Genomic DNA, 72,089 nt, shown 5'->3' on the forward strand with positions numbered 1-72,089 from the left:
TTCAGAGCTTTTGGATTTCTTCCTTGTTGATTCAGACAAGCCTCTAATGAATGCACCTCTTGTTTCTTTTGAAATGACACACACTCTTTCAGGAAATGTTTTAAGCTTATCTTCAGTTACTATTTGTTAAAGATCTTTGAAGATGGCAGCCAGCACTTAATAGGAAATCTGAAACCAATAGAAGCATTAGGCAGAAAATAAACAAAAACGAAAACAAATAATGTTTCACAAATCATTAGAAATAAAGGTGAACATCGTGCCGGAGGTTGGGATAGGGGTGAAAGTTTGTTCCCTGCTCTTTTAGACACTATGAAAAGAAATTTGTCCTTGCATTCCCATTCTCTTGCCACCTACCTGAACCCTGCTCTCTGCTCAGGAGTGAAGTATGAGAGACTGATAAGGTCAGCAAGTTTGAGGAAAAAGGACAGAACTTGTCTCTAAGTTACCCAGGCAGTGTTCAAACTTGCAGCCCTCTAATGTCAGCCTCCCAGAATGCTTGGATTACAGGCATTCACCATCACAACCAGTTGAAACATCATTTTTAAGTCTCAAATAGTGATAACACCACTACTGCCATCAACAAACTTACAAAAGTCCTGGTAGCGCACAATGATCTATTAAATAGGAAAGAAACACAATAGTAGCATAAAGAGTTTTTGCATGTTAAGGACCTTATACTTCCAGGCAAGGGCAAAATCCTTCAAAGGAAATGGTCACTATAAAACACCCAGTAGGAAAAAAGACTGTGGACCCTGGGTTCCTTGGGGATTACCACAGCCCCTTAGTAACTGGTTCAGAAAAAATAAGTGTGCCTAACAAACTTAGGAAGGAGTGTTGTTTCTCTCTCAAGTGAAATAAATTGAAGGTCAGAATGCTTCAGAGTACTACAGCACTATTAGTACACTGCAGGTTCCCTGCTATTCTTTGGTTGTAGCTTTATCGGTGTGCACCTTCATCTTCTCATACTTGTAGCTACATCCTCACATCCCACATTCTACAAAAGAAGAGAGGAGGACCAAAGCAGCTTGCAGAACTCTACTGAAGATCTTCAGAAGCTTCACTGTATCAACTTCCTCCTTTAGGTCCTTATCTTCCTGTGGGGGGAGATAAGAAAGTGAAAGGCTTTCAGGTGACCTGACTGTAATAGAAGTAGAATGGATATAGACAGAGCTGTGAGCCTCAGGAATTTGAGAAAATTTTGTCAAATAATGCTGAATAAAAGGAGAAAAAAGTTAATTCATAACAGGAAAACACAAATTTCACAGACTTGAGTATTCTAAGTACCTGCAAGGATGCATGAAGCTAAGATGCCGGGGTAGCAGAATGCAGAGGACAGAGTTAAGACATCAGTCTGATTGTCCAGGGTTACTTTTGGGGGCTGGGAATGGTACAACCGATACCAAAGATGGCATCACTCTTCTTTTGGACAAAGAAGTAAATACTTTTCTGCTAAAATTTAAGAGACTTTTTAAAAACACATATATGCTAATTTTGCAAATAAACTTTCCAGGGCTTAAAGAACTTGTCACATACCAGGTTTTAAATATAATTTAAGGTATGAGTCTTCTGGGGAAGATCTACAAAAAAAATGATAAAATACCTGAACCCTAAAACACAATACCAAAACATTTTGTGATACATGGCAATCATAATTACAACAGCACAACGTCAGTAGTATGCACTGTCTGGGTAACTCCAAAAGTTCTGCACATTTTAAGTCATTGGTAGAAGATTTACATAGGTATCTGAAGAAGCTTTCCCAAAATACATAAGAATAAGAAATGAGGCCTCTACTTGATGCTTTCTTGGTATTCAGATCAGAAACCTGCAGACAAAATCTAAAGCTTCAAGACAAGTTTGACCTTAATAATGCAAGTTGGACTTGATCTTGATTGACGGAGAGGTGCAGAAAACGCCAGAAGTAGCTCCAGTGTTTATTAAACATTTGAAAACACACGACCTTGGCAACTTTTTAAAAACTTGGCTTCTTAGTTCGTGTTCGTGGAGATCACCAAGCTTCTTAATAAAGGTTTATTCAACTGTGTCGCTATTGACATCATCACGGCCCATCCACTTCTCATTACCAATGGACTAAAACAGTATTGTGTCATAGGTCAATTTTTATTAAGTCCATATTCCACAGTCGTGTTCAAAGACTCAACAAAGAGAGTTAGACTCAGTCAGTGTGAGATTTTCATTGGCAATGTACTAAATATCAATGCTGATTTTTCTTTCTTTGGCAGTTTATTATCTAACAGTGTGCTAACTGACCATGGTGCAGAAAATTAAATCCATAGGCCAGGTTGTCCTTCAGGGAATGGGGAAAACAAGACACTATTATCAAGCATCACTCTCCAAAATCAAAGCTTTTCCCAAAGTGGTACTCCGTGCCAGTATTTTTCCCCCTGGCTCAAAGACCTGGATTTGCAATGGAAATGAACATGGATACAGGGTCTTTAGTAATTCATCAAAATCACTTATGCCATTAGCTAACATTAGGACTGAATTAACACACGTCTGTAATGCAGCCAATCCAATAGTGTTGAAATGAAGATTGTTCCCTGGGTGAGACACATGTGGGGAAGAGATGACAGCAGAAACCACAGTGGCCATTGTCTGTGCAGTAAACTGTCCCAACACAGCTTAGAAGAGGAAGAAAGGAAAATACTCAACAACAGAATTTCAAAGTAGAGCCGCAGATATACTAATGATAGGGAATGAAGCAATCAGAAAAATTATTACTACAGAAGTCACAAGCCCTGTGAAACTGAAGGAAAGAACCGTAAGCTGTAATGGTTCTTGCTGATGGTGGCTGCAGTTTCAAAACGCAGATCAGATTGCAGGGGGGCCCCTCTTGGAAAAGCAGCTATTCTGAATAGCTGTCATTTGCTCTGTCTTCAGAATATTTTGGGATAGTATGCAGAATGTATTTATTATGTATATATACAAGAGGTGATCGAAATATACAGTGGATGTTTAAATTTTAAAAATGTGTTACAGTAAAAGGCACATTACCATAAATCCACCCTAAAGTATTCACTCTCATTTTGAACACACTTGTCCCATTATTCTTTACTTTTCTGAAGTAAATGGAAGTCCTCTTTAGTGAGTGTCTTCATGAGGTGTGACAAAAAATACGGTGATTACTGCTGCCCAGAGCTATGCAGCAGAAAGGCAGGCTCATAAAAACATTATTTATATAATTTGGGTTTGTTTGTGAAAATATACATATCTCTTTCAGGAGTCCTTATGCCTTAGCCTGATGTTGCAGACATGCCAAAATCGTATATCAGCCTTATCTCTTATGCTGTACGATTTTATGTGCTCCTGTCTGACATACTATTTTCAGTCAGACGAGTCTTCATATTGTCTTCGAGAAGCCGCACAAACATTCTGTTAAGGATGGTGGTTCCATTATGTTCCCAGCTGGAACGCTCTGCCTATTTCTCTTCATCCTTTTAAGCCTTTCCTGAACTACCTCAAAGTCTAATTCCATGAAATAATTTCCTTATGTTGATTAGGCTCTGCTGTGATCTCTAAAAGAAACCCACTGTCATCACCATTCATAGGGCACTAAATTATAACCTATGTTGAGTTTTTATGTAGTAGCAAGCTTTCCCTCCTTCCTCCAGATGAATTATACCCTGCATGAGGATGGGGAACCGTGTCCCTTCTACTTCATAGAAAACTGGAGATAGAGCTATGCAGGTTCTAACAATCGTTACTCTCGAAACCAAATCTTATTTCCAAAGTTGTATTTTTGCCATCTTTTTTCCCACATTAACACTTGGACCTATTATAGAATTGGTTCAGTTTATTTCATAATTTTTCAAAATTGCCTGTGTCATTAGTGAACAAATTTTGAAGCTTTTTATGGTGTATCTCAAAGCAACTGAAATTATGGTAGCTTCCCGAGAATAGGAAAGCTGATAAGATTTTTGGTTTTTTGCATTTTAAAGATGGTATTGTGCAATCTAGAGATATTGAATGTTTTTCTAAGGATATCTCTATGTTAGAGGCAAGGCTTCTAATTTCCATTCTCAAAATTACTGAAGAATATAATATTACAATCAGTAATATAAATCTAGATTTCTATACTCAGATTTTTCTGTGAATCTAAAAAAAAAGAAACATTATCAGAGGCAAGAGTTTTACAGGAGTTACTGTGTAAGTTACAGGGGCCCCACCTATTCCCTGATTGTTCATTTTCTTACTATTTTTGGTTTCTTCCCCCAGGTTTACAAATGAAACTCAGAGTTGTTGAACTTTCAAAGTGAAGCTTCTTGCACAGTTTAGCTATCTTGGTGGCATTTTAATAGCATTAAAACTGCCACTGATGGTTGCTTTTTCTATTCATTTCCACAATACAAACAATGTTATTAAAAGTAAACTGTCAGAGATATGCTTACAAGTTGAGTCTTTCAAATCTTGCCCCACTTTCCTTAATACAGGAGAAGTCAGTGGCAGAGGAGAAGCTCTGCACCACTACCTGAGACATCTGGAAGGCCTTTTCCACTTGCACGGTCAAAGTCTTGCTTTTTTCTTCATTTATTGACTGAATCAAGATCAAGGGCCAGCAATGAGAATGGTGTCACTCACGCACCCACCTGCTTGTGAGGGATCCATTTCTCCTCACCCCTTACAACATAGGCAAAGATGGGTCCATTCAAAGCAGCCAAATGACTCATGGGCCACCTATTGGGAGAGCATCTGTGTTCTAAGTGGTAGCAAAGAAGCTAGTACTTAGAACTGCCAAGATTAAGTAAAGGTCATGCAGTGCAATCTGAAAAAATTGTTAATATGCCCTGTGCAATATTTGGCATATAATTATGCAAAAACTTTTTCATTGTGTATTAGAAACTCTGATTTAGATGACCATACTCAATTGGCATTTGCTTAATCTAACAACTTTAGTTTCTTCATTCAAGACCTAGTTTGCTCAGTTTTTGACAACGATTCCAGATAAGTCAGATTTCTGTCCAGTAGATCTGCCTTTCACTCTTTCCTGGATGTTGCTGCTCTGCAATTGAGGGATCCACTGGAGCAGTGCCAGAGCTGATCTGCCACATAGGTCTACGAGAGTGTCCTCAACTTCTGCCCACATGCAATGCAGAGAAGGATGGTTCAAGGTAATACAGCCCAAGTGTATCACTTTCCTTTCTCTCTGAGTCTCTGAGTCTCTGTGTCTCTGAGTCTATCTGTCTCTTTCTCTCTCTCTCTCTCTCTCTCTCTCTCTCTCTCTCTCTCTCTCTCTGTATTTTTGAGAGAGGATATCATTATGTAGTTCAGGCTGCCCCTTATACTCTATGTTGCCCAGGCCGGCCTCAAACTCAGTTTTTCTTCCTCAAACCCCCTAATGCTGGGATTATAGATATGAACCACCATATCTGACTCAAAGTATCATTTTTATGCAGTGTTTTAATTGTTATGAAAACAAACTAGACTTTGGATACTGCTTCTGACAATAATTGAATTTTGAAATATTTATTATTTAATTCATGAGTAATTTTTTTCCCTGTAACTCAAAAAGATAGTTTAACAAATCTCTTAAAATTCCACAGAAAAATAAGGAACATTGTATTCAGCAACATAAACTGAGATTTTTTTTTTTTTTAAAAAAAACACACTGGACTTGCTTGCTAAGGAAATTACTGGAATTGCCATTGAAAAAAATCAACACTTTAGAGAAGAGATTTGTGAGTGGTTAGAATTTGGGTTCACATGGGCATATTAAACCTGTGCATTGATGAGAAAGGTAGAAATGCCATGCACTGTCTCCCTTATCCCTAACATCTACTGCAGAGAAGTGTCGAGCGTCACATCCAAACGTTATAGGGCTCATTATAGGGCTCTGGATTTAATCATGGTGCAGAAAGGTTTTCTTTATAGTTTTTACTGAAAAACAAAACAAAACAAAAATCCCACATACTTTATAGACACAGAATATTTCTAAAATAATTTTAGAAATGATTTTAAAAATAAAGGTACAGCTTCTTGATCAAGCTAATTGAAGTACTCTGACAACTGACTAAAGAAAACCAATTCTTGTTTAAATGGAATTTACTCATTTTAACAAGTGTTGATTGGGTGTCTCTTATATATATTGTTAAGGCCCTGCATATGCAACTAAGAATATAGCACAGAGGAAAATATACACAAAGTTTCCTTCCATGGCACTTTCTACTATTTGGGAGATGGATGCTGATAAGTGGAATACATAGTTTGATAAATTACTAGCCAGAAGAAAAACTGAGAGTAATAGGAAAGATAGTTTTGTGGTTAACTGTTTGATTGACCTTTTGTTAATCATAAATTGACATTTGTTGAAGACACCGTGCTGTTGAAAAGCATTTCCAAATGATATACAATGAATGTTCAATAGATGTTCAGTGCCCACTGTGTGATTTATGCGTGATTTATCATTCAGTGTCATTGTATCATTATGTATTCAGTCCATGTATCATTATGTGTGATTTATCATTCAGTCACAGTGATGCATGCCTATAATTCCAAACTTGAAAGATTAAAGCGGGAAGACTGCAGCAATTTCAAGGGCAGCCAGTACTACATAGTAAGACCGTGTCAAAAGAAAAAAAGAAGAGAAAGAGGAAGAAGAAGAAGAAGAAGAAGAAGAAGAAGAAGAAGAAGAAGAAGAAGAAAAAGAAGAAGAAAAAGAAGAAGAAGAAGAAGAAGAAGAAGAAGAAGAAGAAGAAGAAGAAGAAGAAGAAGAAGAAGAAAGTGAGAGAGAGGGAGAAAGAAAGAAAGAAAGAAAGAAAGAAAGAAAGAAAGAAAGAAAGAAAAAGAAAGAAAGAAAGAAAGAAAATCATTTTAGACACTGGCTTTCCATTTTTTCGTTATTCAAAATGCCAAAGACAATATTAAGTTGAACAGTCCTCTCTCCTAGGGACATCTGGAGAAATACTGTTGTGGAAAATCTCTGCAGCTCTGAAATCTAGATCTCCAGCATACTCCTCTCCTGGCTTATTCTCTGTTCCTGACCTTGAGTCCTTGAAAGAGCTCTTCAGGATGATCAGCTCACCTTGTCATGTACTCAAAATAAAAACAAACCAAACAAAGCATGTTACTTAATATTTACCATAGGCAGACACAAGATGCCACAGTAAAGATGAGAAATGTGTTTAAGATGAAGTTGCAATTGTAGAAGAAGAAAGGTAGAAAACATAAGTGTGAGAAAGTTTAGACAGTAGAGTGTAGGTACGGGAAGAGAAACTTGCCAAGCCTAGTCTAGAAGATGTTTCTCTGAGAAGCGTGGCTTGTTTCCCCACTTTTACTTGGGCAAATAAGAGTATTTTTTCAGGAAGGTCAGCATCTTCAGGAGCTCTGAGACATGAGATATTTGCACTCCCAAGAAGTCCAAAGGAACTGAAAACACCCAAGTGAGTCTGGGGCATAGAAACTACAGCAGAGCTGAACACTGGTAAGGCTGGAGTCAGGACTAGTGGGGTAGTGTCTAAGGATTTTGAGCTTTATTCCAAAAGCAATAAAAACTGTTTGCCCAGTATAGACCTCTCAGGCACCACATGGAATGGATAGTGTCTCTTTGTATGCTAATTTCACTATCAGCTTCACAGGTAGCTCCCAGTCTAGCATTTTATCATCCTTTGATCTAGCACATAATAAGAGTAATAATATTTATTGAGATACTTTTATTATTCCCTATTTGAAGGTAAGATAATTGAATCACTAAAAAGGGAGCTATCTTGTCCAGGTTTACACAGCTGCTAGTGTTGAGCTAGGATTCAAAGCTTTACCACTGTATTTTCTTTTTTAGTTCTATGCACTGTATTTTCATTTTTAGCTCTCAGGTGGTACCAGGGCCCCAGTAGGTGCTCAACATAAGGATGCATTATACAGACCAAAAGTAGCCACCTGCTAAGTGCTTTGGAGGTAGTGGTGGTTATTTCAGTTAGTGAAAGTATTATTGCTCGTTAAGTTGAACCTGGAGATGAGGGAGGAAACCTGTGTGCCGCTTTGAATTTGGATGTTTTACATAATCTCTTACTAATATTATAATAGCTGCTTATCCCATGAGACAGTTAAACCCTCTCGGGGGAGGGGGGACAGATTGACTTTGGTGAGAAGACAAAAGAGAGTTAGAACAAGACAATCTTCTAATTACTGAGACGAGTAGAACATGGGAGAAAAGAGATGGATAGTGAGTCCCTATGATCCTGTCTTGGGAAATGTGATCAGATTGAGCTAGTGGTGCTTAGCACACATCCTTTCAAACACAAACACACAATAAGAACCCACACTCACGATTCTAGCAGAGGTGGCCTAAAGTGGGGAGGGTTGAAAATTACACAGCATAGGAACTAATCCCCCCAGTGATAGATGCCTATTAATAACAAAAGGAGTTGTTCTAAATTTATTTCTTAAATCTCATCTGTTTTCAGTACAGTTTCTATTTTTTGCACTATTTTCTTTGGCTTTGTTTACCTTCTCCCGCAAGGCAAAGACCCCACAGATGCAGAGGCATGGGGTTTTGTCCATGCCAGGTCCATCCTGATGGAAAGGACATGACCATTTCCAAGAGAAGGTAGAGGGCCACAGATAAGCAGGTAGACAAGTTGCAAGCTGCAAAAGTTGTTCTGATTCTTCCAAGCACTCTGTCTCAGGAAGGATGTTTTGGAGCATCTGCTTAAGAAAGTTTCATATTTTCAGTGATATGGAAAATGAGCTCCCAAAAAAGAGAAATGAAAGTCATAGTGTGAGGAATAGTGAAGGCCTGTGACTTGAGGATTTGTTTACAATGCTTTGGGTTCACTTGGAAACAGCTTTTTGTTGTGTAGCTAACATTATTTGGAATAACTCTAGCAAATGAATGTTTTAATCAGCCAATTCACAACTGGTTGAAGGTTATCAATGGGAGGAATTGTTTGCCTTCTTACAAAGTTTGTTTTGGATGTTTGGCTGCTGACAGCTGAAATTGCTTCAATATAGGATGACTTTTATTGGGGGTGACCTTACAACTCACCATATTAAATCATAAATGTAACTGATGTGAGAGAACTTGTCCTCCTCCCTGGTGGAGGAGGCACAAAATCACAGTGTAAGATGGCCCTGGGTGAACAGATGTTTGTCCTTTCTGGATCACCAAGAGCTACTGTAGATGAGGGATAGGGAGACATTACACAGAATTTCATGTGGACATTCATGGAGAAATTGTCTGAATTAACCTGACTTTAAGCAAAAGGGCAACAAAAGTCTTAATTTAAGAGCATCATTCTCCTAAACAAGCAGTGCAATTCAGCAATCAGTTTGCTTAGCCCATGAGACACCTCGGAGACCCTCATTAAAACAAGTGACCAGCTACTGGGCTTCAAACGTCTCGGGATCCTGGAGGTTACCTGCCAAGCCCTTTTGGGGTACCTTTGGAACCCACCTCGAAAATATTTCCTTTTAAAATATGTCCTTTCCGGATAAACTTGACTTGGTAGAGGACTAATGGGGGCAGGGAAAAAGGTCACAATTTCAGCTGCCTACTGGACTTCTGCAGAGTCCTTCAGAGCTCAGTGTACTTTTAAAAGTTGTATGCTAAACCAAACCAACAACAGCAACAACACAAGCCATTCTACTGCCCGCACCTTCCCCCTCCTCCCTGAGAAGAGAATGCTTAGCATAATAAGCTTTGGACTGTCGGTGTGAGTTGTGTTTAAAATTCCTGTTCCTTATCTTATTTACTGATTGATGGGAACATGCCTTCTAAGGCCTTCCTCCCCTGTCATCCCTCCCACGCAAGAGAGAATCACTTGACACTGGGGACATTAGAGGACACACTGGCTCCCTTGTTAAATCCCGATTGGCTCTGTAGCTAGTAGCTAGCTGGTCGCGCAGACCCCTGGCAGCGTCTGCATTGTGTCTTATCGGAACTACCTGAAGAGCCCGGCCACCCTGTGTGGCCTTCTTTCTTCATTTAAAATCCACAGAGGAAAAAAAAAAATTTTTTTTTTTGGACAGAAAACTCCAACTTATGGCAAAAGGCATGCGTGTGGCTTTATTTCTCAATTACCTTTCTTCTTAAACAAGGCTCTCTTGGTTTTCCCAAAATAAATAAATAACTAAACAAAAAAAAAAACTCCGAGTTATTCTCAAAGAGATTGCGTTTTTAAAAAAATCAAATGATTTGCTACAGCCAGTCTGTTTTGCGGTGTTTTTTCTTTCCTTGTTTTTCTTTTTCTGCTTCTTTTTTTCCCCCCTGTAGATTCTGAAAAGAAATAACCGGCTGCAGGCATGGCCTGTGGCTTGCTGGTCGCGCTCCTTGGGTGGTCTGCGCAGACTTTATGATTTATTCAGCTAATGGGAAGGGAGCATGACCCCCAGTGGCCACAGAGAGAGAGCTGCATGTGGGTTTAATGCTTTCACCACAAAAATGTCTGCTATGACTAAGCTCTGTGGCTGAAGTCACTGTCTGAATGGTGCTAAAAAGGAACTTAGGCATTAAGTGTGCACTATTTACTATAGATCGGCTCTTGGGATTAGGCCAAAGGGTTCGTACTCAGTTTCAAAGAATAGCATGGAAGCTGCTAGAAAAATTAGAGCTGTGCAATTTATTTTTACCAGTCTCCCTGGTGAGTTACCCGGTGAAGGATTTACCTCATATGCTTTCTCCCCCTCCCCTCTGTAACTAAAGAGTCATTTAAAACGTGCCAGCTTGTGCGTTTTATAGGTTTATTGTAGAGGTATCCCTATCTTTTTTTTTGTTGTTGTTTCGTTTTTCACAGCCATGAATCACTGTGTTATTGTTCTTTAATGTTAATGCGAAATGGCAAAAGAATGCTTAATGTTGAGAGAGAGAGAGAGAGAGAGAGAGAGAGAGAGAGAGAGAGAGAGAGGAGGGAGCTGCAGAATGCTGTTCCTTTGCAGCGCACTCCCCTGCCAGAGAGGCCTCTTTGATCCAGCCAGGGTCCCCCTCCCTGTCAACTCATTATTGGTGCAGAGGAATGAACACTTTTTGCTGCATGTTAATTCTTTTACCGTGAGGAACGGGCTCGATAGAGGAGGGAGGAGGGAGACGAGGAGACCTGTTTGGGGATTCTGACGAAGATGAATGATCTTTACAGTCAGTATAATACCTGCTACCAAAGTTCTAGCACGTATGCTCCTTTCTGGTGGGCTTTACAAGTGTGCAAAATGGAGCAGGGAGTCTCTTTGATGTCTGTAGCTCAGGTTTCTAGGTCCAAAATACAGCTAACACTTTCAGAATGTTCCTCCAAGATATTTTAGACTTCAAGGTCCAGAGAGAACAGCCCAGCTGGTCCAAGTCACTGGCTTGCAAACATCACAGGCAGAAAAGCCCCAAGTTTCTTAGTTGCTTGGCATTTGCAGCTTAAACCAATTGAAAATTACTAGAATTTACCTCTGTGCCAGTCGGAGTTCAGTACTATGTGTATGTGGGACCTTTCCCCAACTCCGTAAATAGACTAAGAGACTTTATTTTCAGTTTCTGCTCCAAGTATGTTATCATGAAAACATTTTTTCCGTATTCTGATTTCTTTCTGTTTTTTTTTTTTTTTTTTTGTTTACTTTTTTCTGTCTCTTTTTTTTTTTGTCTTTGACAGTACCAGAGATTGAACCCAGGCACATCCTACCCCTGATCTATATCTCCAGCCCCCCATCCTTTATTAAAATTTGAGACAGGTTCTAAGTTGCTCTAGTGGGACATAAACTTTAGATCCTCCTGCCTCAGCTTCCCCAGTACTAGGCTTCTAAGTAGATGCTACCATGCCCAGTTGCAGTTTCTTAAAATGAGGGCTCAGCTTGATTCTGCTTTAAGCCTGAGTCTTAGTCTAGTCTTACACGTTAGATAGGACTTTGTGGTCCTAAATAGTTGTCCAACAAGGCAAAGCTTTGTTCCTCATCTATGAAACAGCAGTTCATGGGCACTACATCAGTGGGAGTAGCTACTGAGTCTAAGAGAGCAGCAGTTATCAGAAGAGAGTGCTTGACATTTCCCCAGGGCCAAGCAGATAGGCAGAGTCAAGAAAGCCGCTTCTGTAAGCTATTCCTTTCTCCCTGAAGGTAGGTGAAGAAAAACAAACACAGAAACTTTTTCGTCTTCCCACTGTCCTTTGTTTCCTGTCTCCTCTGTATTTTACAGATCCAAAGAGGACCTCTTTCGTAAGTGTTGACTTATCAGTAGTAAGTCTACTGAGAATAGATAAATGATTACATTTGAAACCAAGCAAAACATAGGATGCAATGTAACATTCTGTAGTTGATCTTAGAATGGAAAATAGATGGTAGTAAAACACCTGGAGAAATTCCAGTAAAGTCTGGTATTTAGTTAATAGTATTGTAATGGTGTTAATTACTTAGTTTGGATCAATGTGTCATAGTTATAGATGATGTGAGTATTAGGAGACACCAAGTAAAATATCCGTGGGAGCTCTCCGTGTGTTTAGCGTCTCTTCTGTAAGCCCAGTGTTATGTAACAGACACTCATTGTCCGAAGTCTGACTTATGTGGGGTCCTGATTGCTAGTTTCCATCTCTTCCCCGTGCTCATCCAAGCTTACACCCCAAATCATGTCCCAAAAGTGTGTGCAGAGTTCATTTGCGTAATACCCAGAGCTTAAAGGATTTCCAAAGTCTCCAACTCTGAGTGTCTTGTTATTCTCCCAGAACACTCACCAGTTATCCACACTGTGTTACATACTGCGCTGAGCAATTTAGACCCATTTTGGGCTCAATATAGACATTATTTTATACAAAAGCAAAAGTTTATAGATAAAAGCAGCAGAATACAAATGGTGATGATATGAAATATTACGTTGTTTTGCAATACACATTGTAGGTTATTTTACTGTATGGATCCAGGTCTGCTGTGATGATTTTGCCAGATACTATACTTCCAGCACTTAGCAGAAAACCACGCATGATTAGAACTCGGTAAACATTTTTGGAATGAATGAAGGCCGGTACCACATTTCAGATGTACAGAAGTTCCCAGCTGTAACAAACAGGAGAGTTTCTTTATGACAAAGGTTCAGTGAGCTCTGAGTATTGTATTATTTTTCTTTTCCTCTGTCCTGCCAGCCTGAATCAAGAAGGCAGGATGAGTAATGATCACAGGAAGATGCTACCTGAAATATAGCTGCCTTTCTGTCCAGTTTTGGGAAAGGGGTGTTTGTGGCATTATGCACTCATACTTGATAGAGCTCTAGTGACAGAGAGGGAAACATAAGAAGAAGAATTCCCAGGCAATGGGGATAATGAGGGGCAAAGAAATCTTGCCCTCTGGTGTGGGTTTCCCATCTTAATTGGTCACCACCCCAAACCATACTGGGCAGATGGATCTGCAGCAGGGCTGCTCCTGTCCACAGCTGTGTGTTTCTGGCACACAGGTGTTTCAGCTTTATTCAGCCAGGAAGCAGCTTTTCCCCCCACATCATTTTCAAGGGAGGGAGTTTTGGGAGGTGGGAACACCCACGATTGTTTCTCAGAATAAGAAGGAGGCAGGGTTGGGGGAGGGAGCGTAGCCCACCCACTGCTTATAGATTCTGCCTCTTTTCCTGCTGGTCAGCCTTATGCTGCAAGGTGTAAATCAGAGGGCAGATGCATGATCTGGGAAGTTTTCCAGATGCACGTTGCACAAAGACCCATGTGTTCTCATTGTGTGGAAATAACATGCCATTGGAGCAGTTCTGGGACACCAGGCCTGTGTTGGGACATGTCATCCTGTCTGCACGTCTTCCACTTAGCCTAGAATGATGTTGCAGATGCAGGGTAAGAGCTTGGAAGCCAAGGGAGTGGGCAGTTAAGAAAAGCAGCCTTGTGCCTTCATGGAGTTTGCAGACAGGTCTGATGAGCTGCTCTAAGGAGCCCAGTGCCAGACGGTGCCTGCCAGATGTGCTTGTGTGGGGAGGGACTCTCCAAAGTCAAGGGAAGTCACTCACAGCCAGCAGTGCACCAGGAGCCTCTGGGGTCCTGCTCCTCACCATTAACTGCTAGCAGCTCCAAACAGGCAGCAAATATTCCGAGTGCCAGTTCCTGCTCATGCTATCTGTCACTGGCTCTGCCTCTGTCCGGCCTGTGCAGTTAAGCTGATTATATGCACTCCCCTCTCTTTTTTGGAGGAAATTTTCTGGACAGAATCTGTCTGCAAGTGAATTGTTTTTATGTAAATAAATCATATACTAGGAGGTTACATTAACTTTCGGGTCATTTGGGTGATCTTTGCTTATTTCCTGCCCCCCCATCTGGAATTAATATTGTACCCAGAAACCTCTTAAGGGAGGTCTTATTGTTATAGGGAACACACATTTTCAGTTGTCTGATTTTTCTTTTAGTTGGATTCTTTCTTTTTCCTTTGAATAGAATTGTTTTCCTCTTTGGGTTTGGAATAGTAATTATCCATTATCACCATTTCCTTTTGATTCCTTCCTTCCTTCCTTCCTTCAGATTTTCTAGGACCCAGTTCTGTTTTCTTTTGGCAATTGCTCCTGCAGTTTACTTTGAATTTCTTGCTCCTTCTGACTCTTATTATATCAGGTGAAATCTGTTTGTAGCTACTGCTGGGAATGTAAAAACTTACATTCCAGCTCAGTTGTTGTCATAACTTTTAGCTAATATCATGATACAATCATTCATTCTCTCAGTAACAGTTTTTTCTTTCTCTTCCTTGAGGTAATAATTCCATTGTTTGGCATTTGGAACAAGCCACCCAGATTCCTATAGGAAGCTAGCATATAAAACACAATTAATTAGTGAGATGGGGAATAGAGAGCAAAGACAAACAGGCCAGGAAATAGGCTTCAGATTCTGCAGAGGATATTGCCCTCAGCCCCAAAGACTCCAGAAATAACCATTAATAAGGTTATGAGCTATGGAAATTCCATTCTCCGGAACCCATTTGAGGTCATAATTCAGCTAGAAATTATCTTGTTTTTTCTGGCTTGCTTTCCCACCCTATTTGCAATCCTGTTTTCTAGTCTCCCTCAAAACCACTAAATAAATCCCAGATATTTAACTCTATTAAGAAAAATAAATGTCTTATCCACCTGTTAATAGGATTCAAATGCTAAGGCGGTTGAGACCTGAATGTACTTTATCCCACCCACTTCTCAACCCAGCAATAAACAGTAGAGGAAGAATGTGTTAAAATGGAACTGTGTTTTTGTACTTTAAGAAACTTCCACCTGAAACCTTTTAAATTTTCGTCCTTTGCTACAAAGAGAAAAAATTTTTTTTTCTAAGCAAAACAAATACCACCTGGTACCAAATTAGAAACTCACTATAATAATTGTATGTTTCTAATCTTTGTCAAATTCTATATTACATGGCACTGTAGATATTTTATTTCGAGCCACAGTTAAAAGTATTGGACAAGATTGTGGACACCAAAGAGAAAATAGCTTACTTAGGGATGGTGGTACCTGCCCTTCCTCAGTACTCCAGGATGCTCAGGCAAGAGGATCACAAGTTTGAGCCTAATCTGGGCAATTTAGTAATTTAACAAGAACTTGTCTCCAAATAAAAACATTTTTAAAATGGATGGGGGTGTAGCTCAGTGTGAAGGCCTTAAGTTCAATCCCCAGAGCAAAAAGTAAACAAGCAAAGAAAGAAACAGACAAACAAAAACAAAGAGCAAGGCAAACAGCTTTTCAGTGGCACTGTCTTTATAATATTCTAAAAACCAATTAGAAGTCCTGAAGAAATGTCTTAAATTAATAGATAAGTCGAACTACGTTATTGTTTTCCATTCATCATAGAAGTTATTTTTGCATTCACTTAACAGATACTAATATTCTTTGGTTTATGATGTGCAGAGTATTTGTCCATGTATTGTTGTTTTTAGGTTCAAATCTACGTAGATCACTACCCGTGCCATCATTGCCAGTGTGAGGAACATTGATCTATCCATGCTGGCACTATAGATGTAATTTTGCAAAGTCAAAACCTGAAAGCGGTTCATGAGATTCATAACAGGTAGCAATCCCCAATTTTGTCATAGGATGTAATTAAGGGAAACTTTGGAATTAAAGCGTTTGGAGGTATTTGCTTTGTTACCAGTAAAAAGCAACCTTTAAGTAGTTATGGAGAATTTATAAGCTTCTTTCTCACTTGAAAAATGGGTTAATAATAACATGTTCCTCATGAGGTCATTGTGAGGATTGATTCTGCAAAAAGAAAGGTACAATGCTCCACTGAATGATGTTTAGTGGGAAGTCAAAACAGTGTGAAAACTGAAGTCTAATGAATAAACTGTACAATCTGAGAGATCTCACCAGCTGTCAGTCACTAGATTTGTGAATGAACAACATCATGGGTTGGGTTGGTATAATGTAGTTTTTAGTTATTTTGTATTCTACTTGGAGATAAGGTTTCATGAGTTAGCAAAAAGTTATTTCTTACAAAGAAGTGGTACAGAGAAGAAGGCCGAGAGCTGTTGGTTAAGAAAAATTGAAGTAAAAAGAAGTGATGGTTGATGGATGGATGAGTCACAGCAGAATGCAAATTCACTTGTGAATTGGAACCACAATGCAAATACATCACCCTCCAGCCCTTTTGATAAGAACTAGTTTCTAAGTTATTTCAGTCATTGCTCGAAGCAAAACAAAAGATGGAAGTAGGTAAGGCAAAACTTTATTTAATAATGTAAAAGGTACAAGACTCGTACAAGAAACATAATTTTCAGGAGGAATGAATTTAAGAGACCATATGAATCTTGATCAATGCTCACAATGTACAAGCTGTGGAAATTTGACCACTATAGTTAGATCTATCATTAAACCATCCAACATATGATTATATGTGTCTGATATATTTTTAAGCAACTGAATTGGTAGCTATCATGACACTGTAGAACATCTCAAAAATGCAAAAAGAGTGAGTTCAACTTCTAAAGGGTTATTGTTTGCCAAGCTGGCTTGTGCTTTATGTGTACCCTTTCTCTCTCCTTTTTTTTTTATAATACCTGTCTTAGTCCATTTGAGCTACTATAAGAAAATACAATGAATAAATGGCTTATAAACACGAGAAATTTTGTTTCGGACAGTTTTAAAGCATGGGAAGTCCAGCATGAAGACTCTGTAACTGGGAATGGTAATGCATACCCATAATCCTAATACTCTGGGAGGCTGATACAGGAGAATCTCAAGCTCAAGCCTAGCCTGGACAATTTAAGAGACTCAGCTAGATACTGTCACAAAGCAAAACGTTTTTTAAAAAGGGATAGCTTAGTGTGAAAGTCTTAAGTTCAATCCCCAATGCTGCCCAATTAAAAAAAAAAAGAAAGGTTCAGCAGAATTAGTTTTTGGGAAAGGCCTGCTTGCTAGATCTTAGACAGAACAATAGCTTTTTTCCTTCTATGGTGAAAGGTAAGCATCTCTCTGGCCTCTTTTGTAAGGGTACTAATCCTACCCATGAGGGTTCTGCCTTCGTGATGGATCACCTCCCAAAGGCTCTGAATAGCATCACTTTGGTGATTAGGTATTAACTTTGAATTCTGGATAGAAACATTCAGGCTAGAGCAACATCCCATGTTCCCTTTCCAGCCCAATCCTCTCCACCTTTACATCTACAGAGGCAGTAATGAAATGAAAGATGTAGCAAAAACATTAACATGAGCAAGGAAAGGAACAGATAAAATCACAGAGTAGTAAGGTTGGAAAGAACCTGAGAAAGATTGACCCACTAGCTTTGCAGATCAGAAAATCTTGAATCATCCAAAGCCACAAAATTTTAGTACAATGTCTGATAATAGGACTCAGGATTCTTGGATCCATTGTTCCCAGCTATTTCCTCATTTTAGTTTGGTACCCAACTGGCCCCAGTTCCACCTTCACCAGACATATCGATATTTACTGTTAGGGTAAACCAAGGCACGATTGAAACCACTGAGACAGGCAGAGTTAAGGCAATGTGAATGAGGACTTAATTGCAGACTGGGTGTTCCTGGCCAAGGGTGAAAAAACCATTGGTCCTGAGCAAAGAGTGAGAGCATGTTTTATAGGGAGTTTAGATAGGAGACAGGGATACTGCTGAAGGGAAATGAAAAAGTTTGGTTTGCTGAGTCGGGGGTCCAGGGCTACTTAATAGACAGGGTAGTGTGGGGTACAGGAGGTGCTGGCAGGTGCAGCATGTCTCTTGTAGTTTTTCACAGACCAGCTCTCTGCAGGTTGAGCGAGTGAGGCAGCTGCTAGCTGGTTGAGCTGCTGGGGGAAGCTGCGGACTTCCTGTCGAATGCTGTGCTCCTGCAGGGGTGAATAACAGATCTGCTTGGGAGTTTTTTCTCCTAGCTGGGCAGGGGTCTAGTTTGGAGACTTATCATTCACTTATTCTGACCTGGCTGCATTTTCCCACTGTGTCTAAAGCATGACCAAAAGAATGAGCAGAACTGGACAATTTACTTTTCTCATTTATTTATTAGTTACTATCTAATCAATAGGAATACTTTCTTATCATAATGCATTGAGGAAAATGTTTGCTTTGATATCTAATTGATCTGCGAGGATAATTTCTACTTCTTCATGCATTTGAATTCTGTACCATTTCCTGAGATTTTAGTAATTAGAGTATAGCTGTGAACATAAATTTAGTCTATGATAACCCATGACATAAAATTGAGAGCTGTTATATCATACCTGTGGTAGTTCTCAATTCTTTGATGAACATATTAGCATCCTGTTGCAGCTTACACTTCTCCGCTGTTATGAAGTTCAAGTCTTCCAATAGTACCTAAGACTAAGTCGTTTAAAGAAGATGCACGCTTCTGAAATGCTTGGCTAAGCCACTATGAATAGGACTGATGTGAGTGCTTTGCATTTTTAAGCATTCTTCATTTCTTGTCTAAGCCTTCTGCTGTGCAACCTTATCATCCATTATGGTTGCAAAGTGTATCCTTCTAAACCCTCTTGTTCTCTCTGTGGATTGTATCCATCACCATTATGCGTGACGTCACCTTCCCATGTAATTCTCTGACTGAGCATCTCTTCATTCTACGGTTTTGTTTTGCTTCAGTGGTACTGAGAACTGAACCTGGGGTTCTTGGAGATGGAGATATGACTCCTCATCCTTTTTAAATTGTTTAATTGTCCAAGTTGCTGACTTGCCTAGACAGAGCTCACTCAAACTTGCAATCTTCCTGTCTCAGTTTCCCAGAATGCTGGATTTACATATGTGTACTACCATGCTCAGCTCATTCTGTGCCTATTCTTTGTTATCTTGGAAACTTCTCCTCCAAACAATTTTCCTTGTTCTTGACAAACATTCCATTGTTCTGTTTTTTTCTCTTTTTCCCATGCCACCCCATGAAGAATCACACAGACAAATGGAAATGTTCATTTAAGGACCCTCATTGCATGCGAGGAATTCTTCAGAGTAGATTCTTTGCAGCTTTCTATTTTCTCTTAGTAGTATTTTTCTTGTTTGCTAATGTGAACCACCATTTGAAAGATTAAGAAGCATTTTACTAATACAGTAAGTGAAGATTTGTTGTGTTTGTTATGTCCTAGCCTCTGAGTTAAGGAGTCTAACCTAAGTTAACCTGAACTACAACTTCAGAGATGGTTGGTACTGGTAGCTTCTTATATGCAGAAGGTTCTGAAATCACTCAGACTCCAGCAATTAACCTTTTCAGTGTCCTTCGACAGTAGGAAGCAGCAGGGCCAAGTCCGACTTCTGCAGGTAGCACACTTCAGTATCGACATGGATGCTTCCCAACTGCCTGACTTTCTCTCTGCTTCAGTTTCACCCTTCACTTATGACTCCAGTGGTTCCTCCAGGGAAAGTGTGTTACTGATGAAAATTGCATTCCACAGTGGCATATCTATAAAATCTGTGCAAAAGAAATGGCCTCAAAAGCTAAAAGACTGCTGTATGTGTAGTGATAGATGGCAAGCTCAGTATATATTTTTGAATAAATTACATGAATAGGGAAATAAGTATACAAATTAGATATCTATGGCTCCTTGTTCTTTGTTGTTGTTGTTGTTTTGTATGTCTCACGACACAGTTCAGGCTGGCCTTAAGCTCACTTTGTAACCCAGGCTGGTCTGAAGCTTGCAACAGACCTCCTGCCTCAACCTCCTGAGTGCTGGGATTTCACAACCGGAAAGGTGGAAAGCACAGAGCAAGAGTTGCTAAATGAAACCAAATTATGTGTCACCACACCCAGAAAATCATAGCTGTTAAAGAGACACACAAGACCAGGGGGCATAGTTTAGTGGTGGAGTGCTTGCCTGACTTACACAAAGGCCTGAGTTTGATGTCTGGCACTGCTAATGACAACATCATCAGCAACAAAAATCAATGCATTAATTTTGTGTTTATATAGTCGGACAACTGTAGATCAGAATCAGTGGATCATATGGTTAGGAGTTACTACGTGTAGCAGCCCTGGTGCTTGTTAGGGTATACAGACTTATTAACTAATGCAATAGAATTTCTAGAGATGGAACACAGTGAAATTCACTTTTCTTCTTTTGTCTACATGGAGTGAAAGTCTCTACTGGAGGACAAAGATCTCTCTAATTGCCTCAGTTTCCTGCAGTGCACATCCAGGAAAGCAACCACCTTTTCAGGGCTGGCTATGAGTGACAAACGCAGTTAAAAACTCATATGACTCACACAAAATTGTGAGACCTACATTGCTCCTCTAAAAGCTGTGAATTAGCCTGGCAGCAACATGGAGACCTGGACTATAGAGCTGTGCCCTGTGTGGGTGGAAAACCAGCATTAAATCACCACCTTTGTGACTCTGTGACCGGCGCTAACAGGATCTAGGACCAGAAGTTTCCTTTTTCTCCTTAACGTGGTTTCTTTTGTGAAAAGCATGGAGAAAGAAGCTGGGCAATGGGCCTGAATACATTACTTCATTACTTCATTCCTACTTGTTTCATTCACTAGAAACAAGGACACATTTTTTTTTCTCTTTTACTGTTTTTTTCCCTGCCCCTAAATGGGACCAAAGCTTTCCCTTCTCCTCCTTGTGCTGGGGCAATAAACACTGGGAGAGAATCCTATGAAAGCCAGTGGAGAAGTAATGGGGAACAGGGAAGGATCTTTCACCTAAGAATCTGTAGGAAAGCTGTTCTTTATAAACAGAGCAGTTGCCATTATGAAGTATAAAACCACACTGTTCTTTTCTTTACTTCTGAATGAAACTGGTTAAGCTTTCAGTATAGGTGTGAAAAAAGCAAGAAAAACATATCCATATTCAGCAACTTTAAATAGAAGAAATTGAGGAGGACAGTTGAGCCAGCTATCAAATGTTTAGAATTCTTGAATGTGAGTATGTGGCCTTGATTGGTTTCTGAACTAGACCTAAGGATAGTCGGTAAAGGAATACTACAACAAACTGAACATGCAAACTCTCCGCATCCAGGAAAGTCATCATTTTCTTTCAATGCCCTGAGAAAAAGTACACCAGATACTCAGTGACTTCAGTATCCGTTCCAACACATGGAAAGATAGGGCCAGGATCCTGATTATCGAATCCGATCTCTATGTTGAATTTCCTAACGGTTTGTATCAGAGGACGCTGCAGGCAAAAGCATGTTTTCATTATTGGCACCAAGCTCTAAGAAGCTGAGTAACTGGTCACACGAAGCATGCTTTATTAGTAATATTTCTTCATTTATTTCTACCCATTGCTGCTAAGGACTCAGACACCTAATTACCTGCATGACCTCTGGGGGAAAAATGTGCTTGAGGTCCTTGGCCCTTTAGCACACAGTCTTAAGTGAGAGACAAGCTCAAGAGTTGGTTCTCAGTCAATTTTCTATTTCTATCTCTCTTCTGGTCCTTGTTTGGCATTTAGAAAGGTAGCCCGTATGGAGTTACCTTTAGACCTTCGCTAAAGGTAACTCAGCACAGTGGGACCCTACCTTCACAACTGGAAAGGTGGAAAGCACAGAGCAAGAGTTGCTAAATGAAACCAAATGAAAATTTGGTTTCCAATTGAATCTTAATTATGTAATCACCCCTCTTCCCATGACCTAGTGTTACAGTGAGTCAATTATGAGTCCCTAAGTGTTAGGGTGGGGATTAGTAACCTTGAGCGCTTGTTCGTTCAGAGCCCTGGGTCACTGATGGTTCATTCATTTTTTGTAGTATTGATAATTAAGTGCCATAATTGTTATACAGAAACTGGATAAGTAGTTCCAGCGTGGACATAAACGACAGTGCTAATAAAAGTTTAATGTTAGCAAACTTGCTTTTGTATTCTGCTTTTTTTCATTCAATTTCAAAGTGAAATATATTCTAAGTAGTGTAGAGTACAGGTATAGTGAAAGTGGGTTTTCTACACTATGTGTGAACTTAAATTTATTAAGTTTATAAGGAAATAACACATTTACAAGGCAAACAGGTGGTATCTATTTTTAATGATGTATATGTGAGACAGAGGGCTATTTGGTGGTCGTGGTAGGTGCTAAATGAAAGTAGATAGCTGTTGATTATAGCTGTTAGATGCTAGTAGAGAATCACCTGCTAGTAGTATCTGCCTCCCTATGGTCTATGCCCACAGTCCTAGTACTCTAGGTTATTGAGACAGAAAGCAAGAGGCTGAGGCAGGATTGACAATAGGACCCCAGCCTAGGAAAACAGTGACTGAAAATGACCCCATCTCAAAATTTTTAAAAAGCCTAGAGATGTAGCCCTGTGTAAAAGTTCTGGGATCCATTCCCAAAGTGTGCCCCCCTCAACCTATAATAAGCAGATACTCCATGCACATTCATTTAAAATAGGATAGTAGTTGTGTCTATTTCATGGCATCATTGTGAGGCTTCAATGAAATAAATTTCTAACACACAGCAGTTGCTGAAGTACTGCTGTTCATTATTACCACCCTTAGCACTGCTCCTATTATTAGAGGGGAAACAGAGAAAGCTGTCTTGATCAAATTCAAATGTCCTTTAGAATAAATCCTTAAGAGTCAACAGGTTCTAGTAATCTTAGGAAGAAAACCAGGGAAGGATGCAGAGGTTAAAAAAATCCCATGAGTGGAAACTGGAAGAGGTAGGTGTTCCTCAGGTGAAGGCTTTGACAATTCCTGCACACAAGAACCCAGACCACTGGGCATTGTCGGTATGGTACCTGGGAAGTTAGTGAGACCGAAATAGAGTGAATGAGTGAATCACACAGTGCGATTCTAGCTCTTCATGGAGCAAGGAACCTGGGGCAGAAAGCCAAGCTTGTGCCAAGGAATGGAAGTAGAGTCCATTTCAAGCTTGTCAGTTATGCATGTGAAAATGTTCATCATTAAAATCAGCAACCAGAGGAAGAAGTAGCTCTCTCCTGGAAAGCAGAAGGGGATTAAGAAAGTAGACTCTTTACCTGTTCCCAGAAAATACCTGACATATAATAGATACTCAAATAGCATTTGTTCATTGAATGAGCAACTAATTGAATGAATGAATGAATGATCACCAGCTCAGGAGATGGCCTCTGAAAGTGATCTTACATTCCTTTGTACTCTATGTAGAGACTTTAGAGCTCTCTCAAGGTAAATAGCAACAGACCATCTAGGTGGGGACTTGCATAGTTATGCAGCTACATTCTTAGGGGGTGTCCTTTTGTGCTCCAGCAAGAAAGTGGCCCTGTTTAGAATTGTGAATCTATATTAATATCTAATAAAGTTTTCACATATGGAGCCAGTGAAGGTATGGGATAAAACCTATCCATCCAGAACAGTTAAACCACTATTAAAGGAATAATATGTGCTCAGGGGTTCAGAGGGCTAGGTAATCACACATGAACTAAAATAACCAGAAATGTCTGCCTTTTTTTGTTGTTGTTCTTTTTTCTTTTTGTTGGACTTTGAAGAATAGACTTTAAGTGGAAGAAAGCACTTCTCTGGCAGGAGATGTGAGTCTGTATACGTATGTGCAGAAAGTGCATATGTAGTGTATGTCTGAAAAAATAAAAAGATCTGAGTGCTAGAGATTAAAAATATTGACAAGTAATGGCAGTTATTTATAATGCATGGAGAGGGCAGGATTCGAACGGGGAGATAAGTGATTAAAATTAGAGTTACTTTTTCTGGATATGAAAACGTTAGAGATTTTGAAATCAGAAAATGACCTGATGATCTTCCCAGTGCTTAAGAACTAATGGGTATGGGAGACGTGGGACACAAAAAGCACAGGAAAAAGGCCACTGATTTACAAGGTAGAGTTATAGAAGATGCGAGCTCATATCTGTGCTTTGGCCTTAAGGAGAAAAGGAATGAGTTAAACAAAGATAGAAAAAATGGCTTCTTTTTGAAACATTTAAGACCCTAGAAAAACGTATATATCAGCAGTGACAAAAAAAGATTCAAACATAAGGCTTTAGTGGCTGTGGTAGTGGAGAAAAATAGTCAATGAGGTACTATTCAGAATTCAAACTGATAATAGGTCTTATAAAATGTAGATATTAGTCTTATTAATCTTAGCCAAGAGGTATTCAAATGCCCCCAAAACTTGTTTCAAATCAGGAGATAAATCTGACTCTGTGTGTGTCTTTGACAGGTCATTTCGCTTCTCTTGATGGGGCTTTCCTGAGACATCAGTGCAGGAATTGACTAAGTCAGTGGGCAGCTCTCTTGGAATCATCCAGTCTTGACTTCCTATGGCTCGGTGAAATAGTCCTAGCACCTGTTTTTGATTTAAACTCTTACATGAGTTTCTTTATGCTTTAGACCTGGCTTTGTAGTAAGCTGCCACATTTATTACCAGGCTTGTAGTCATTTCCTTTTATTCTAAAGAGAATATATATTCCATTTTTTAGCTTTAGCTCTTCCGGATTACAGTCTCATAGCATGGAGCCCATCCCGTGAGAACAGCTACGGAAGTCACAGTTCAGTGGCAGACCTGGTTGAGGTTGGGAGGTTACACTAGTCAGGTTATCCTGAGAACAGTCACCCTGAGACAGTAGCTTCCTTACTCTGATTAGAATTCAAAGTGATGTTCTCCCTTAGAAGTTAACTGTTTTGGAGCGGTAAGGAATGCCTTGAGACAACTCCTTTATCTTGGACTTCACTGTTCTCACCTTGGGCTTCTTCCTCTCTAATTCTGATCATTCCAGCAGAAGCTTCATTTCAAGACTCAAACTATCTATTCTCCATTACATACTTGCTTATTTTCTACTTCTTCTCCTTATGTTCAGTTACCAGAGCTTTAACTGTTATCATGATTACTCATCCAAAATTGCCCAGACTTTATGCCACCCATCTAAGAAAAATGAAATCAGGATTGGAGGAAAAATGCAACATCAGGCTTAAAGATACCATGACAGAATTAGGCAGAAGGGAGGGGAATTCTGGTCCTTTCTTTACATTGCAAAGTGATGCTTCTTGGAGGGTCATTCAAAAAAGTAAAAGGAACACCAAGGGAACCACAACTCCTAGAGAGGAATGGGCAGAAATGCTTGGCTGGAGTTTTGTAGATGGGATCTGCATCCTGATTATCACTAGGGAAGTTTCTCCTTTCTGAGTCCTGAAAATGTTAGGTGAATTCTAATGAATTGAAATTTAGAAAGAAAAGAAAAAAAAAAATGTCTTCATGATAAGGCAGGGCTGCCTGTAAGATATCTTAGGTAGGTCCTCCTCTTCCAGGGCCCTTCAGCTGCTTTGTCTACCAACACATTCTGACTCAAAAGCTAATAAGGCATCCACAGAGAACAGTTTTCATTTTAGGCATTTACTCAGACCTCACACCACTCATCCCCTCCGCCCACTACTTGTTGCTCTTTGATGCTTCTTTATTGCATTCCAGATTTCTGTGTCTGCCCCAGGGCCTCTTTATGCTTTGATGACCCTTTGAGATTTCAGCTCTGGGTTAGTGTATAGGCCCTCTTCTAAGGACGAATATTCAAGATAATTAATGGTACCTATGGCAGCAGGCAGGAGCACCTGCCAATCAGGATCCTGGCTGTAACATTGAGAACAGCAGCTCAGGGCTTCCCAGTAAATGTCACTCCCTTTTCTACTGGATTTTGGCTCAGTAATGGCTTCTTTTTTTAATTCCCAGGAAGGGAGATGTTGTCTGAGTTGCACTAGACAACTATTTATCTCCTCTGCCAATCCTCCATCTCTAGGCCACAACCACACCTCTCTAGACCTCAGCAGATTAGCATTAACTGGAGACAACATAAGGTCATCAAACTGTCCTCCTCGTGACATATGTGGCAGGTAGTGCTTCAGCTTCTCTTTTCTGGTGGGAAAGTCTGTCTTCCTATGCCATGACAAAATACTTGTGAAGAATCAAAGTTGAAAAGGAAAAGTCTACTTTGGCTCATGGTTTCAGAGGTTTCAATCTATAGTTTTTTGCCCATGTTACTTAGGGCCTAAGATAGCACAGTAGATCATGGCAGAAGGGCAAAGAGTTGGAGGTCATGGTAAATAGAATGGAAAGGCAGAGAGTGAGGAAAGGTGCAGGGTCCTACTTTCCTGATAACAGACACCCCACTGGCTTGACTTTTTCCCACTAGACCCTACTCCTAAAGGTTCTCCTGCCTCCCAATAATGCTAAAGGCTGGCGATCACAATAGTGCTAAAGGCCGGCCTTCTGTTCAAACCATAGCAGGAAACTTTGCCTGTGCTCTGCCACTCATGTGCCATCAGAATGTACTGTTGCTTGTAAGCAGGCTTGACTTCAGCCTCTGGCAGTGACGTCTTTGGCTGAAGACTGAGGATGGAGTTTGTTTCACTCTCCATGAATGCCAGGATTGGAGTACCAGAGAACACATGTCTTTCCCAAGGCCTCCTGGCTGAAGACACCGGCTTTCTAGCCTCTTTCTGCTGGGGTAGCAGGGTCAACTCTGAGGACTCCCAGGGACCTTTGCTAGGCTTGAGCTCATTACCTGCAATATATACAACTTTAAAAAATGCTCTTCAGCCACTGCCTGCCCTACCATGCCTCTCTTCTTTACTTCCTCTGCAGTGTTTTCTGGGATTGCTTTCCAAATAAATTAGTTGCACCTCGATTGTTGATTTAGGCTCCATTTCTGGGAGAGTTCAAATTGAGACAGAAAGAACTCTATTATGCAGCTTTCAAATAGTATGCACCTACCAGGTACCATATGTTATGTGGAGCTATGAGAGTAGATAAATCAAACAAAAATCCCTTGCTTCATATAGCTTATTACAAATAATTAATGTAGAAAATGTTCAAATAATATAAAGTTATAGAAGAAAAATAAGGCATGGTAAAGGATTTAGAGAGATGCATTGGAGGTGTAGGTTGCAAATTTTAGTGAAATAGTCTGTGTGGGTGTCATTAGAAAGACATTTGATAAACTACTTGAAGGGGATGTGAGAGAGCCATTTGGATATTGCCAAGAAATCTTTACAGCCAAAGGCAGTGTAGAAAAGAAGTGACAATGTGTTAAAGAGCAGCAAAAAGGCTGGTTCTGTTGAAATAGTGAGAAGGGGAGAGTGGTAGGGATGAGGTATGAGAAGAAACGAGGACCATAGGATGTGGGGTCAATCATCTTCTTGTAAGGACTGGAAAAAGAGGGGGACAGTTGTAGGTGAGGAGTGGAGCAGTGGGATGATCTGATGTGTGGTCATTTAAAGAGGTCAGGTAGGTTGCTGTCAAAGAGGACCAAAGCAGGTGTGCTCCATTGGTTGTATTCTGTGTAAGTACATTGGGTCTGGACTCTGCTTGCAATAGTCCCCACCTTGGCAGGGGACTGTACCAGTCTGGGCAAAGAGGCACCTTTTCTGATTCTCATAAAGCTGCATGTAGCAGGAGCTGACTAGAGAGACAAGAGCTAAAGAAACAAAAACAGTGAATAAGGATGATTAGATGAGTACTGGAATCATCTGGAACAAAATGATGTAGGCTAAAGCCAGGTGATAGTGGGAGAGATGGTAAAAAGTGTTCCTTTCTAGACACATCAAAGAGAGTCAACAGAATTCCACTTCATATTGGAAATGGGTATACTGATTCTCCAGTGTTGCTATAATAAATCATGGCAAGTCTAGTCACTTAACACTAAAAAAAATTATTGTCTGACCATACTACAAGTCAGAGTTTGAAGTCAGTTTCACTGAACTAAAACCAAAGGTATCCACAGTGTGATTCTATGTAGTGGAAGCTACCTCCCTTCCTTGGCTTACGGTTCCTTCCTCTCCCTTTAAAGTATGCATCTGCCTTTGTATTCCCTCTACTTGAAGCCTGACTCCCTCTGTATCCTTCTTACAGAGGACACTGTGACTATATCTGTCTCACACAGATAATATAGAATGACTTCTCCATCTCCAGATCTTTAATTAAGTCACATCTGCAAAATTCCTTTTGTCATATAAAGTTATGGGAAAATAGTGGTTGGACATGGTTTTTTGGGGGGCACATTATTTACCCTACTACATGGGACAGGAGAAGAGAGCCAATTTCATGTGTTTTTTGGCTTGGACAATTGAAATAATGGAATTTCCATTGCAAGCAAAAACATTTTGCAAAAAGGGCAGAGGGAATGGAAGAATAGGTCTTCATTGTAGATATGTTAATCTTGAGGTGTGTTGTTGGGAAATTTGTAATGATTTTTCAATGTATTGACTTGGCTAGGCTCTGGGTTTTTCAATCATAGGAGAGAAATATTTCTCATTCTCTATCACAAGGTGCACTGGTGATATTCCTATAACAAAAGACATATTAACAACAATGGCATGTGCTTTTTTGAGGCAAGGTTTCATTGCCTACAGTGTGCTACTTACAGTATGTTGTCTAGGATGACCTAAATTTTGATATTCTCTTGCCTCAGCTTCTAGAAACTATCACTGCATTGTCTCACAGCTAGCTGTATATTTGTGTAACAAAAGTTTCATGTGATTCAGAAATAAAAAAAAACCTAATGGCTCAGGGAAGATTATTCATATTTATGGATAGTCAGGTAGACGTGTAATAGGCAAACAAAAAAGAACGATCCAATTAGAAGAAACTAGAGTGAACATGGTGAGCCCTGTTAGTTTGGATTGTTCTTGCCCTATCTGTATAGAGCAAGACACCTGTACCTTGAGGGTCCTCAGGACATAAGAGAGAGGTAAAGTTGAAGAGGAACCTTGCTAGGTTTTATGCCTTGCTTTAGGGAGAAAATGGTGAGGGAGGAGTAAGTTTCCATGACCCACTTCAAGGGAGCTGGGGAGGAGAAGGACAGAGGGACCTTCCGCCTTCTATTGTCTTCTCATCTTCCTTGATCTTAAACTATTCAATGTGCAAAGGGGTCATATTGGGGGTAATGTTTCCTGCACTGTATCATAGTCAAACAGTATTTTAAGTGTCATTATGAATGTATTTTATTGACATAATTAAAGTCTCCAATGGATTCTCTTTAATAAGAGAGATTTCCCTGGCTTGTCTGTACGGGCCTGATCAAATAAGTTCAAAGGCCTTGAGTAGAGCTAAAGCCTCCCTGGTAAAGAATACATCCTCCTTGGCCCTGCAGAGTTGCGGGCTGTCCTTCCTGATGGCCTGCCCTGTGGATTCGGGTCTGAGCTATTCAGCCTCTATAGTTGCATAAGACAATTTCTTGCAATGAATCTCAATATTCACCTGCTGATTCTGTTTCTCTGGTTGGACCATATCTTGATTTGGATCAAGAATATCACCCAAAGGTCTCATGCACTCACAGGAGGGAGTTTGCAAAGTATTGAATCACAGGGACACTACAGCTGATTTACTGCCAGGAGGTGAAGGTCAGGTTGGAAAAAGAGGGTGGTTACTGACCTGGAAGAGTATATGCCCTTTCCTGGTTCTTTCTTTTTCTCTCTGCTCCCTCACCACCATGACATGAACAGCTGTCCTCACCTGGGTCCTTCCACCATGTCATTCTGCCTCAGAATCAGGCAACTATGAACTGTAACTATGAGTAGAAATAAGTCTCTCCTCCTTTAAATTGTGGAGTTGGGTATTATAGCTCAGCAATGAGCCAGTGGTTAAGACAGATTGTGACTGCTGTAATATTCAAGAGGAGATATTAGGTGAAATAGAGCAGGTGGGTTAGTGTAAAACAAGAAGCCTAGGTTGCAGATAAATATTATTTTAATATAGTAATGAATTATAAAATTATACATTCAGTGAGGATTAACATTCACCAGGAAGTTCATGAAACCATTTCATTTAGGAAAGTGCAAAAATTCAAGGCAAAAAGTCTGGTTCACTTTATCTGCAAGGATGAAGATGGCTGTTTTTTCCCAGGAAGGTGAAAAATGAGAGAAAAACAATAGCATAGACTAATAAGATGCAAAGAAAGGAGACAAGGAGGCCCTGCAGGGAGAGAATTCTTGTTGTCTATTTGAGGTGGGGTTTACGTAGATCAAGAAAATACCCAGTAGGGAGAGTGGGACATGTTGTCCAGTTATCTCAACTTAGAGGATGCACATAAGACACTATTAAAATGAGGTGATCACCAAACCTGCATCCCTTTTCCTATGACTTGGTTAAAATAGCAAGCTGTACTTATACTTGTTCATTAGGAGTTGGGACCAGACCCAGGGAAAATGGGTTTGAGCTATGGGGTGATGGGACAGATGAGGGAAACAGTCAGAGTAGACAATTAAATGAATGTGGAGAGAGAGGAGAGAGGATCGAGCCGTGTTCTAGGCAGTTCTCTGGAACCAACAGAAGGAACACAGAGTCGTATAGTGTCCTACCACGGAGAGGTCCTGGATTCAGGCTAATGAAAAGTTTGCAGACATAAAAATAGTCCTTAGGAATTAAGTAGAAGTTGGCCCAGAAGGGGACTGATGAAGGGACTCATAAGGGGAAAAGAAGAAGAAAGGGCAAAAATTTAAAGTCAAAAGAGGACAACCCAGGCAAGACAGCAGACAGATACTGACCCTGTGCTAGCAGTGGGCAGGAGGTTAGCAGCAGAGCTGCACCCGCAGAGGCAAAAGGGTCTCTTTATGTGGCCCGTTCTCCATGGGCCGCATTGCAGTCTCTATGTGGAGCTCTCTGCTATGTGAAGGCAGACTTGGTCTCTCAGGTTCACTGGGCTGGGGGTATTTATTTATTTTACATGCATGCAGTTTGGGGACATCCTACCGTACCAGGCAAGAGACAGAAATGTGCAACTGGAAAACATAAAAGGGTTTAGGGGTCTTATCAGCTCTCAAATCACCCCAGAAAACATATAAAGGTCTCATAATTATTGTATTTAATACACACAGTTTTATAGTGGTAATTAACAAGTAAAATATGTAATTAGTGTCATCTAATAGAAAAATAGAAAAAAGACTTGGAAAATTTCTAAATAATCTGGCTCTGTCACAAATGAGCTGTGTGAATGTGTTCTGGTTGGATATATTTTTGGGGGGCCTGAGTTTCCTCATATACCCTCTGTTCCACAGAAGGTTGTAATTAAGACCAAACTGAAAAAAAAAAGTAGAAGTTAGAAAATGGATTGCAAAAGTAAAGGGTGATTATTGTTACTATTTCTCTAGTTTGCCCTATTATGTCAGCAAAAAAAAAAAAAAAAAAAAAAAAAAAAAAAAAAAAAAAAAAAAAATCCAAGCCTTAAAAACAAACAAATGCAGGGAAAATGATGTTGACTTGAATTTTCGCATTGGCTACCTACCGAATAAATGTATTGAATAATCACTTGAAGATCTTACTTGGTGAGCACTGTTTAGAAAATAAAATCCTATGTTTGACACAGTGGAAACAACTCCTATTCATTCTTCCTTTTTTTTTTCATTTTAACTTTCCCCCCAAGTTGGTGGGTGGGCTAACTAAACAGAGGCCTTTTACATGGTACTTTGCTATTTTCTAAACAGAGCTGCCACGCTTGCTCTTTGGTTTATATACAATGTATTGTTGTTTTTAAAAGCAAAGTGCCCTTATAAATACCACATTTCAGAGATGAAGCATTGCAGGAAATAATTATATAAATTATTTTACATTTGCATTACATTTTCTATTATTTCTCATTTTGTATTTCCATATGTTTTCTTAAAAAAACTATACTCAGTGGCCTTAAAATTCTAATAATGCCCTTACAGTCCCTAAAATTATAATAATGCCCTTATAGATTTACTTATTTTTTAGACTAAAAGTTTATGAAAAATAGAAGTATTTGCTTTGCATTATTAAATTATATATTGTGTTGCATTGTTAAAGTATATATTGTGTGCTTGAAATCCATTTTAAAATCCTATTCTTTGAGGGAGTTTCAATATATACTGAGCAGAAAAATAAAACTATGTAATTAAAGAAATGAATAAGACAGTTCTCTTATTCAGATAATAAAGATTCATTTGCTTCTTGGAATGTGCATTTCTTATATTTAGCATGTTATTACTTGTTTATTGCAGGTACAGATCTTATATGGAGAAAAAAAAAGTTGATGACACCAAGAGACCATAATAATTATGTAGTTATTCCCTGAGTGACAATGCTAAATGAAAAATTAAGTGTTATATAGGAAGGAAAACTTCTTATTTAAAAAGACCATTAAATTTTTATCCATATACAGGTATAGCTCTAGTCCTATAATAAAATTGTTTTAGCATGATTTTCCCTAAAGTTCTGCTATGGTTCAGACAGTTTTGCCAAGATGCAAAGGTGTCTCACAGGACACTTAAAATACTGGAATCTTAGGAGTGGAAAGGATGTGGTTCAGAAAGCATCTGCATCTTAAAAGTTGTTCTTAAATTGGAAAACTCTTTGGAAAGAAATTTGGTGCAACTCTGTAAGAAAATGTTTTTCATAAGCAGTTAAGGTTTCGATTAGACACTAATTGGAATAAGTTTAATTTTTGCAGTACAAATCATCATCCTTTCTCTCAGCAACATGAACTATTAAAGCAAATTTATTCCACAGCTCTCTGATGTTCTGAAGTTTGAATACAATTTTATAAATGAATCATATGATACAGAAAGAGGAAACCCAACTAGCTGAAAACTCCAGCAAGAACGTATATACTTATGACAAGTGGGTGCTGTGAAGAGACCCTCACATCTCCAAGTGAGAGGGTCAGGCTGCACCAAGAGAAATGAATCATCTGGAAGTCAGTAGATGACTAAAATTCTACCACTTTATAGCATCCTTCAAGGGTTGTGTCCAATTCTTGATGCCATGTTCTGAGGGTAATTCCAGAAAAAAAAAAAAGAACTGAAGTACATCACAAAGGAAACAATACAAATCATTGGAAGAAATTCTGTACTTGAGGGAGGTCCATTTCATTAGAGTTCTAGTTCTGCTATTCAGAAACTGTGTGATCATGAAAGAAAATCTTTTAATCTATTTGAGTCTCAGCTTTACCCAGGACATTAATAAAGCAGAGTAGACTTGGGAATAACTTATAAAGACTTCTTTTTTATAGTTTTAAGATTCTTGCCCTTGGGCAGGATGTTTTAAGGTAATAATTAAGATTTGCCTTCCCAGCACTCATGTTGTTTCCACCTCATTGGAGCCACTAGCTTTCATAATTTAGGACAGTGACAGAGGCAGTAAACAGTGAGGTCATTTGAATTTTTATTGTTACTTTTAAACTCATGCTAGCCACAGTAATCAGAAAAGCCAAGGCATTTGATTGATTCTTGATAGAAGATTCCAATAGCATTTTGTAGAATATGAAAATTAAATCCTAAAATTTGTCTATAAATAATGTGGTATTACTTAAGAGCTATTTTTCTGTTGTTGTTTGTTTTGTCTGTTTGTTTATTTTACCAAAAAGAGACGAAGCTGACTTTCTGGGAGGGAGAAAAAAGAGATGGATTACAGCATCTTCATTGGTGATGAATCCCTGACAAGTACCCCACTATTCATCTTCCTGGGAAAGCGCTGGGAGCAGAAGAGACAGTAAGAGCCTCAGATTATTGTAGGGTTATCTGAGGCCACTGCAAACCATTGGATGGCTTCTCAAGGAGGATACAAGACTCAGAGAGAAACCAACACTCACCGTGGCATCTGAACAACAGGGTAGTAATGGTGGAGTGAGCTGTCTGAGCAAAATTGCTCCAGGTCAGCCTCTCAGAATTCCTACCTCCCCAGCACCATGGAAGGCCGGAACAGTATCTCCCATGGGGAACACAGAAGTGGTCAAGAGAGGACTAGCAAAGTAGGAATATTTTACAGACAAGAAGAGGATAAAGACGGACTTGCTCTTGGAAAATAGAGATTAAAGAGAAATGTATGTTTTGATTTAGATGCTGTAGAATTAGATGTTGATGATGAAAGATAGGTGAGGAATGGGAATATGGAATCCAGTGGTAGTAGACTCATTGTGTCCTATACCATAATAATAATATTCATATATATAGTGCCAACAATTGGTTGTTCAAGCAGTGTGAGCTGAATTTTGTCTCCTTGAGGTCCATACGTTGAAGCAACAACCCCCAATGTGATAATGTGTGAAGATGAGGCCTTTGGGCATTAATTAGAGTTAGAGGAGCTTATGAGGATGGAATCCGTATGATGTGATTAGTTCCAATGGATGCAATTAGAGAGCTTAGACTTTGTCTCTCTGCTATCTCAAGACACATGATCGCACTGCCCTACTGTAAGTGGTAGCTACATTGCAGATAAAGAGGCTATACCAGAACTAGGCAATGCTGACATCCCATCTTCCAGCTTCCTGAACTGCAAGAAAGTGGAATTCTGCTGCTTTAGTCTCCTAGTCTATAGTATATCGTTATGGCAACCAGAACAGAGTAAGAAATCAAGCCATGGCACATTTGAGAATAAATGAATAATTTTTCTATTAATAATTAATTAGAATTGTAGTTTTGGAATACCTATTCATTGAATAGCTACACTATTCCTACAGTCCTATTCCATAGTGCTTGGAACTAGCTATATTATTTATATAGATTGATTTTCTTGCAAAAATTAGTTTCAAAAATAATATCATTTCTTTTAAACTTAATTATTAGCACATTATGTTTGTCATTTTCTCATGTTTCAGACAAAATACCCAGCACCCACAATGTAAAGGAAGAGAGGTTTATTTTGGGTCACCGTTTTAGTCCATGTTCAGCAGACTCAAGCACAGAAAGCAGTATAGTGGAAGGACTTGGGCAGAGGCATGGCAGCTGGGAAGCAGAGAGGGAAGCAGAGAGCAAAGGAGGAAGGCAGGGAGGCAGATAGACCTTTCTTCTTTCTGGTAGGTCTCAACTTCCAGCAGCACACCCAGCTGCTGAACTCACCAGTAGATGATTCCTCTGAGAAGCAAGCTCCCTCATAATCCAAGCCCTTTCACAGTCACCGCTTGTACGTGCATGAGGTCTTTGGGGATATTCTTAATCTAAACCATAACACATATTAATTGAATAAAATAATGGGTTTCTTTCTTTTTAATTTTTAATTTTAAAGAGAATAAAACAAAAGAGAACAGAACAGAGCAGATCAGAACAGAACAATGCAAACAACATAGCACTTTATAACAAGACAACCAGACATCATCAGTGGCTACTAGAATGTCTTTTTTCTTTGCAATAGTTGAGCATGCCTTCACACACAATGATGTCAAACATAACAACATAGTATAAAACCGTTCAAAGAAAGGAAAGCAAAATAACAGTAAATGAACAATGGATACCATAATATCTCATTTTCATCAAAAATTTTGTCCATATCATTGCATATAATAAAATCAAATAAAACACAACATGATAGAACTGATCAAAACAGAAGAACAAAAGCATGGTAAGACTTTAAATGTTTCAAATGTTTTCTTCAAAATAGCTGTTCATACCATCACACATAATAAAATCAAACAAAACAGAATAAAACCCATCAAACCAATGAATGAAAGCATTATGGGACTTCAAAGCCATATAATAGGAAACCATGATTACCATAAAATATCCCATTATATTCAAAATAGCTGCCTCTACCATCTGACAGCATAAACAAAACAAGACAGAACTAAGCCGAACCTAACAAAACTGTAAATAATGCAAGAGTTCAACATAAGACAATAAGAAACTGACAGTAGTTTCCACCTTTCCCTCCCAGGTGTTTCCTCCCCTTTGCTCTTACGTTAACTATTTTGCTTTTGGGTCCCATTGACCTTTTCTGTTTCTTATGCTGGGGTTCTTGCATGAGTTTGAATTGCTTCGGCCATGGACGTGAACTCCAGGTGCCTACAGAAATTTACCTACAGAAATTTACCTACAGAAATCTTGAGATTATTCTACTTTACAGCTGGGTAGCTTTCCACTGCATGAAAATACCATGGCTTTCTTATCCATTCTGCAGTTGATGGAGAAGTTACTCTTGCTTTTTTTTTTTTTTTTTTTTTTTTGGTTTCCTGTCACATGAAACAATTGCTTTCTTTCCTTTGATTTTTAGTCTATGAATTTCTTTTCCAGTTAAATGTGTTTCTTGTAAACAGTATATCTATAGGTCTTGTTTCTTGGTCCACTCTCCCTGTGTTTCTTTTTATTGCTGACCTGAGGCCATCTACATTAATGGTTACAACCTGCACACATTGGTTTGCCTCTGCCCTGCTATCCTCCTGTTGATGGCCCTCCACTTTTCCCCTTTAGTCAATTGCCTGTCTTTGGTGATCCTCCTCTGCTGCTGTTCCTGCAACCATGGTCATCTTTATCTCTCTCTAGAATAACCTTTAGCACTCTCTGTAGGGTTCGTTTGGTAGTCATGAATTCCTTCAGTAATTCTTTATAATGGAAGTATACTTATCATGGAAGTATCTTATTTATACTTATCATGGGAGTATCTTATTTTTGTATCAATTTTGAAAAATAGTTTCTCTGGGTAAATTAATCTGGGTTGGAAGTCGTTTTCTTGCAGGGTTTGAAACACTTTACTCCAAACTCTTCTTGACTTCATGGTTTGTGTTGATAAGTCTGCTGTGATTCTGATTGGTTTTCCCTTATAGGTGATCTGTTTCTTTTCTCTAACAGCTTTTAACATTCTGTTCTTGTGCTGAATTTCTGGAATCTTGATTATTATATGTCTAGGTTTAGATTTACTTTGGTTGTGGCTAGTTGGAATCCTATCTGCATGCCAGATCCACTTCCCATTTTGGGAAGTTTTCTTCTATTACTTCTGTGAATATTCTTTTAATTTCACTTGTGTTGACCGCCTGCTTCTTCACTTACATCTATCACTCTTAATTTACGCTTCTTTGTATCATCTTGGAGCTGTTGAGTTGTTATTTCCTGATTTCTTGTTATTTTTAAGAGATTTTTCCTTTCACAATCACTAGCTGCAATCCTCTCTTCAATGTTTGAAAGTCTATCTTCAGTCTCTTTCAAGAGGTTTTGTCAGCTTTTGATTGAATTTTTAATTTCCTGGATCTCTCTTTGAACCTGTTTCATGCATTGTAATTTTTCTACATTCACTGAAGATTTCCATCATTTTCCTGTGCTCCTCATTTTGTCTATGTCTGAACAATTCTTAGACCTCCTGACCAATTCTTTCAGTATGTTTGTGATTTCTTCTTTTACCTGAGACATTATTTCTGATTTGACTGCTTTTACAATCCAATCCCATGAAGTTGTTTCCTTACTTCAAGTTGCTATCCTCTCAGAGAATTCAGGTGGGTGACTTCCATTTTCTTCCATGACTGTATCTCCCAGACTTATTCTGTGTCTAGAGGGCTAAAGGTCTCAGTTTGCCTTTTGCTCATTTGTCTTGATATTCTCCTGGGTCCCTCCCAACAAGCTGGTTTTGGGGCCCCAGGCACTTCCCCTGTTGGCTGCCCCTTGGCAGTGTAGGGGGATGGGGCAGGCACTTGGGTTCCTCTAATTCCAGATTTACAGGGAGATAGCAGGATGTGGAGGGGGCTTCTCCAGACCTATGCAACTACACTGTGGCTTTGCTGATGATCAGGGATGCATACAGGTGGGGCTGATTCTCAGCCCGTGTGTCTACAGTAGGACTCCCATTATGGTGGCAGACACACGGGTGTGCTTTTCTGATTCTGCTAGTGTGGGATGGATTCCTGAGGGAACCAAGGACCTCCAGTTGTGGCCTATGGATGCATAGGGCTTACCTGGCTGTGTGTCCCTGCTCCTGCTGGCTGCCTGCAGGAAGAGCCCTCTGGTGGCAGCTTCCTGAGGGTGAAGGCGGATCTGCTCATTCTCTCTACCCATGCTGGCTGCCTGCAGGCCTTTTAGGGGTGGTGCACAGCAGGCAGAGATGGATCTGTCTGTCTTCCTTGACCCACACTCAGTGCGCAGAAGAAAGGGCCTCCAGGTGGTGGCACCCGGCAGGCAGAGGTATATTTTCTGGCTCTCTCACTCCATGCTGCGAGCACAGAGGAAAGGGCCTTCTGGTGGCAGTGCCCTGTAGTCAGATGCATATCTTCTGGTTCTCTCAGCCCATGCTGGTCACGCAGAGGAAACTGCCTTCTTTCCAGTGTTAGCACCCAGCAGGCTGAGGCAGAGTAATGGGTTTCTTTGTGATACTTTTATATATGCATATAACATACTTTGATATATGTACCATCTCCTTTAACCTTTCTTACTTTTCCTGATCCTATTCCCTAGTAGTTGCTCTTCTATATTTGTGTCAACTCCTGTCCTTGATTCCACGTATGAAAGAAAACATGTGATACTTATTTTTCTGAGTCTGGCTTATTGCACTTAACATTGTGACCACTACTTTCATTCAAATTCCTGAAAATGACAGGATTTTGTTCTTTATGATAGAGTAATAATCCATTTTGTACACTTACTATATTGTTTTTATCTATTCATCTCAGCTGATTCTGTAGCTTAGTTATTTGTGAAAGTATGGTGCCAAGATAAACATGGGTGTGCAGGTATCTCTATTGTATTCTGACTTTGATTCCTTTAGGTGTATCCAAGATTAGTATAACTGGATCATATGGCAGCTCTATTTTTAGTTTTTTTGGGAACTTCTACATTGACTTCCATAGTGACTATATTAATATACACTAATGTATAAGGGCTCTCCCCCAACATCTTCACTAGCATTTCTTGGTCTTTTTTTTTTTTTTTTTCTATTTCTTTTCTGGAACTGGAATCGAACTCAGGGCCTAATGCTTACCAGTCAGGTGCTGTGCCACTGAGCTATATCCTTAGTCCATCATTAGCATTTCTTAAAAAATAACATTATTCTAAAAAAAATGGCACATGGTCTCATGGATTAACATAATATAAAAATCATTTTTATTATATAAACCTTAAAAAATTGTAAACCATATACCTTTGATGCACTGAAAGTTTTCTAGAATAATGTGTTATTATTTTAATATGATTTCTTTGATTTTATTCTTTTAAGCTTTTCAAATCTGTTTTAAAGTTACAGTATAGATAAACGTACTTGAAGTGGACACGTATTTACCTTTCTCTTAGCCAACAACAGCTTTAATTGAGAATATACGTCAAAGGTGCTATTATACATGGAAAGCTCACAGAAAATTCTATAAAGTAAAATATATTATAAATTTTGATTTTTTTGAAATATATACCTGTTTATTTATAAGTACTTATCTTAGCCTCCAATTGGAGTTTTTCTTTTTCACAAAATATTTTATAAGGCAAAGCTCATAAAACAAAGTTTCTGCTTGTAACTTTTTTAATGTTTTGCCAAATAGATGCTACAAAATTCTAAGACTTTTCAATTTCATTCCATTCTAGTACATAATAAAACCCAATTACCAAGAAGAAGTTTGATAAATTTTTTTCCTACAAATCATTAACCAAATTTCAAAATTAAATCTTATACTCTGGTTGAGGTTTCATCAGCTAATTTATTCATCTCCCTGCTTTTGTAGAGATAAATTTGCCTCTGTGCATATTACAAAAGTTAAAGATTTCTGGTTTCCAGGGGACTGGGTATTTGATAAAAGATTTACTGCCAATAATTTTTAAAATAAATATTTGTTCAGTGGCAATATAGGACTTGTAGGGTGATTTATAAAGTAGTACTGAATGCCACAATAGTTCCAAGATACAAAGTAAAAGAAAATACATTTATTGCTTAGAAAAGCTGGCTTTTAAAAATTTTTTGTTGCTTTGTTTTTGTATTTAGCATAAGTTTCACCATAAAGTTTTCTGTAGTTAAGTTACTTTACTCGGATGTTTATGTTTTGACATTGGCAGTTTCTATTTCAAATGGGTGACTATTGCCATTTGTTGGTTGTAAGTATAATTTACATGTGTGTTGCAGTCAATTTCAAGAACATTTTTCTCTATGAGTTTCTTAATTTACCAAAACCATTATTTTACGTATGATGTAATGTGTTCTGCCAAACTTGTGTCTATATTAATACTGAAAAAAAACAAATAATTATATGTTTAATGTTGCTATTTTTACATGAACACAGATTTATTTTCAGCAAACGTCCTATTTTTTGCAATCTTTTTATTTTAAAGAGAATAAAATAAAACAAAACAGAACAGAACATAGCAAATCAGAACAAAACAATGCAAACAACACAGGATTTCAAAACAAGACAACAGAAAATTAGCAGTGGCTCCATTATAAATGCCCTTCTAAAGGGCATTACTTTATGATGTGTATTTGATGAAAAAAATCAACTAATATTATAAATCACTAATTTTCTATGAATATCACCTTATTGAATGATTAAATGTATCTGTTAGCTGTTTGCTGGTGTTTTCTATTGGCTGAACATTTGTGTTCCCCAAAATACGTATTTTCAAACCTAATCACCAATGAGATGGTTTTAGGATGTGGGCCTTTGAGAAATGAGTAGTCCTGAGGGACGAACCCTCATGAATAGGATTAGTATCCTTATAAAACAGACCCAAAAGAGTCATCTTGTCCCTTTCACCTTGTAAAGACCTAGGAGAAAGATCTTGACTATGAATGAAGAAACAGCCCCCCATAAGACACTGATTCTGCTTGTTCCTTGATCTTATACTTTCCAGCTTCTACAACTACGAAGAATAAATTTCTACTATTTACAAACTACTTAGTCTTTGATATTTTGTTACAGCAGCCTGAACCAACTTAGATATGTTCTTTTTGCGATTACAGCAATCAGTCTGGAGTTCTTTGGAACATTTGGTTTCAAATATTGATGAAATAAGTTTAGAAAAAGGTTTATTTAATCCAATTGAAAAGTTATACTTCATAGCAATATAAAAATGCACTTTCTGCAGATGCATTGTGAAATTAGAATATTACATCAATTTTCTAAAAATATAACTTTTATATAGATGCTGATTTTTAAGCACATTTGTTTCTTTCAGTTTTCATGTGATTAATGATACCTCTACAGTGAAAAATATTTTGAACAGTTTAATATTTACCATTAATTCTCTTAAGAAATGGAAGATTAGTAATACTAGCATGTTGTTAAAGTTAACAGCTATTAAATATGTCACTTTTCAAATAATTTTATTTTCAACTGCAAATCCACTCTACTCTGCTTTTCTAGATTTTATAAACACAAATTTTGACAAATGGGTACTTGCTAGTCTCTGGAAACAAGAAAAGATAGACTGCAAATTTGGAGAATGGAGAAGAAAGTTTGCTGTGTATTACCTGTAGGTTTTCTAAGTATGACTTTGATTTCTGTGATTAGCACACTAGTAAGTCATCTACCTTCAACCAAAAGCAGATTTTTTTTCACATAACAGCAAGTGGATTTAGGTTGCAGCTCTCCCAACATTTGTAAAATGAGCCAAATTCTTCCCTCTCCCCTAAGGATAATAATATTTTCTTCAGTTGCTATTTCTATAATACCTAATTCTAAATTTTGCTATTAAACTATTTTATAGTTTTCTTTCTATCTAGTTAGTAACTCATTTAGCATCCTTACATCTAGTTACAAAAGTGTTTATGTGAATTTTTGTCAGTTCAAATCATTGGTGTGGTTTCCTTTCCTTAACTGGACCCTGACAGGTATAGGAATTACTATGAGAAGTGGACTCAGAAAGCAGAATTTAAAAGGGAGAATTGGTAAATGCTCTAGATTTTGGACTTGATCATATTTTTGTACTTGACTGAAATTTCGTACTTCTTACCCATGTAGAATTGGGTTCTATTAATTTATTGCAAATAGTAGCAATTTATCAAGTTAATCAATTTGTGGTTAACTGTAACAGTATCCCACTTAAGCATTTAGGAGTAGTAAATGATTGCTTTGCTTGACAATTATGTCACTAATGATGACTATAAAATCTATGGTGTGGAATAGATTCTTCTAAATACAGAGAAGAATTTTATTTTGTTTTACTTTTTGGTGCCAAGGACCAAACCAGAGAAGAATTTTAAAAAGAATTTTATAAGATCAAATTTTTAAACTCTTGACTGAAGACAGGAAAATGAAAGGAGATTTTTTTGATAGCTCTAAAAATACCTTATTTTTGAAATCAGAAAACTGTATTTTCACAACAAGATGCCTAACGTTGCTGGAAAGTTAAATCCGAAATATAATTGTGTAGGGTAGATAGTTGCTTTGGAGACTCCAAAACTCAGAGTAAGAAAAATTTGTTGGATTCAAGGTAAGACAGAGAGAGAGAGAGAGAGAAAGAGAGATCAAGAACCTTTCACTCCCAAGTCATGCTGAATCTTTCTTGTCAATGGGAGTATCTTGCCTCCTATGTCTGAGGATAATATCCTTCCCTTCATTTGGAAGTCTGTAAGGACTTTAGTTTGGGAATTTGTCACATCTAGGGGATCCTCTGCCTCCATATGACTCATCCATGCTAGATGATAGCCTAGAGTATTACAGAAGTCAAAAACATATTTAGGAAACCAATAAGAAATAAACTGAAAAGTGGAAGTTACCACTGTTCATGTTTCGGGCAGATCCCAAGGGGGGGAAAATACAAACCTTTATCTAGACATAACTGATTTATATTACAAAAGAATTGGAAATTTTATAGTGACAAAAATCTGTGAAAAACCTGTGGGAACAAACTGTAAAGTGTTAAGCAGAGTTGAATACAATGTCAAACTGGCTCAAGTTGATAGATACAACAGTGTCCAGATCCAGTGATTCCAGAGTGAATGAATTCGTTCTTACTGGAAGATTTATATTATATTATTATCCTAGGTAGGTTGGAACTACATTTAGCAGAACTCCTTCCTATTAATAGTCCAGGTTAGTGTGGGTCACAAGGAACATTTTGTATGTGGTTTTTAAACAGGTGACTCTGTAGCCAGACTGTCTTTATGCTAGGAAGCTGTGTGCAGATTACTAGGTTCTACTGCATTCTCCAATTGGCACTGATCTACTGGGTCACCTTGGCACAGGCAGCAGGGCAGCCACAGATCTCTGAGATGCTACTTTATCTTGCTCGGCGTCTCTAAATTGTGGAATTGTTGCCACAACAAAGCACACCAGATTTTTTTTCCATGCATGATCAAAGTGGAAAAGTTTGTTATTACTTTATTATTGCTGTCATAACAAATTTACCACAAACCTAAAGTCTTAAATCAACATAAATTTATTATCTTACAATTTTGTATCCAAGAACTCCGAGAGTGCTGGGTGAACTGCTTTCCTTTCTGAAAGTTCCAACGGAGAACTCATTTCTTTACTCATGCAGATTGCTGGTGTAATTCAGTTCCCAGCGCTCACAGTAAGGAGATCTTCATTTCCTTGGTAGCTGCTGGGTTGGAAATATTCCCACCTTCCAAAGGCTGTCCCCTTCTGCACCTTCAAAGGTAAAAGAAAATGTGTCAAGTCCCCTCAGGCCTCATCTGTCCCACCTTTCTCCCATTAATCCTCTCTGTCTTGACCATCAGGTGATGGAAAACTTTAATTCTATCTGCAGTGTTCTAGATGTTAACATATGGGCATCTTTAAGGGGATTGTTATTGTATCACCATATAAAGCAACTAAGGTTTCAGCACATTCTCAAGATTGCAACATTTTCTTGCTTTTCCTCAATTCAGTATTTATCTTTCTATTCCAACTTCCTGTCCTATTTTTTTGTGCAGAACTAGTGCCAGATACAAAAGTAACAGTCACATATAAGCTAGTTAATTAGCTCACACAATTGCATCAGGTGAAGTTGCTATAATAGATCTCATATTCCTTATCATCTCATTGGTTCTATTTCTTATTGAAGCCTGACTGATGTACTAATGCATATGGAAATAGCTCTAGTCATTGAGTAGAAGAGTTGTCTTAGCTTTAGTCTCCAGAAGGTGTCTATGTCAGAACCGATTTGACACAATGTAGATGATGGAATGCAAAGGCTTTGGGAAATGGAAATTTTGGTTTGGAATCATAATACATATTTTACATTCCCTCTCTTTAATTCTATCATATGATAAAGCACAGATTATGTTTTCACTAAGAATTTGAGAAAAATATTAGTGAGAGGAGCAGTTTCAAAAGGTCTCTGATGCCTTTTCAATCTAGATATGTCAGTGGGGAATGCTTCTATTAAGACAGACACACTGATTTCATTCCAATGAGAGCAGAGTTCAAAAGCAATTGAAATCCAAACACAAAGTGAGATTCTAGAGGTATAATGTAAACAAGATGTTTTGATTTATAGTAATCTTTTAATTTTTCACAGTATCCAAAGAAGTTAATACAGACTTTTTCCCATGTACATTACAAAGCAGACTCCAGATCTAATGACCAAAATTCCAGTCACTACAATGAAGACTATAGCATCTTTTCTAGCTTCCAAACCTAAACAGTTTCATTAAAGTGAAAGCTCCTTCTTTGAGGAAGGGAATTGCAATACTCTTACACTAGCTAAAATCATTTTCTAAAGAAATTCTAGCTATTTTCTAAAGTAACTCTGTGTTACTCACTTAACACCCGCATTTGTAAGAGAGGAATTTTATGTGGCTGATGGTTTCAGAAGCTTAGTCTGGCTCCAACACCATTTTTCAAAAAAGGAATACCATGGTGGAAGGGCATGATGGAGCAAATCTACTTAGTTCATGGGGGCTAGAAAGCAGAGCTGGGGGAACAGCATCAGAGAGGAAGGAGCTAGAAAGCTTGACCTACGTAGACACATAGAGAAGTGTGCTTTATTAAACCCCTAAGTGGTCCATTGCAATGGTTTACTGATTGTGTCGAAAGTTTAGAAGCTAAACTATGTTGACTCTATAGAGGACCGACCCATGCTAGGGTAGCTCATTGCCTGAACAATATGAAGAGGAAATGAAGAAGGATGGACGTGCTTCTGTTCTTATGAAGGCCTCCAGCCTTTACCTTCAGCTTAGACATCATCTGGCTTCTCATGCAGACTCTTCAGCTTCCACCTCCAATCCTTCAGCCCTGTGGTGTAGATTCTTCAGCCTTCCATCAAAGACCCATCCGCTTCTTGATATTGACTTGTACTACAGGGAGCAGCAGAAGCTGGAGCTCACACATATGGGGCTAAAGCAAGGCCAGCCCTGAAAACATGGAAAGCCCAAAGGGAGCCACAGAAACAAGCTGTTTCAGCTTTGAGAAGGCAAGGGCACAGGCCAGACAAACATCAAATTGCTAGCAGAAGGGTTGAAACTGGTGTCATCCTTTTGAGTGCACAAATAATTGTGCTACGGTGGTTGAGTAGTTCCTTTCCTCCCATCGGAAAAGAGGGCTCCATCTGGGCTCCATCCAGATTTCTGTGTCTTCTCTTTATTTCTTCACCTTCTCACCTCCCTTCACTGTCCTAAACCCGGAAAGTTCCAGAGCTGTGGGGGTCATGGCTTTGCACAAGACACTGCAGTGAGCTACAGATGTTGGACTGAAACCTTGGGTCTCCAGTGTGCAGATACCCTCTGCAACTCATCCTAATCAGTGGCTGACCATCATAAGCCAATCTTGTAATTTCTTGTACATTTGTATATTTTGTGATGTATCTGATTCTCTAGTTAAAACACTGACTGATACACTCCCTAAGACAATGAGGTTGACAGGTATACATGATCTTCCCTTGTCAGCTTGACAGGCAAACACATTTCTGAAGCCATACTTAAACAGCAAATGAGTACAATAACAACTTTATGATTTTAATTAACATAACTTTCCTCCTTATAATGAAAAATATAATAATTCCTTCCTCAAAGTCCCAACAGTTCTAGTATTGCTCAAAATCTAAAATTAAAGTCTTATCTGAAACTCAAAGAAAAGTCTTAGCTGCAAATCCCTGTAAAACTCAGAAGGCAATTTACTTAATCTCAAAATACAACACTGCTGTGTAAACATTCTTATTCCAAAAGGGTGGAATGAGGGATAGAAAATAATAGGACCAATGCAAAACCAGAATGTAGTAGAGCAATCATTAAATCTATGGCTTCATTCCAGCATTCCAAGGAACATGGTGGTGAGATGTGAGTTCCCAAGGTCTTAGGTGGGCCCACCACTACAGATTAGCTAGTCATCTCTGTGGGCAAATTCTTCTTGCTGCCTACAGCTTTCCTGAATGGACATTCTGTGCTCCACACATCTCTGACTTTTTGAGTATTCACTGTGTTTCTAATGTCTGTTTCTCACTTTCAGCAATATATCTAGTTTTATCATTGTTTTCTGCCTTACTGACTCTACTTATCTCTCAGACATCAGTTTTGATTGGAACCTAATAGTTTAATAGTCATAGTATAAACACACAAATTCATTTGGAGTATTATGCAGCTGTACTTGTAGAGAAGAAGTTAATCATGGAAAAAGAAAGGGACATAGCATCCTGTTATGACCACAAAATAGGCAAAGGAGAAGTAAGATAGTTTTAAATAGTCTTTACTTGAGGAAAAGAAAGAATAATGTAATGGGTGATAAATTGTGCCAACTTGAGAAGTTTAGAAGCTCAACTAAGTGACTCAGCAGTTCTGCATCCTAGGATGTAGAGGACATGCCATAGGGTAGCTGATTACACTCCAGGATGTTGCAATGCAATTCAATAATCATTGTGTCAATTTGAGAAGTTTAGAAGTTTAACTGACTCATCAGGGGCTAGGGTCTTCATTTTGTAAACATCTTCAGTTTGTACAAAAGGAGGGCATGGAGATAGTCTGAGTGCTACACCCACCTTAGGGCAGGTAATTTGCATACAATATAAAGGAGGAAAACAGGCTTGCTTCACCCTGATTTCTCTTGTTGCTTTTGCTGACTTTTGCCATCTTTAACTGCTGCCCCTCTGTCATGGGGCATCTAATTACAAACTGAAATGTCCACAAACTGTGAGCTAAATAAACCTTTCTTCCTTAAATCTTGAGTGCGGGGCATTTTGTCGCAGCAGTGAGAGAAAGTATCTAAAACAATTAATAAAATGTAATGCAAAACTGGGACTTGAAATGACCAGTAGCTATTATTATTATAAAGCAATATAGAAAAGACTCTGACTCTCATTTACAATATCCCTGTCAGATAAATACAAGTGTCATCTCTTCATTTCCAGAGGAACCTTTCTTCTTTGATATTCAAAGGAACTACTTTGGGAAGTATTGAAAGATGGAAGCAAAATTTTGAAGAACTAAAGGAGTTCTCTAGATTTAGTACTCTAGATTTAGTGCTTTATGAGGCTTCTCTATAACAGACATGTACCTTGTTGAGGTGGATGGGGACACCTTTTACCTATATGGCTCAAGAACTCTGTAATGGAGTGGTCAGACAGTAAAATTATGTTATCACAAATTCTTCTTCAAATTCATAGAATTTGATGAAATTGTTCAGTGTGTTTCAAATCATAGATAAATTTTCTAATTCATTAAACCTAGATTCAGGAACACAAATCTTGCAATGTTGAAGTAATTTAATGCATTTGCACAATTTCATCACAGTGGCAATTATAATTCTCAAGGAAATTCAAATGCCAACTTTACACTCTTGAAATGCTATGTAATGTTTAAACTGAGCTACTTTAATACATGTAAGTAAGTACAACAGAGGTGATGATATGATAATGGCTGAAAGGGTCCTTGGAATCTTGACACATGTGGTCCATTCTGAGCTACCTAAGTACTGTCTGACTTCAGCTCTGGAGAATGCCAGGAAAAAAGCAATTCTGGTACCTACTAAAAACCAAAGAGGAAAAAACTTGGCATTGCCAGTGAAGAAAATAATGACAGCAAAAGTTATGTAGGAAAAAAACACAAATCATGGTACATTAAATTATACCACAAGATAATTTAATAATGAAAGTTAAAGGATATAAAAGGAAGAAAAAAAGAAATGCAAGATGATCTGGTGAAAGAAGCCACTGAAATTAACATGAAAAATGAAGCTTTACAGAAGCTTTAATCACAAACCTTCACTAAGATGGTAGAGATGAATTCACAGAAATTCACAATAAAAACTTCTGTATGAAGCTTTGCCTACAGGAGTTTGTTTGGCTCATGGTTTGACAGACAACTGACCAAAATCAGAAATGATTTTTCTATGGTTGATTTTGGTATTTTTATTTTTTTCAAGGTTGAAATTATGCAGATTAAACATGTTAAAATAGTAAAAACACTATCCAACAACAGAAGAAGTAGCACTAAAGCATTATTGCTTATTATTTCAAAATTAAAGATTAAGAAGTAAAGCAGAAAAGAGAGAAGATTCATTTCCTTTATTGATCAACCGATGGAAATCAAAATGGCTCTGATATTAGGTTGGTGACGCATCTTTAGTTATTGCTGGTCCTACTAGAGTCTCAAGGGCATAGCATTTGTTGACGGTTGGATAGATTGTTTCTATCTACTTTCAGTTGATAATTTTCATTTATCTGTCTTTTCATTTTGTGTCACATCTTCAAAGCCCCCAAAATAGTATTTTTGTGAGAGAAAAATAAATAATACATTAGTTAAAAAAAAAAACTAAGCAAAAAAAAAAAAAAAAGAAATTTCTGCCAAAATTAGTTGATAGCTCTTAAACGCAGCCTCCTTCAAAGTCTCAGTCCATAAGCAAAATGTAGACAGGTTATTTTGCCACAGTATAATGTGTATGGCTTCTAGTTCAATTCTCAATAAAGCCCTTGTTCCCAAATGAAATCTCATGAATCCGGCTTTTACTGTTCACATTCCTATCAGCATTTTGATTTTCTGAACTCCCACCAAAGCCCATAAAATTCTGCTTAAAGAATTTTAAGCTTTCTGTATCCTGCTTTACCAAATTGAAAATCTCCCTGCAAGCCAGTTCCAAAGGGTGTTGAATAGTTGTTGAGGTGTGGTCATAGTGGCAACCCCATTTCTCTGGCGTCAGTTTTCTGTATTAGTCAACTTTTTGCTGCTGGAACAAAATATCCAACAACCAAAACTTACAGGAGAAGTTTCTTTGGCTTACGATTTCTGAAGTTTAGTCCGTTCCTGGCTGGTTCCAACACCATGTTCTACAGCAGGAACATCATAGCCAAAGGGTGTGCTTAGTTCTCAGAGACCAGGAAGCAGAGCTGAAAAAACAGTTCCAGAGAGGAAAGGGCCAGGAACTAGACATGATGCCCTCAAATCACACCTCCATAACCCAATGAACATGTCCAGAAGTATGCTTCACTCATCTTCTCCAGGCGGCTCTGAAGTCAAACAAGGTGACATTTAAGCTTATTTCCCACAGATTATAAAAGAAAAAAGAAAATAAATATGTGTTTCATTGACTGCTATATACCAACTCCAAAAATAGTGGTAATTTTTTAAAACTTAAAACACAATAAAGCCTGTGACAAGATAGTAAATGTGTATTGTTAGACATAGTAGGTAAAAGAAAATCGTATCTTGAAGTTCTTGCCCATTAGCATAGAGAAAATACCTTTCCTAGTCAATAAATCTCTATCAGGTTCCATAATGTATTTCAGTAAATACATTAGATCTAGAACATAATTGCAAATGGAGATATCCTTTAACAGAGTTTACAGTAATTCACAGATAACTCTAAGATTCATTTACCTTCTTCCCAGAAGAGACACCCAAGTAATAACAGAATTATGGTTGATGTCACTGAGAATTTTGAGTTTGATTGTAAACACTCATCCTTGTAACCAGCCATGTCATCTTGTTTTTGATTTACTGTCTTAGTTGGGAGAAGGAGGTCTGAACTCATCACTTGGTTTTTGCTAGGTCAGAAAGTTAGTGCAAAAATTCTGCCATGTTATTCCAGTTATAAATCCAGAAACAGGAGAAATGACTATAGGCTGGCTTTGTGGATTTATTGGATCTTTGCCATTTTTAGGCTCTTTTTAGTTGTTTGACAACCAGAAAAACCATATTATGAGTAATGCAGTAAATAATTAGCTATAGATTTACAATGTACAATAAATAATAAAACTTCCATAGTAGCAGTAATCAAAATACTCTGTATTGCATAGTAAGAATGTTCTCTATATCTGCTTTCTATGTATATTTCAAAGTACTTGTACTTCAAAGATTCTGAACTGGGTGGTTGCAGGCATGATGCAGGTCATGGCTGGTGTCCTCCTGGATTCTACACCAGTGAGTAGCAGGGGCAGCAGGGTCCAGGCCTTTCCCCATTGCCTTTGACATGTAAAGGAACCCACCTCCCCTAATTGCTCATGATCCAAAACATTTCATCAGTGAGTGCTTAAAATCCTAACTCTGAGGGAAGATGTTAATAGGTTTGAGTCCAGGAAAAGTGAATAAAATAGAAACAGGTTGTCGAATGGGCACTGTTCAGAATTAGTAGCTGTCAAGTGTGAATTCTATTTGCTATGCAGGTGTCATGCACATTATTAGAGAAAGCCAAGTTAGAAATTACAAGTCCAGAGGGCAGTTCTACAAAATTCATTCCAGATTGTTTCAATAAAAGATCATTAATAGTACTAATTAAAATATAAGATTTTGGAATTATTTCTCAACCAGATGGGAATCCCATAATAAAGAAATGAGCTAAGATTATGACAAGAAAATAAGATGTATAGTTACTATCTATGTGTATTCTCTGATCTCTATCAAATAAGCAGCATAGATAATAAAAAGTGATGTAAGTATAAGAATGATAAAGGGATAACATTAAAGTGGCTGGCTTTTATCCAAAAGAAACTAAGAAAATTTTACACTAAAGTTTGGGCTGAACTATCTATCATGATGAACTTTTTGTACCATCGGTAGAATCAGGATTTTGAGAATAAATATAAAATGTGGAATAGAAAAAATTTCTTTGAAAAGTTATACAGTCAACTGGAGCTAAAAATTTATCAGATGATTAAAGAGTAAACTGGATATACCTAGAGGGATTACTGAATAAGAAAATGATTCTCAGAAATTTACACAGAATAAGAAACAGAAGCACAAAGATGGAAATTCTGAAAGAGAACAGATAAACATAAAAAACTTAATGCAATACAACTTATATTTAAGAAAAATTCCATAAGTGAAGAAAACAGAAAAAAAATCTGAGGAAAGTAATTTTTAAAGAGCTAGTAAATAAGCATGAGCTAGAATTAGGAAAGACAGCAAAGAGAAAAGGTAAATTATCTATGAAAGACATGTCCTTTTAGATTTATAGAAGATGATATAAAACAAGACAATGTGTCTATATCTTATAAATGCTAAAATAATTTTCAATTGTGACTTTTAAGTACACTAAAATTATCAATTAATAATGACAATGAAATAAAGATATTTTAGATAAAGATAAGAATTTTATTACTTGCAGACAGACCATCACTATAACAACAAACAAACATTAAGAAATATAGTCCAGAAGAAAAAGATGATTTCAGAAAGGAAAGGAATGCAGTCAACATGCATGCTAAAAATTTAATCCTAACCATTAAAATAGAGATGTCAACTATCCAACTTCTGAAATGTTTCTGTAAACACTTCTAGGAGCAACATGGAATGCTGAAACAGTTGAAACAGATCTGGGCTGAATTATTAGCTGTGAGACTTTAAGTATTTAACTTTTTTCTGCAAAATGAGATTCTGCTAACTTTTGAATTAGATGTTTTAAGGCACGGCGTGGAGTGATTTCAATATCTATAATATCTGGAATCATTAAACAAGAAATCATGCTCATACAAATGAAAGGAATCTTGTTAAATATTACTCTAAACTGCTCATACTGATATTATAATCTCAGGGGCAAAAACAAACTAACCTTAAATGTTTTACTTACCATAGCTTGTATTTTAATTTCGCTCTTTACATACTCCTACTTTTTGTTCTTGGAGAAGTAGTGGGGAGAAGTGATCATAGTGATGCTTTTCCTCAAGCAAAACAACAACAACAAAAAAATAGATTTTCTTCTATTTCATCTATTTCAATGAGGAAATTTTAGATAGATTAGAAGATAGGTTTAGAAAGTCACTTTAAGTACATGAAATAGTTTAAAAACCTGTTGGATTTTATTTTGATCAAGCTGAAGCTATTAATACTTTAAATTAGAAAAAGTATGTTTATGACGGAGTAAGAGTTCTCATCCTCCAAAGCTTCATCCCAAAGACACACAGTGTCAGTAAGCACCTGTGCCTTCTGACAAAATCTGTAGAATTTCCAGGAGTTACGAACACTGCACTGAAAGAAGTAAAAGTTTCTTCTCTTAGATCCCAAGAAAAGACCTAAAGCAGGTGAGTTTTAGCAGTGAGAAGGAATTTAGAAAAGTTTTGGCATACGGGAGACTACAAATTCAGTCATAGGTGGGAATCAGAGGAAATTAGGAGATACACACTTTGCACAGACTTTGTTCAAGGAGGGATGTCTTTTTTTGTTTTTTTTTTTGTTTTGTTTTTGTCTTTTTCTTTTTTATCTGTACCGGGAATCAAACTCACGACCGCCTGCTTGCAAGGCAGGTGCTTATGCCACTGAGCTAAATCCCCAGCTCGGAGGGATGTCTTATCAATGGCTCTATCCAAGATGAACTTAACTGGTGCGCCTTCCAGATTCATAATATGAGAGGAGTTTTTCATTTAACAAAATTTTAATCTTAACACTTCTTACTAGCTGGAGAAAGCATGGATCATTTTAATAGAATTCTGTGTGTGTGTGTGTGTGTGTGTGTGTGTGTGTGTGTGTGTGTGCGTGCACGCATGCGTATATGTTATAATTAACCCTTTGATCGGATTTGGCAAGTATTACCCTCAAAGATAAAACCAGTGTGACTGCGTTTGAGGAATAAGTGGGTTTTTATCTACTCTTTTACTCTAAAAATGGAATTATTTGTACTCTCTAATTTATCTTGAATTCCTGATTTTTACTCATACATAAGGTCTGCAAGTAAAAATCTTTGAAGACCTTTGTCAGGCAAGAAGATAGTATCATGCACACTGACTAAAAAAGAAAGGAATTTTATTTAAGAACAGATCAGTAGCTTAGAAACAAATTCTAGTAAAGAAATAAACAATAAGAATACAAAACCCCCAAAGAAACACTGATTTATTTTCTTAAAATTATTCTGGGAAAAGACCACAAACTGGTTTAAATGTGAATTTGGTTCACCATGGAATTATGAATTTTAACTTGTTCTTTACTGAATCAATGAAAGGAAACAGCTAAGCAAAAGGCTTTTGTTTATTTTCAAAAGAAATTTACCATGAAAAAATTTTTAATTTGGTAAAATTCTAGTGGTATGTTGTGAGATTTTAAACAGAGTGACCACAGCTACCTAACATATGCATAAACAATTCCTTCTAAGCTGTTTTTCATACTGGTAGTTTGCAATTTCAAAGTTCTATTTTCCACCCTTGTTTGCATAAGAGCAATGGAAAGTTTCTATTCATCAATACCTTGAGATTCTGTTCTGGTATTGTTCTTAAAATTTATGAAAACTAAGTTTACAACACTTAGCTAATTTTCCAGAATAAGGTGAAAGATGTTTAATTAATATTACTTACTCTGCATTTAGCCTGGTCCCTTCTTACATTTGGAAAAAATGTGTATCTGGAAGAAAATCTGTATGTAAATCTTTTGTCTTTGGTGTCATAATTAATGAAACTCAAATTGAAGAAAAAACTATTTAGCATGCATTCATTGTAACCATAAGGAATACAGCAAAAAGAAATGTACAATCATTTGTTGATTTAAAAGTGATTATCAGTTCATAGCTGTCACAATTGGTAGCATATAAAACAAAGAAAGAAGTCATCTCTGTCATGTGGCTGTACTGTATAATATGGAAAATATCAGTGCTAAAACATTTTGGGACCATTTCATGTTTTGGCACCATTCTTTCTGAAACTTAAAAACTGTGCTCAAGATTGGAAAGGATTTTAAATATTATTTGCGGCATTTTGTTAAAAGGATCATTGTTCTTTGGGGAAGCTGGTGGAGAATATACTTCTTTGATGTTTTCTTGTATAGATCTGATTTCTCCTCCAGTCTCAGTCTCTTCTGGGAAGGAGGAGGACAGTAGTTATAGCATCATTTTTCACCCTCTGTATAAAGTGACATCCAGTCAAAAGTGAGGATGATGGAATGTTTTCCTGACATGATATTAAAATGTATGGAAAATGATATCGATTTTATTTTTACAGATGGAGAAAGGTTTTTTCCTTCAGCATTTGAAAAATGATGCCATGACTAATATGACATCATCTGGTCCCCCGCACAGCTCTTCTACAAACTCAGGGAGAGGCAGCTAGTAGAGAACGAAATATCTTAAATAAATAACAAATTCATTTCTCTTTGTGAAAAGAATTTAAAAATAAAAGCACTGGGAGAGAATATGCAGGACTAATGTTCTCTGAGACCCTACAACTATGGTAATAGCTGAGGACTCTGTAAATCTAACATGGATGCAAAAGATCCAGTGATTTATTTTTGAAAGTTTTTGTGCACTGATACCAACAGCTGACAAGGCTCTGCAGGGGTCAGTTCAACACCAGCCTGGGCAAACACCAAAGCCAATCTTCTGCCACCGATACTGTTTCTCTACCAGTCTCAGGTCGGATATCATCTCACCTGCTTAGTTTTTCTGCTTATTCCTTTAATTTATGAAAATTCATACTTCCATCCCTCTTTTATTATCAATATTAGATGTGCCCAAAGAAATAATTTCCCATAATTTAGTAGTATGCCAGATAATCAAATTGATAGAGGCTCCTGGGATGCCAAAAAGCTAGATTAAAGCACATACTTAAAGCCTGGTAGGATGTGATCCACTTTGGGCAGGCACAGCTCCTGCTAGTTCTGGTTACCACAGCCTTCCCTAGAAAGTGGCAAATATAGGAGGTCTTTCAGGGTTTTTGTCCCTCAATTTGCTGTGGTCCTGGAACTCTACTCCTAGCCTAGTTCATTCCTCAACAGAAGGTGGGCTGGGAGGTGAAATTTCAACTTGGTCACTTAGCAGCTCTAAAGGTTTGCTGGAGAAGAAGGATGAAATGACTAAAGCAAGACTTGGGAATTCACAGAGGACCTCCATTAGCCATGCTCCCTGGCTTCCACCCCTGTGGATAAACAGCAATTGGCTAGAATCACACCACCCCTGGACCCCCGAGGGGACCAGAACCTCAGGGGTCAGAGAGGCCCTGTAAGTGCTTTCTCATGCCTATCAAGTTTCCCTAATGATCCCTTGCATGCTCCTGGTATTTCAGAACAGGAATGCCTTCTTATGCATATTTTCTGAAAGAGATGTGTGCGCTAAATTTTCACTTCTCCCTTCCTATTAAAGTTCAGCTGGTCTCTGGGCAGGTCTGGTCTTGCTGTTCTTTTTGAGCAGTAGATAGCTTGTTTCACAGTTAATTCAAAGTATTTTGACACTGGATTATAACCTAGGAGGAGACTGCATCTGTCTAGAGGATAAATGTATTTGGGCCAAAAGGTTTATGGGGCAGTTCTGCTTCAGCAAAGTATGGGACCAGTAAGTGTAAAATGGTAAGAGACAGAAGAAAGTATGGGGGCTCCTAGGAATAAGAGAGGTGGTGCTGATGACTTCAGACAGGGCTGCCCTGAAAGCTGCATCATTCTCTCCGAATGACTCTGCTATGGTAATTGCTCATGGGCCGCAAAGATGTTAAGTTCCATCTAACTTGTCCCTGCCAGTTAGGTTAATTCAATGTGGGTCTGTTCCAGACACCAGCTGGCTAAGTGAACCATAGAAATATTCTTGCTGGCTCACCAGCACACTAAAGATCACAGAGAGTACTTGATGTTCTGGTGCTCCTGGGCTGACCATCCTCCAGAACATCAGGAAGTGGCGAGATCTCATTGTTATAGGCTCGGAGAGGTTTGTCTACCTATCTATTTGTTGTCTGAGTGTGGCATTCAAATAACAGTTGTAGGAGGAAATGCAGTAACAAGACACTAGGAAACAAAGAATTCTGGGGAGTCAGCTCATTAAGTCCCCTCGTTCTTCATTATTCCCAGAGTTGAGGATTTGTCCTACGGCCTTGTGCATGCTGGGAAGCTAGGCAAGCACTCTGCCAATGAGGTATAACCTCAGAGAAGTCATTCATCTGGACTTGCATAACTACTTGTGAAAATTTCCTAAGACCATGGGGAAACTCATTATCACAGAAAACCAACTATTATTATACTCACGATGAACGAGGCTCAGCTAGGAATTTCAGGTACTTATGCATTGAAAATAATCATGGCTCTCACCCAATAAAGTACAAGTTAAGTTATATACACATGTGCATATGCATATATATACATAAATGTGTACATAGATATGTGAATATATACCTGTGCACAGGTATGTGGGTATTTATATAGAGAGAGAAAGAGGGAGGGAGAGAGTTACTACTTCGAACTTGCATATGCATTACTGTACATTTTCTAATGGCTTCTTTCTGAATTTTTCTCATTTTTTAACTACTTTCAAAATGTCTTTAATACCTTGGATCCCATTGCTGGAGTGGATGTTGACTGGCTTAGTTCTTAAAACTAACTACTCAAGAGCGATTGTACATATTAGTCATTTTTAGTTTCATGGCTGATTATTGGTCTGGACCTATTCCCTTGGAATTGAAACAATTTGTCTTCTTGAGCCTTTCTTGGATTTAGACTGGGTTTCCTCTTCTCCACATTGCAAAGCTGCAGTTCCATTTTCCATTTTCTTCTATATTGAGACTGCAGCTCTAAAAAGCAGAGTTTTTGATCTCATCAGTTTTAGGGAAATGGAAGTAGACCCTTACAAATGTGCTCAGAACCCCAGGACCTGAGTTTATAATGTACATGATGGAACGAATAAATTACTATCTAAGTCCTTTCCAAAACTCTAAATAATGGATTGCTACAGAAGCAATGTAACGGACAAGTCAATGGTGGACATCTTTCCAAAGGAAATTCAAAGTGGGGTTAATCTCATAGGGCTTGGTAGGTTAGAGGCAGTGTCCATGAAAGGCAGTAAGACTTGAGCTTCATTTCAAGGGCCAATTGAATGAGGCTAATTAGGGGAAAGATAGCAGGCTATACAGGCCAGTATACAGTGTGTTCAAGTACACACCAGGCAAGACATGGCACTGATTACTAAGCTGATATAGCTATTTGCCTGTGATACTGATTGGCAGGAATGGAACTATGCTGAACACAGCATGCCCTGAAAGGACTTTAGCATTTATTCCCTAAGGCTGTGACAATGGAGAGCTGTTGGAGGGGGGATGTAAACTCTTATGTGTTGTAGGCACCCTATAGTATGAGATTTCTTGTGGTACACATGACTATGATAGGAGCTCAATATGACCTGCAGCCAGCATCAGGTCAGAAAAGAAGACAGATGCCTGGAGGGTGACTTCCTTGAATAGCTGTGTTTAGGAACCAAAGAATTCCCTTGGGGGTTAATGACGTGCCATGTCTTGACAGCCACAAGGAGCAATGTAAAATTGCATGCTTTAGGTGCAAACAAAGCATAAAACTCTGACAGAATAGCCAGAGAGACTGCAGTGACCAGGTTATGGAAGGGTGTGAAAAGAAATGGATTTTATGGAAACAAGTAGGGAGATGGTGAGGAATGGAGGAGGAAAATACAGAGGATGTAATTACCTTTGGAAGTATCATTAAACACACAATTGTGGAGACTAAGATAAGTAAAGAAGAGTCAATTAGAAGGAAAGAGAAATTAGAAAGAAAGAATTAGAAAATTAATCTATGAGTAAAGTTAAGAATGAGACAGAGTCATGAGGACCTTCATTGGATTAAAACATTCATTTGAATGAAACAAGATCATCCAGAGGCAAATTTAGGCAGCCTCCTCTCTCTGTTCTACATGACAGAGGATAACATTTCTTTAGTTCAAACTCCGCAGACTGTATTGTGCAGTCCCATGCAAGACACTGCTGGACTTTAACCTGGCGTAGCACCTACTTCTAATGCAGCACACAAAAGCTTTCATGACCATAAAGAAAAGAGATAATGAATCTCTTAATCATCTGGAAATGCCAGGACATCTAGAAACTAAAACATGCATTAACCTCTGCCTATGCATGTTTCTTAGTTTTACATTGCAAACATACACACTAATACAATTAAATTCACAAGGTAATTCACACTACAAAAAGATTTGGTCAATTTGTTATAGGCAACTGAGCTAGTTCATCAGACAGGGCTAGGTCCTTGAAGGAGCCAGTACAGAAGGCCAGATACCTTGCAACTGTAGGGAAATAGATACCTCCCACTGTGGGCCAGCCCTCAAGACAAAAAGGCAAAACAAATGTACCCACATCCTAAGGACTGATATTCTAGATTGTTCTCTGTCACCCTGAGGAAGCCAGGAGTCACTATTCCAATCCACTATGAGAAGAGTCACTTCTCTGTATGCATGCCTGCTTGCTAAGTGATTGGCTTCCTCATTTGTCCCTGATTTAATCAATTTCACCTGAGCAATTAATCTTATTGGTTGACCACAGTTCTGTCCCATGTTATGTCCACCTTGCAGGTTCCCATTTTGGATCTGTCTCATCTCATGAGTTTGCACTATAAAATCCCTAGAAAGACAGAGACTTTGGTAACCCACTCGGGACCCCTTCTGTCTCTCTCTCAGTCAGAAGCTTTCTTTCTCTCAATAAATATATTCTGTTTCGTGATCAGTGTTGTTTCTAAAATTCATTTTTTGGTTTTAGAGAACACAAACTTGTACAGGACATATAGTAGGTTGGGAGTTTTGTTCCCCTATATCAATTTCACAAAAGGAATTAATTATACTGTTAAATTTTCAAATATACTGCTTTTACTCAACTTTTAAGAAACATATCTATCACAAAAATAATATAAGCTTGCCTTTTTCTGCTGTTTCTCTGAGAAAAACAATTTTATAAAAACATTTATATGCAAAAATCTCAAAAGTAGTATTTATTAACTATACCTATATTGCTAAATAGTATAATTATTTTTCAATTTGAAGAGTTATTAAGAGTAACTCATTAAAAATAAGAGTTAAAAGTAGTATATATTTATTAACTATACTATATTGCTAAATAGTATAATTATTTTTCAATTTGAAGAGTTACTCATCTTTTCATGTGTGCTGAATTACTATGAATCAGTAATGAGCACGTTTAATACACAATCATTAAACATCAATTTAGATTTTCTGCTACTTATCTTCAAATAATGTTAATTCTACTTATATAGTAACTTTACTATAAAAATGGGAAGAATACATAGATTTCAGGTATGAGTAATCCATAGTTTTTAGTTAGAACTGAAAATTATGTATGATCAAAGAAAATGAAAGATATTATAATAACATCACTCACCTAGCACTTACTCCAGTTATTCATAAATCTTTACACATAAAGATATATTTCATCTTTACTATACCTCTATGAGTTAGTTACAAAGTTGATTTTTTTTTAGCAGACATGTCCACGGGGCTCAGAAAGACTAAAATCCTTGTTTAAATTCACAAAGCCACTTAGGGCTGATCTGGAAATTACATCCAGGAAGTCTTGTCCTGATTTGCCCACTCCACTCTTCTGCTTCTAGGAATTTAATGTTTTCTTTATATAAAAAATGTAGCTAGAACACTAAGCCATGACATGATTTCTGAGGCATCTACTTTATACAGAAGAAAAAGCCATAAATTTACTCTTAATGGTAAATTAACCTTTCACTGAATTATCATGGTTTTACTTTCAAATTTACTACATTCTTCTAGTAGTTTTATCCTCTGTGTCACGCTGTTTACTAAAATGACCAGAAATAGAGTCAAGACTAAAACAAGTAAGGTCTAGTTCATTTCTTCTCAAACTAGTGAGAATCTGTTTAGGAAGAGCCAATGGCCCTTATGCCTGTATTTCCTCCAGCTTGTTTTTAAGTCTCCCCACAGCCCTCAGGCAGAATTCCTTAAGGCTGACCACAAATACAGCTAGACGTGTGGGGCAGGTACAGGAGCCGTCCCTGTCTATCAGCTGAACCCAGCATATGCAAATCTTATTTTGACTGTCACTTTTCTCTGCATTCCTTCCTGAGTACAACATGTGCACTGCATCAAGAATGGTAATGTTCCGTGATCCCCTTCCCAGGACACTGGCTACCACTGACTGCACGTAGAATTCTGTCAACAATTCTTTCCTTTCTCCTGGTCTTCAATTTAGCCCACTGTCAAGGGAATAGTAAAGATGTTGTATTTTGTAGCAGGAAAATCAATTTTGACAATGCAGCTTCTGACCAAATCTGGTATCAGTATTGATGTAGTCCATCTTCCATTTCTTCCCCTTGCATCTTACATTTTTGCAGTGTTTCTCATCAATCTTCTTTCATTTCGAAAAAAAATCTAAAGTTATTAGCTGGGAACTCTTAGATTCTCCTAAGTAAGTCATTCAGTTTTTATGTTTCCAGGGCTCTTCTGATTTAACCTGTGCCCTATTTCACTTAAAAAAAAAAAAAAAAAAGTTTAACTTTTGCTTCATTTTCCTTAGGAGAAATTGTGATGTGAATTGCCAGCATGAAAAGAACACTCTCCTTGTCTGAAACAATTTAAAGATAGCCAACAAAAAAAGAATAAGCAAAGAGGTCAGTGAACCGAATTGAGAATCCAGAAACCCTTATCTTTATGAACAACTGATGATAAAGGTGTCAAAACAATTTCAACAGGGAAGAGGTAACCTCTTTTCAACAGACAGCACTAAGATATTTGGACATTCACATGTAAGAAGATCAATGTAGACTCTTACACATAGAAACAAACTAATTGGAAATAGATTTAATCAAAAGATAACCCAAGACATTTATGGTCAATTAATCTTAATCCAGGGTTTAAGTAAATTCAAAGGAGAAAGAAAATTCTTTTAAGTGAACAACGGTAATACAACTGTAGTCCCACTATTATGTAAGATAATGAAATTGACCTCTGCCTTTTACAGCTGTAAACAATTACTAATAATAGATCAAACACCTAGAAGTTATAGTTAAACCTAAAAAAACTTTCAGAGGGAGGTAGAGTAAATGTGTGCATCTTTGTGATCCATGAATTAAGCAATGGTTTCTTAAATAAACCACCAGGAAAAGCCCAAATCAATTAAACTTTGTTAAAATTTAAAATACTTATGCTTTAAAGGACACTTCTAAGTCTTTTGTGAAATGATAACACATAGAATGGGAAGAATATTTCAAGTAATATATCTGATTAGGAACTAATTTTCAGGATATATAAGGAACATTTACAGCTCAACACTAGAAGACAACCTACTTTTTATTAAATGAGAAAATGTTTTACACAAACATCTCTCTAAAGAGATACAAAAATAAGAACACAACAAGTTGCTCATCATCGTTAGTCATTAGGGAAACCAAAATAAGATATTACTCCACATTTGCTGGAGTAGACACAATTTTCTAAAAACAACAATCCCAAATTGTTGATGAGGATGTGGAGAAATGGGAACATGCATATACCAATGGTGGAACAATAATATGGTACAGGAACTTTGGAAAATACTGTCATAGTTCATTAAAGGTTAAACATAGAATTAGCCATTAAACCTAATTTATAAATAATAGAATTGAAAATACATGCTGACACAAAATATTTGAGCATGGATGTTCACTGCTACATTATTTGTAAGAGGCACATTATGGAAACAACCCCAATGTCCTTAAGTGAATGCATGTTTAAAAAATAATGTTAGGGCCAGACAGTGAAATATTATTCAATTACAAAAAGGAGAGAACTAATACATATTACAACATGGAAAAGGCTTGAAAACATACTACATGAAGAAAACCAAGTACTATAAAAGACCACTTATTATCGAATGGTTGCATTCGCATGAAATATCCAGGCAATTCTATCCATAGAGACAAAAAATAAATTACTGTTTGCCTGGGTGAACTGTGGGAGCAGTGATGAACTGTAAATGGTCCAAAGGGTCATATCAAAATGAAAAACAAAACATTCTACATCTAAATATGATAATGGCCTCATAATTTTAAATTTATGACAAATCTTTGAATAAATTGCATGGTATGAAAAATGTTACTCAATGTATTGTTGGAAGGAAAAACAAAGAGAACCAACTATGGAAGAATATATGTATGAGGGAGAAAAATGGACCCACGGGTACCTGGAATATCATTAAGAAGTATTTTGTGGCTGTTGGGGGCCAATTCCCAATCCTTCCAAGGACGGGAAGATAACAAAGCCTAAAGTATTCCACTTCCCTGAGACTGGAAGGGAATAAGAAAGATGAGTTAAATTGTGTAACATGTAATTGTCTCCAAAGGCCCCCCAGATGATAGCTCATTATAACTCTGTGCCAATTAATTTTCATTGTCAACTTGTCTGAAATAAGAGACTCTTGGAAGGGAGAACGGATTGTGATGTCACTAATTTCATTAATCGTTGACTATTGGTGATTAAACAAAATGTGCCGTGAAGCTGAACGGGCTATTAGGAGATAGGGGTCATGGGGTATGACCCTGTGGGCCTCCAGTCCCTGGCCTCTTGGGCTCTGCAGTCTTCCTTTGCTTTCTTCTCTTGGGTGCCATGAGCTGAGCTTGGAACCAACCAACCTTAGGCTGAAACCTTTAAAGCCATAAGACAAAATAAATCCCTCCTCTTTTAGGAGACAAGAGACTGACACAGGGGACAATGGAAGAACTGACTAATGCAGATCCACTCACTAAATGCTTTGTGTGGATTATTTTAGTTAATTCTCACAAATCACTAGAAGTATACATTCTTTTTATTGTTTCCTTTTTTAGAAGGGGAATAATGAGTAATTAAATCATTTGCAAAATCGTGCAGCTAGCAAGTAGCATACTAGAACTCAAATACAAGGGAATTTGACTCCCGAGTCACTCTTTAAACTTTTCCGAGAGACTGCAGAGGTGCATAGCTATTCAGTAATTCACGTTTTAGAGCTTAGACAAAGCGAAGGTTTGTGGTTTAAACAATTTTGACTTGGTGGTCTTATAAAGAATTTCTTTGATGAGATCTGATTTCTGGAGAATTGGACAGTTTTCTAAATCATTTTTAAAAATCCACAAAATGATTTTGGAAAAAGTCGTCTTAAAGATAGTATGCGAAACAAAACCATGAGATTAACAGAAGCGCATCCGGGTCAACAAAGCATGGTAGCATTGGTGACCTTAGTGCACGGAGATGCCCCGGATGCTGAGAGGCCACGCTGACCTCTTGTTCTTCAGTATTTCTGTTTGAAATGATTTAAGTCCCGTTCCACATATAGGGTGATTGTTTCAGGGGTAGTATATTTACACATTTTCTCATAGACAATATCTGCCAACACAGAAGTATATACAGGACAATTAAAAACATTAAGGATTCAGAAGAAATATACTTTTATAGTTTTAATTTTTAGGAGACATGTTTGGAAGGGGTAATGGAAATGATAAGACTTTAAGGTCAAATTCTATTGTTTATGAGCAATTTACTTAACTTCTCTGAGACTTTCTCATCAAAAAATAAAAAGGAATATGGCCTGCTTCACACAGTTTTAATACCTTACAGACATGCTTCATTGCAGGACGAGATACATGGAGGGTAAGGTGTATACTACATATAGCACCACAGTTATAATAGAGCTATAATAAGTGATCATTCCCTTTCTTCTGTATTTCAAACAATTATATGATAGAAATAAGATTAAGGTTAAAGTCAAAGGATCTGAGTTCAAGTCCCAATTCCATAATTACAGGAAAACTCATTTTTGTGGCTAAGTCTGTCCCTCAGAAGCAAACATAAACCTTTTCTGGAAGAATCCTCTTTGTCTTTAAATTTTCTCTAATTTTTTGGTATATATGTAATATTTAACCCTCAATAAAAAGCAAGCATTATATGCACATACATGAAAATATTTTCAGATAAAATGATAGATTTGCTTTAAAACAATGTTAGACGATAGAGCAGTAGATGAAATTATAACTAAAATTAAATTTGGTCATACCCTGGTAATTGTTGAAGCTGGGCCATGGGCACACAGTTTGAAAAAATATTAGTAGGTCTGTTTCTTGTTCATATTTGAAATTTTTCATAATAAAAGGTTTTTTTTTTCAAACAATAAACTCTTTTTTTAACCTAAAGCTTTTTCTTAATATGAGTAAGGATATCACTGGTACTATGGTGGGAGTCCAGCACCGTTACTATAGTTGTATGTGCTTTATACATGGAATTAATATATACTTAATATATATTATTATATTAATATATTATACATAAATATATTAATATTATTTGAATAATTCCATTCAAAAGATAAAACTACCCCAAAGATGAAAGTCTCTCATATCCAAGCAAAGTTTCTTCCAAAACTGTTTCAGTCTATGCTTTCTGTCTTCCCTAATCATGCTCTTTCTGTGTTTCACTTGGTGTGTCTCAGGCTGACCTCTGGTCACTTGGTGTCTATGTTTTCCTTGCTGCATTCTAAGCAGCACTGCCAGTTGCCTCTGAGCTCTCCCACATTCCTCACTCAACTTTATGATGTGCTCTGGCCAAAGACAGACCAGGTAACAGATCTATGATCATAGAGGCCTTCAAATGACCTTGGGTGAGCCAGATCTGATGCCACTGAAGGTCCTTCCCTGCATCACACTTTCAACCACAAGCTCCTGGATTCCAACTAGGGAGCTGAGAGAATGGAGAAAAGCCACTTACTCGCTTGCATGCTGTAACTTCATTTATAAAGTGGAGATAATCGCCCTTACTTTCAATATAACAGAGTTTGTAAGCATCAGTGCACAGCTAATGTGACATTCCTTGAATGCAATAAAACATTGTTAAAACTGAATCATGCTTATTAATGTGCTTTGCATTTTGTGAATTTAATCTGATTTTGCTCTAGACTCCTATACATCCAGATTCCTCAAGTTAAGCTTAAGTCCTGCAATCATCAATACAGAATATCAGTTTTACAAGATCATACCTGGCCAAACATGTTCCCACCACCGTTCAAAACTATAAAAAGGAATGGTTTATGGCACTAGAAAAAAAGTAAGCATTAAATCTCCCATCCATATTTTATTAACCACCTGGCAATATGATGAAATTGCCAATAATTGAGTACCTCTTAGACACTAGTTTTTGGTAACTTTTATTTTTTTCTGTAAAAGTAGCTTAGCGTTAAAGAAACAGGCATTCATTTTACTTTAATACAAGTTTAGGAAAACCAATTATCTCCTAAATCCTAACAACTCAGGTAAGGTTTTGTTGACTTTGTCTTTTAGGACATTCTCTCATGTTTAGTGGCTGTATTTTCCAAAACTTTTATTAATAGGACAGAGGTGAATTTATTTGGCTTTTATTTCTTGAGGAGACAGAATGGAGTTCATTTGGTGATGTCTGGGGAATTTCAAACCTCATTCTCTTTTTCCCCCTGGAAGATTGGTGTATCCCCCAGTGCCTTCTTAACCCTCTTTCCGTGAAAACCCTGTGTGAGTGCGAAGTGTTAGAACTGGAGCAGCTGCCCTTGCTTCAGATTATTTAGTGCATATTGCAGAACCAGCGTGTGTATTTTTCTTGTCCATGGGTCATTTCATTGCCACATACCTAAACAGCTAGAAAGAACTGACAGTGTTGGTAATTCACTCTACGTGATGTTTGCATTTGTGTCTTTTTAGTAATTTAAAGGCTAGGTTGGGGGGTGGGTTAATGTCTATTTTATAAACTCTTTGGCTAAAATTTAATTTGACATATCTGTTGCTGATATACTGAACTAATTTTTACTTCACATTCATTCACTACAAAGAAATTCTCTCATTAAATATAGATGATCATTGCATTGGTTAGCTGAGATATTCCAAGAAACTTGCAGCATAATAAATGATCAAAAGACAAAGACATATATCAGAAATATAGTTCAATATTAGGTCAGTATGTTTTCTCTATAATGTTGTGTGTGATCTCTACTGATAGTTAGAGTAGCACAAATCCTTCACAGTTATAGGAGCTGAGACAAAAGGGAGTGCTATTAAATATTGAGCCAGATACTGATGAAGGCTTTTTATGAAAAGTAAAATAAAGCAATAAAAATGCTTCCCACTGAATGAGTCCTTTCTTAACATATGACTGCCATCAGTACTTCTTTTTCATGCATAGATATTTTTGTGTATATATGTTCTATGTATGCGTATATTTATGTCTATATAATCGCATACAAAAATCACTCTGGTTTGACATTTGTCTTGAGTCACATTAGGCAGTGTTCAACATGTTAAGCTTTTGAGATATGATCAAGGAAATGGTTTATCAAACAGCCCTATATAGACCTAGCTTCTATCCCCCAACTAACATTTGAGTTCTTTTTGACTAAGTTAAGGTCAATTCAACCAACTCACTTTAAATATTGTTCACTAAACTAACGAGCTTATGCCTCTTTCTTTTATTGAAAAATAGCTCCCCATTCAACCAAATCATAGAATATAAATTCTTTTGGAAGGAGCTGCTTTCAGAGCTACATATGAGTTTTAGTCTGTATTCTTAGGGAAGATCCCTGGCCTTTGTGCTTCCCTGTCTCAGTCTTTGTCCTGGTTCCAATTTTAGGGAGGCAGTGATCCAGGAGGACCTTATATGACTAAACCTGTTATTAATAGGAGCAAGTATAAATGTACTTACACACATATCTAGTTCTCAACTGCATTCTCATTTAATTTTCTCTTGTTTACAGCTTCAAGCAACCTTTAAAAATGTTTCTGAATTATTTACCAGCCCAACAAAAAATCTTCTTCAGCAAGTTGTCTTTGATTCTTTGGCTTGTAACATTCTTTGCCAAATTTGAGAAACATTCTGGAAAGTTTATTTACTGGCCAAGCAATCAAAGCTGTATGTTTGCAGTTATGAGCATTTGGGGAAGAAGGGGATGCCAGAATTTCATCATAAAGTATTTTCAAACAGAACTGTCTTCTGTAGAAACAAATGGCTGTCTGCCCACATACATGTCCAGGTAATTACTAGGGTTAACTGCTAATGCTGTTTAAGTAATTATTTTTATATTGTATAATTATATAATTGTGATTCTATGTAGCATATTATTATAGAGGTTTCCAAAAATACATGTCTTTTTTGGTGTACACAGATAGATAAATTCAAGCATGACAAGGTAATTGGAATCACCCGAGTTCATGTGAAGTAAAGTCTCAGAAGACTTGTATTTCTCTTTTCTTTTATTTATTTATGTTTATTTTTTTAATACTGAGAATTGAACTTAGGACCGCATGCTTGCCAGGCAGGCACTGTGCCACTGAGCTATATCCCCAGCCCCTTTCATTTATTTTTGAATGTTCTTATCTTCAGAATCAAAGCATCTATCTGTAAATGTATCTTTCCCTTTAAAAAAGAAGGGAGACCCTGGATATATGTTTCCATCCATGCAAACATGCAAATCAGTAAAAATATGAATCAGTTTAAAAAAAGTGCTTCTAGACACATTCACTTTTCACTTTATAGAACTTAATAACTTCAGAGAAGTTGACCAAGTTCAGAATAGACGGATGAAGGCAAAGCTGAGAGCCTGAGAATCGAAAGTACTGGGCAACAGCTTACGTGGAAAGTTCTTGCCCTGCTTTTATCTTTCCAGGCCTTTATGGCCAAAGAGGTAGCACTATCATTCTTACTAAAGAGCTCACACACTAACAAAACTTCTATAATGGGTGTTTTCTTTTTAATGAGTGTTTTTCTATAAGATTTATGTTTCTTCTGCTATAGGGCCTATCTCCTCTACTCTCAAGTTCCTTTATGAAAACTAGAATTTTACTAAGTATGTACATTGTCTTCAGGCAAGTTTGTACAGCATTTGAAAGGAATAAAACGATTTGATGATGTATGTAATCCATTGTTTTTTCTATGCAAGAGATATGCTTAGTTAACCATTTTAAAGGAAAACATGGTCCCTGAAAATGTTTTGGGAATGTGCTTAAAATAGTGTTATGAATCAGTGTTCTAGTGGATTTAAAGAGTAAATTTATAACTATATAATAAACATTTCCTATTTTTATACTTGCTTCATAAAGTTTAAATTTCTAATCATTGCAATAACTCAGATGCTTGACATTCCTAATGAGTCACTTTTCACAACTTTGGGGATCTTTTCCAATTTTCTGTTCTAACATACGTTTATTATATTAATTTCTATAAAAACATTTAATTATTGTCAACCAGTAATGTCAGAATCTGAGAAATGAATTAGTAAGGCTCTTGATTTCTCTTTCTCATTCACATTTTTGACTATTCAAAAATATTTATAAGGCCAGAGTAGAACCAGGGACTAAGGTCTGTGTTTAAATCTAAGCCATGACACTTACCAACCCCAGGGAGCTTGCATTTCTTTCCTTGAAGATGAGGTTGCATGTTCATCCCAACTTTGTGGATGTACTTGGCGGAAAAATGAGCCAAAAGAGTAGAAAATACGCAGTAATGTGCCTGAAGCATAGTTCATTTTTAATACTTGTTAGCTTTAAAGAAATGGTATTTTAATGTGGTAATATTTTTCCCAATTAACTCTTAAACTATATTTAAAAGCTGAGTCATGGAATTTATGGCAGTGCACCTACCAACAATTACCTCTTATTCAGCCATTCTTTTCTTCCATTCTTCAATCCAGCAAAGAATTTTTTCATTTTCACTGCATTTCTTACCCCAAGTCTGTGCCTACCTGAAGTCCTTTTGCCTTTCAGAATACCTGCTTTGTCCTTTTCGTGGTTATTATTTATTTTATATGCACTCCGTGAAGTGTTTCTAACAGGTTAAAAAAAAAAAACCTCTCTTACTTATTACTTGTTCTGTTCAATTGGACTATTGCACTTTAGTTATGCCTTGTGTGTGTGTGTGTGTCAGACAGGTGCTTGTATTAAATTTTTTGTCTAGATTCTTTTTGGGTATAGAAGAGGATGTTTTATACAGACCATGTATAGAATGCTATTCTGGAAGTTGTACTAAATTTCCTGTGATAAACCAATCTACCAGAGCATCCTTGGAAATTAAAGGGACAACAGACATCCTTTTTGTACCTTAAAAATACATTTTTGCACATGTCTTCATGCTTGTATATTACAAGTGTAAAATAGAGACTCATACTTCAAGGAGAACAATAAATGTATTTATTAACTATATAGCCTTAAATATAGTTTTATTGTGAAGGAAATTTCTTTCTTATAAGAAATGGGGAGACCCACTTGAGTTATTATAGATTTCAAAGAGAAGGGCAGTCATTTGCATCTTTTTGTGCAGGAATCAAGAAAATCCCAACAAAGTAAAAACAGGAGCTCAAGGAACTCTGAGCAGTAGGGTCTTTGGCACTCTGATTGCCACTCATGCGGTCAGCTACCCTCAGGGTAGATTCTCTGTTCTCATCTCACATAGACTAGCTCGCCATTTACCAAATATCATTCATCTGCATTCCGCCACCACAGCGTTTGCCATATTGGATTTCTAAATGCTCTTTTAGTCACTTAAAATTTTCTTAAACTCAGCTTCTTTTTTTTTTTTTAACCAAAACAAAATGGTCATTGGAGGAAACTATATTTTTACTATAAATAGGAAAGATGCAGTACATTAGCTTTCAAAACAGGAAATCTGAACACGTCGGCATCCTGGCTCATGGCTTCCTTCCATCTTCGTATTGATGGAGTGGAGGGAATGACAGTGGTTCTTCTCTTTGTCTCCTTCCCACCTAGCAAGAGATTCCAACCTTGGTATGTATTAGAACCACTGGAGTGGTTGCTAAAAACTCAGTTACACCTGGAAACCACATCAGAGATGAATTCTTTTGTGAGACTCAGATGGCAATATTTTGAGTGCCACCTTCTCAATTCAAGTGATTCCAATGTGTTTCCAAAGCTGGAAACCACTGCCTAGGAAATTTTCCTTCCCTATTACTTTCATTTTGAATAAACTTCAGAGTAGAATGAAGGCTGGGTGTGTCCTGCCATGGATTACATGACCAGAGTCATCTGATTTGCTGTAAAATAGTGTGTATATAACAGCTTTAGAAATTCCATGAAGCTTTAGTTTCTCCACATATTCTGTTTCTTGTTTTTCTGTCCTGTAGTTTGTTTCTTCTAAGTTTCTGCTTCTCCTCAATTTAAAAATCTACATGGTGCTAACTTGTTTCATGGCTTTTTTTTTTTACTTATGCATTTTAAATGTTCCCTTGGCCCAGGGATCCCATTATTTCTGGATTTTCTAGTGCAAAATGCTGAGTAAAAAAGGAGTATGGGGAGGGGGAGACATCCAGCCTCACAGGATGGTCTGCATCATCACTTCATGCAGGTCTAGCTTGGCCTCTTGGCGGCCTCCCACAGTGAGGCCTAGACAGCCTCATGTGGCCACTGATTGGTTAGGCCTGCGAAGTGTTTTGTGCACCTCACCAATCGACAGACTCAACAAAGGACCTTTGAGGTTTTGGTTCTATCAATCCACATTCTCACTCAGTAAGTCCGAGTAGGGTGAGATTTTGAGAAGATGTATTTATTAATGGGTGGCAAGAAAAAGTCCCTTTTGTTTGGGAACTATTGGGTAAAGTGATCTATATGTTCTTAAAGACTTTATGGCTCAATAATAACTGCTACAATTGTGACATTAACCTCACTTTCTGAAAGCAAAAACCACAGCTTATATTTACTGAGATTAATGAATACTGTTTACAGGAAATATTTATTAGCAACTGGCTAACAAAGGGAAATTCCTTTTGGAAATTAACAGTGTATTACTAGATTAGAAAATGAGGCCACTTGATGTACAAAAAACTCATTTCTTAACTATTTAACTAACTTATTTGCAAAAATGACGACTTTGTCTCAAGAAGCATATTAACACTTCTTCAAGTAGTTTTTCCTAGACAGAGTTTGGAGGCTCCAAGTCTGAAGAATGTCCTGTATATAGTGCATTCTCAATAAAACTGCTGACTGACAAATCACAAGCAGAAGAAAAGCAAAAAAACCCTCAAACTCAGATTCATCAATTTTGTTAATTGTTAGCAGCCTGGGTAAAGTTTTGATAAAAGGGTCAGAACTAATGACTCCAATGAGGCTTTAGTATTAACTAAGGTTTCATTCATCTTAGCTGCCAGTACATTTGATTAATCTACTCACGTATCTCCTTCTACTTAAAGAGAATAATAATTTTGTTTCTAAACCATATGGTGGTTGAACAAAAACAGAGCTTGCAAATGTGGACTGTAAGCCATTCATCATCCTCCTCAACCTTATTTGCATTTTAGAATTTCAAGTTCAGTAAAATTAAAAGCCATTAACTAAAGAGTGTGCCTACTCTGTGTGTGTATATAGTGGTATCCAGTAAGTGTTTGATAAATGCATCACAGATAATTTTTGCTTCGTTGCTCTCTGATTTCCTTTTTCAACCACACGTTAGGCAGATACTGCAAACAACTAGGTCAATTTGCATTGTTGGTGTCAGAGAGAGGGAACCGGTGCTTGCCAGACGTTGATCTTTGTCTCGGGTGGATTAATCACAGCTGAGGTCAAGATGAATCAATCTATGTTCCAGAATGCCCCAGTTACAGTTCAAGACAAAAAGAAAATAAAGGAAGTTAAAGGGAAGAAAGAGGAAGGAAGTGAAAGCCTTTCCAAAAGAAAATACAGATGTTCGATGTGTCTCATTGTTGTTACAATTTGACTTCGTAAAAAGTCCAATTGGACTTACTGATATTTTGATATGAATCAACTACATGTACTATTATATCAATTCCATGATGTGAAAAAAAAAGATACTAAGAGTCAATATTTAAAAGTTATATTTACCTACAAAAAGACTAGGTACTTTAAATACATTTACAACATATGTATATTTTGTATATGTCAAATATACAAAATATATTAAATATTATGTATATATATGCACATATACACTACACAGAATTGCTATAACAATTGCTGTTTTCCACAGAAAAACATTTTTATTTGAACTTTTCTATGTTGGCACTCTTTAAGATAAACTAGGGTCATGAATAGCTATATTTTTACAAAAGTTGCTGGGTAGCTGAAAAGTTTAAATAGC

The 72,089-nt window shown here is 37.6% G+C and overlaps 1 pseudogene; it reads left to right on the top strand.

The window, feature by feature from the left end:
• The first annotated feature begins 33,659 nt into the window (after positions 1-33,659).
• LOC134478631 (leucine-rich repeat-containing protein 49-like) lies at positions 33,660-48,157 on the top strand (annotated as a pseudogene).
• The last annotated feature ends 23,932 nt before the right edge of the window (positions 48,158-72,089 follow it).

The sequence above is a fragment of the Cavia porcellus genome, unplaced genomic scaffold (genome assembly GCF_034190915.1).
Source record: "Cavia porcellus strain 051 isolate PalLab524CR breed Dunkin Hartley unplaced genomic scaffold, mCavPor4.1 scaffold_14, whole genome shotgun sequence".
Classification (NCBI taxonomy): Eukaryota; Metazoa; Chordata; class Mammalia; order Rodentia; family Caviidae; genus Cavia; species Cavia porcellus.